Below are 72,089 nucleotides of genomic sequence, written 5' to 3' on the forward strand. Positions count from 1 at the left end.
GTTTTGTTTCTGCTTAAATCTTTTATCTTTATTAATTAAAGAAAATAAAGATTTTATAGTTAAAACGGGACATTATTTTACAAAAACATAATTTGAATGTACATAAAATGCTTTCTAATTCTAACGTTGCTGGCATTTATTATGTACATGTAAATATATTTCAGTTCAACTATCCGCAAGCAAGATGTATCATAGTCACCTGAAGAATTCACTCCATTTCCCTGGATTTATTAAATTGAAAGAGGGGCTGGAAACCTGCAAATTAAAAACATTTTTATGGTACTTTATTATGAGCCTTAACATGTTAAACTATCAATAACATTAAGGCAAGTGAGTTTTGTGCTCAGTTATGTAGAGGTATTGATTTGGGCTGTTTAAAAGCACATAAAGATGCTCCTTATCACATTCTGTTCTCAAAGACTTTAATGTGCTAGAAATTCCAGTAATAATACCATAAGAAAAGTAAGGACCATACACTTCTTTAGTTCTATGGAAAGATACATTGATTTTCTTTGGAAGGGGAAAATGAAATACAAGAGAATTTTGACAGGACCTTGATAAACCGCTAAAAAGAATGGAAAGAAGGTGCTCCAAGTACTTGTAATAATGGGAGTACTGCCAACCAAATCTGACTGAGAATAGACTGAGTACATTTGGGGGGAAGAAACTGATGCATTTTAGATGGTCAGATATTTATTTATTTACTATATTTATTTATTTATTATATATTTATGGAAAATGAAATATAGAGTAAGGTATGAGCAAAAAGCATTGACTAGACTAAAAACTTAAACATAAGTGTGGGATAGTTCTCTATTATTAATTTGATTTGGGCAAAGTGTGAGGTCAAGCAAAGGTATGAGCAGATTCCTTGAGATAGCCAGGGTGAACCTTGTTGTAATACTACTTACTCTTCTGGGATGTCTCTTGTATTACAGCTACTTAACTTTCAAAGTTTTTGTCATTTAAATTTTGCAACAGTCCAGAAAGGTGACCAATATGGTCCTTCTATTGACACTAATATTATAAAACTCAGGCTTGAATTATTAAGAGATAGCCATGGAATCACAGGCGGGTAGAGACCTTTTCGATCCTTGATAGGAGCACATTAGTTTGTTTTCTCTCCTACTAAATAAAACTACAACCATACAATAAACAAATTAATATTCTACTACTATTAGATGAAGAAGATAAATTCAGATTAATATTCAAAATAAAAGTATTTTAAAAATATAGTTGCCTTAGGTAAAGCACTGCATTTGACAAAGTCTTTGAAATTTTCTGTGATTTTGTTTAACACTGAGCTTCAGACTTCACTAACATTGTTTATCCTCTCAATTTAGTTGCATGCTTATGAATGAAGTTATTTATTTTAAAAAGAATATCCTCTAAACCACTTATTTTTGGAGGATATGAAAACAAATAGAGTTATAGTAGAAGACAGAACTCAAGAATGTTTTCTGTTCTTGATATCCACTCAGTAGGAGTTTTTTAAAAATATAATCTCAAGAAAAGTTAATGTTCCTATTCAATATTTTAAAATCTCCAAAACTCCGCTTCACGAGCACTGGGCACCGAGTGGCACGCGCGCGAGCCCTTGCCTGGATTAGTTTAAGAAGCCCGCTGGGGCCTCCACATCCCGGCTGCACTTGGAGAACTGCTAAGCTTCCAACGGGTGGGCGGGCCCATGCTATCCCCGGAGCCCAGCCTGTTTGGTACTGCCACGCCTAGCGGGGCTAGGCGGAGGGGCTGGGCGGATCTGGGGCACCTGCATCAGCCTCCCCATTTGTCTGGAGGACTGTGGATATCTCAGCAAGCAGGGAGGGATCACAGGTTCCAGAGGCACCACGGCCTGTGATGAGTGCTCAGCACACTCTGCCCAAATCCCAGACTGTTCCGAACCCTCCAGGCTTCCGGGTGCAGTGAAGTGGAAAAGTGGGTTTGAGGCCTCTACATCCGCCTCCCCATCCCGGCTGCACTTGGAGAACTGCTGAGCTTCCAACAGGTGGGCGGGCCCACGCTATCCCCAGAACCCAGCCTGTTTAGGTCTCCTGCACCTAGCCATAGGTGTGCAGAGGAGGGGCTGGGCGGATCTGGGGTGCCTGCATCGGCCATCCCATGTGTCTGTAGGACTGTGGATGTCTAGGTGGGCGGTGGAGCATCGAGGGTTCCGGAGGCCCTGCAGCCTGTGGTGAGTGCTCAGCACACTCTGCCCAGAGCCCAGACTGTTTGGGTCCCTCCAGACTTCCAGGTGCAGTGAAGTGGAGAGGTGGGTTTGAGGCATCTACATCTCCCTCCACATCCCGGCTGTGATTGGAGAGCTGTGGAGCTTCCAACAGGCAGGTGGGCGCACAGTGTCCCTGAGGTACAGCTTGTCTGGAACTGCGGAGTTCTGAGCAGGCAGAGGAGGACCATTGGTTCTGCAGGCCCAGTGACTTGGGTTAGCCTGGTGCCAGAGTCTCAGTAGCCGCAAACATGGAAGGGGATTCCCAACAGGTCCTGAGGAAGCTTTCAAATAACACTTGAAACACAGAAATATAGGAAAATGACAAAACGAAAGACCAAATTACAACCTCAAACCTCCAGCCCATCTCAAGAAACCCTAGGAGCAATGTATATAGAAGAAAATATATGCCATTCACCTCAAATATCGGACACAATAGCTACTGAAATTAACAAGCAATTCTAGGAAGCTTTAAAGAAATTCAAACTCAAAATAATCTCCCAGGTAAAAGAAGAAATGATAAAAGAATTGAAAGAGATGCTGAATATAACTAAAGAAAACACAGTTAAAACATTGGAGGAACTAAACAAAAAGATAGAATCCCTAGATGAGCAATATAAGAAACAAACAGAATACATAATGCAGATGCACAGAGATATACAGGAAATAAAAAAACTCCACTGAAAGTTGTAAAAACCGCCTTAATGAAAGTGAAGATAGAATATCAGACCTTGAAGACAGGTTTGCAGCTAGTGAACAGGAAAGGAAAGATCTTTTAAAAATAACAAGGAAGCAGGAAACAACAATTCAACAACTGCAGGATGATGCAAAGAAAAACGGCATAAGATTGATAGAGATTAATGAAAAAGAAGGGGACAACGTAAAGGACATCAAGATGATATTTAGAGAAATAATAGCTGAAAATTTCCCAAGCATGAGATCAGAAACTGACATCAGGATCAGTGAAGCATATAGAACTCCAAATAGTCATAACCAAAATTAAACTACACCCAGACATATAATAATCACCATCCCAGAAATCCAACACAAGAATAGATTATTAAAAGCTGTCAGAGAGAAAAAGACAGATCATTTAAAAAGGAAAACCTATCAGAATCACAGCAGACTTCTCAGCACAAAAAATAAAGTCAAGAAGAGCATGGAGTGAAGTAGTCCAGATCCTAAAGCAAAATGATTTCCAACCTAGACTGATGTATCCTGCAAAACTATCAGTCAAAATTGATGGTGAAATACGATGCTTCCATGACAAAGAACAGCTGAAGAACTTCATGAACACCAAACCAACCCTGCAAAAAATATTGAAAGACAGTTTATATACACAAAGGAAAAAACCACTACGCAAAGCAGATAATTAAACAGAACAGAAAGATAAAGATACAACAGCAGAGAGATAACATGTCAACAATAAACCAGCATTTAACAGAAATAACCATTAATGTAAATGGTCTCAATGCACCAATCAAAAGAAACAGACTAGTAGAATGGATCAAGAAACAAAATCCAACCATATGCTGTTTACAGGAAACCCATCTAAACCAGAAGGATACTCACAGACTGAAAGTCAAAGGATGGAAAACAATACCTCATGCAGCAGGAATCCAAAAAAAGGCAGGAATAGCCATTTTGTTTGCAGACAATATGAACTTTAAACCAACAATGACCATAAAGGACAAAGAAGGTCACTACACACTTGTAAGGGGAAAACTCCAAGAGGAAGAGATAACTATCTTAAATATATATGCACCAAACTCCAGAGCACCCAGTTATATAAAACAACTATTAACAGAAATGAAAGCTCAAATTATCAGTAACACAATTGTAACAGGAGACCTTAATACACCATTGACACCAAGGGACAGATCAACCAGACAGAAAATGAGCAAAGAAATAACAGAACTAAATCACACCTGCGAATAAATGGATTTGATAGACATATACAGAATGTTCCACCCAACAACATCAGAATACACATTCTTCTCAGCAGTACATGGATCATTCTCTCAAATAGACCATATATTAGCTCACAGAACATATGTAAACAAATGCAAAAGAGTTGAAATCATCCCTTGCATGTTATCGGATCACAGCGCTCTTAAATTAGAAATTAATGATAAAAGATACTGCAAAAATCCCGCAAACACATGGAAACTGAATAACACACTCTTGAGTAATCAGTGGGTCACAGAAGAAATTAAAGAAGAAATTAAACAATACCTAAAAGAAAATGACAATGCAGATACAACTTACCAGAATTTGTGGGATGCAATGAAAGGCGTCCTCAGAGGAAAATTTATTGCACTGAGTTCCCACATCAGGAAAACAGAACGAATACAAATAAATAACTTGATACTACATCTCAAACAGCTAGAAAAAGAAGAGCAAGTCAAGCCCAAAGCCAAAAGAAGAGAGGAAATTATAAAAATCAGAGCAGAAATCAATGCAATAGAGACTAAGAAAACAATCCAAAGAATCAATGAATCAAAGAGTTGGTTCTTTGAAAGAATAAATAAAATCGATAAGTGCCTAGCCAACCTTATTAAAAAAAGGGGAAAACATGCAATAAGAAATGAAAAAGGAGAAATCACTACAGACCCAATAGAAATACAGAGGATCATCAACACGTATTTCGAAAAATTCTACTCTCAAAAGTTTGATAACACAGAAGAAATAGACAGATTCTTCGAAACATATGAAGTACCAAAGCTAGATCAAGAGGATGTAAACTGTTGAATAACCCAATCTCCGTTAATGAAAGTGAAAATGTAATTAAGTCCCACCAAGAAGAGCCCAGGCCCAGATGGATTCACTGCAGAATTCTACAAGAAATACAAAGAAGACCTAATGCGGACACGCCTCAAACTATTCAATGAAATTGAAAGGGAAGCAATCCTTCCTAAGTCATTCCTGGAAGCAAATATTACTCTAGTACCAAAACCTGAGAAAGACCCAACTAAAAAAGAGAACTATAGACCAATCTCCCTAATGAACACAGATGCAAAAATCCTCGATAAAACTTTGACAAATAGGATGCAGCAAGTCATCAAGAAGATTATACACCATGACCAAGTGGGATTCATCCCAGGAATGCAAGGTGGTTCAACATACGTAAATCAATAAATGTAATCCACCATATCAATAAAGCCAAAAGTAAGAATCACATGATCATTTCTATAGATGCAGAAAAAGCCTGCAATAAGGTCCAACATTTACTCATGATAAGAACTTTACAGAACATTGGAATACATGGTCTTTACCTCAAAATAATAAAGGCCATTTATGACAAACCAACAGCCAGCATCATACTAAATGGCCAAAAATTGAAAGCCTTTACCTTAAAATCAGGCACAAGACAAGGATGTCCTTTATCACCACTCCTATTTAATATAGTACTGGAAGTTCTAGCCAGAGCAATTAGGCAAGAGAGAGAAATAAAAGGGGTAAAGATTGGAAAAGAAGAAGTTAAATTATCATTGCTTGCAGATGACGTGATACTCTACATAGAAGACCCCCTAAACTCCATGGAAAGACTCTTAGATACAACAAATACATTCAGTAATGTGGCTGGATACAAAATCAATACTCAGAAATCAATAGCATTCCTATACACGAACAACAAAATCACAGACAGGGAAATAAGAGAAACTACACTCTTTACATTAGCAAGCAAAAAAATGAAATATTTAGGAATTACTCTTATGAAAGAAGTGAAAGAGTTATACAGTGAAAATTATAATACACTGAAAAAAGAAATTGAAGATGATCTCAGAAAATGGAAAGACATCCCTTACTCATGGATAGGAAGAATAAACATTGTGAAAATGGCCATTTTCCCAAAACTGTTATACAGATTCAATGCAATCCCAATAAAAATACCATCAACATACCTTATAGATCTAGAGAAATCACTCCTAAATTTCATCTGGAACCAGAAGAGACCTAGAATAGCAAAGGCAATTCTAAGCAGCAAAGACAAAGCAGGAGGCATCACAATCCCTGACTTGAAGTTATACTACAAAGCAACAGTAGTAAAATCAACATGGTATTGGAATCAAAACAGAGCCGAAGATCAATGGAATAGATTAGAAGATACAACCACAACTACAAACACATTCAACCACCTTATCTTTGATAAAGGAGCCAAGCAGGTTCACTGGAAGAATGACAGTCTCTTTAACAAATGGTGCTGGAAAAACTGGCTCTCCATTTGCCGAAAGCTAAAGCTAGACCCATGTCTATCACCACGTACTAAATTAAAATCTAAGTGGGTCAAAGATCTGAATATTAAAAGAGAAACACTAAATCTATTGGAAGACAAATTGGGTAGAAACTTTGAAGTCATAGGAGTAGGTAGAGAATTCATGAACAGGACTCAAACCGCACCAGAAATACTTCCCAGAATCAATAACTGGGACCACTTCTTATTAAAAAGTTTCTGCATGTCAAAAGAAATCTCCAGCATAGTGAAAAGAAAACCCACAAACTGGGAGAAGATTTTAGTGAACTCTCTCTCAGACAAGGGTCTCTTGTCTAAAACATATAAAGAATTAAAAAAAAAACTCAGACCCCCAAAATTCAAAGATCCAATCCAAAAATGGGCATCTGAGATGAATACACACTTCTCAGATGAAGAAATGCAAATGGGAAATAAATACATGAAAAAATGTTCATCATCATTGGTCATTAGAGAAATGCAAATTAAAACCACACTGAGATTCCATCTCACTCCTGAAAGAATGGCCAGGATCCAGAAAACCAACAACAACAAATGTTGGAGAGGCTGTGGGGAAAAAGGAACTCTCCTACACTGTTGGTGGGAGTGTAGACTGGTGCAGCCTTTGTGGAGGTCAGTCTGGAGATTTCTCAAAAAGCTGGGATTGGAAGTCCCATTTATTGCAGCTATTCCACTTCTAGGCATATTCCCAGAAGAATTGAAAGCTTCATACCACAGTGATATATGCGCACGTATGTTTATAGCAGCACAATTTGTAATCGCCAGATCTTGGAAACAACCCAAGTGCCCATCAACTGAGGAATGGATAAAAACATTGTGGTATTTCTATACAATGGATATTATTCAGCTATAAAGAAGGATCACATTGAGATATTTATCAATAAATGGGCGCAGCTTGAGACCATACTCATAAGTGAAATAAACCAATCTCACATGTGTGAATACCGAATAGTTTCCCTAATGTAAGTAATGATTCAAATATATAAAAATATGTGGTAATCATGATTCCCCATTATGTGACCTTGAAGCCTTATAAAGTTTTCTCTTATTAATTGGAAAGACTTTATTCTGGGCTTCTTGATGTGGAAATGTTTGAAGCTACAGTATATGAAGTTTTATTCAAATATTTCAAGGAAAAAGACAGACACTATGGTAACTACTATTAAGTCGGGTTATTTGGTGGTGAAGCACTAGGTTGCTGAAACAGTCATGCTTTGACCTATATTGTTATATTGTTATGTCCTGTTTTATCTCAATCACTCCCTTATTCTTTAAAAAAATATTTAGTTATTTCTTATGTTTGTTTTAATTAAGGGGAAAAATTTAAAAAAATTAGCAGGATATATAATAGTAACTTTTTGTGATTTCCTATTAACTTGTTTTGCAGTCCTGTAATACCCCCACGATCTTGTTTTGACTGATTAGACTCTGTTCCATTCTGTATGATAGTATCAAGTTTGAGGGTATAGGCAACTACTTTGAAGGCAATAAGATTCACTAAGATGCCCATTCTGGTTTGACTATTGTCTCCTTTGGAAGTCCTGTAATGTTTACAGTGCTTAAGTTTTATTGGTCTTGTTCTCTGCTGTTTTGTTCAACTTTATAATATCTAATGAGATAGACAATTCTTTTTAAGGAAACAAGAGACAACGTTGATAACCATTGTTGATAACCTTGCACTCTGTTTTACATCATGTGCTATGTCTATCTTTGGTTTTGACTGACAGCTTTGTTTTGCCATATTTGACTTTATTCTCTCCCCCCCCCAAAAAAGTAATAAAAAGTAAGGAGTAATAAGACCCAAAATGTGTAAATTTTGTTGTAAAAAAGAGAGGGAAAAAAAAGAGCTCTAAAGGATACAACAGCAAGTGTGTTTAGGGGTGTTAAATAGCTGACCATATTAATGTTTTTGGTTGGATCATTGAACACAACTGTTTGCAGTCTCACTGTTTGAATGTTCACTTTGTATACTTTGATACTGTGATTTGAGCAACTATCTCTAAGATGATAATGTGTAATCTATTAACTGATGATTTCTTACTTTTTTTTGTAGTTCTGTATTACTTGTACCCTTACACCGCTTTGCATTGTTTTATGTTTTTCTTTTTCCTTTTAAATAAAATTTTAAAAAAATCTCCAAAACTTTGTTTTTATCCCATAGGCAATATATTAAAAATTATGCGACAAAATAATATCAATAAGTTAATATTTATATGAATAAAAATAATATTCAGTGATGTGTTCTGCTACTTAATTCATTTTAACTTACTAGGGCACTGTGCATTTTGTGCAAAAAAATTTGTTATAATTTCAACAGAGACAGGGAACTTTACTTAACTCTGTGAAACTTTAGCAACATATTTATTAGAAATTGAACAGTACAAACACAAGATGAATATACTTGTAATTGTATTAACATTAAACCAGACTGTCATGTCTGTTTGTGGCTCCCCAGGATAACTTTCAGCATCCCCTCATATTTTCCCCAAAGTGTAGTTAATATCCACTTTTGATTGAAGAGGAAAATCTTACAAAAGTCTAGTTCAAGGCGTTTGTAGCCACTGAGATAAAATGGAAAGCAATGAAATGTACTGTTTAATATATTAGGGCCCAGGACACATTTAGAAGTAATGCCACATTCCACCCTCATCTGGCTCATGAGCTGCCAATTCAGCTAAATTCAGTAGTGACTGGACAAAGCTGTGGATTTCGGCATGGTTTAAAGTAATACAAAGATGAGAAAAATAGAGAGACATTGCTTATAAAAGGCAGATCTAGAAACAGCCTGAAGCTCTTGTAATGGTTTACTTATAATGTTTTATTAAGTTCAGAGAGAAAAACCTATTGTCATTCTTTTGCTTTCTGTTCTACTTCTTGGTAGTTTGTAGATTAATACAATGTCTGATCTGAGTAAGTAAATTTTATGAAGTCAGGTTATTTGGTGGTGAAGCACTAGGTTGCTGAAACTGTCATGCTTTGACCTGCATTGTTATGTTGTTATGTCCTCTTTTATCTCAGTGTCTTCCTTGTTCATTAAAAAATTATTTAGTTATTTTTATGATTTTTTAATTTTATATATATTATATTTTATGTAGATCTGAGTAAGTAAATTGATAAATATCAAACTATTTCCAGTATTGAGTGGTTGGGAAAAAAATCCTTTGCTTTATGTTTTTGTAGGTTTCTTGGTTTCTAGGAGGATGGGTCTTTGTCTTTTCATTTCAATTTTTCATTGTGAATTTTTTCTATAGTGTCTTATCTATAATTCCAGAAAGAGCTGTTCCTAAGTAAGTTGCAGATTGGACGAGGTTTGGCTTTTGATACCTCTGATTCACTTCTTTGTCCTTTGCTCTGTTTACTGTCAGCCTTCTTTTGCCTGTGATTTTCACATGTACAAACACAGTGACAGATGCAATTCTAAGCTCTAACGCTAGCAATTTGTACCTTTGCACATGCTGAAGTTAGTGGTCTTCCTCTTTTCAGCAATGCTGCATTGCAAATGTGTCTGTGAGATAGGAGGGCCTACGCACATACTCTAAAGGCATTTCAGAGATCTAAGGGAAGGAAGAGATTTTAGGGAGCAAGGGATATCTTCAACTCTGTGGTGGACACTTCAGGCCAACATTTTGGGAGAGAGGGAATCAGATCACTTTCATTTGCATAAATAGTTTTATTTGTATTCAACATTTCAGTTGACTTTCTAAACCCTTAGAAAACAACATTTTAGATTTTTTGCATGACCCAGTAGCTTTGTGTGAAATTTATAGTAATTCAAACAAAGACTCTCTTGGTTTCATGTGACTAAACATTTGATTAAAATTACAGAAACTGAACTAGTACCAAGGAACTCCTTCCAGCTCTGTAGGGAGCATCTACTGAAGTAAAGCTTTAGAACTGAAATGTCAGCTCCAGAGGAAATACATACAACACAAAATTAAATAATCAACATGACGTGGAGAACTCACAAGGTGTGAGCTCTGTAGCTACTGGCTTCACTGTGAGGCTTTCAAGAACCAGTAAAGGAGAAGAAGTACAGATAGATATATTTTCTGTTTGCACAGCCTAATAGAGTATAGCACAGTACTATCCAAATCTAGGTGTAATACAATTGCTGGTATTAGAAATTCCGTAATGTAATGAATAAAGATGCATTATACTGAATTTTTAAACTTATTTAAGCGTTAAAGAAGTGTACACAGTCCAAAACACCAAAAAATGATAAATTATTATATTAAAAAAGATTTCAGCATAAATTTTCAGAATTTAGGAAAAAGTAAAATTATTTGGCTTAAAGGTAAAGAACTAAGAATTTTTAAAGGATATATAATAACTTGTAGTAACAACTTAAGAGTGACAATAAATATTTTAAAAGAGATGTTGGTACATTATTTTTCCCTCACGTTTAAGCAAGTGTTACACTAAATTTATTCTGAAATAGTAATAAAATGAATGATTGGTGATATTTTCTTTTTTTAAGCTTAACTTATTTTTATTTAAAAGGAAAAAGAGAAAAAACAAAACAAAACAAAACAGTGTAAGGGTGCAAATAATACAGAACTAAAAAAACAAATAAAAAACAGTAAGAATTCACCAGTTAATAGATTACACATTATCATTTTAGAGTTAGTTGCTCAAGTCACAGGATTAAAGCATACAAAGTGGACATTCAAACAGTGAGAATGCAAACAGTTGTGTTCAGTGATCCAACCAAAAACACTAACGTGGTCATCTATGTAACACCCTAAACACACCTGCAGTTGTATCCTTTAGAGCACTTTTTTCCCTCTCCTTTTTACCTCAAAATTTACACATTTTGGGTTTTATTACTCCCATAGTTCTTATTACTTTTTTTGGAAGAGAATAAAGTCAAATATGACAAAACAAAGCCATCAGTCAAAACCAAGGATAGACATAGAACATGATGTAAAAACAGAGTACAAGGTTATCAACAATAGTTACCATAATCCCTCTTGCTTCCTTAAAAAGAATTGTCTATCTCATTAGGTATTATAAAGTTGAACAAAACAGTAGAGAACAAGACCAATAAAACCTAAACATTGTAAACATTACAGGACTTCAAAAGAGGATAATAGTCAAACCAGAATGGGCATCCTAGTGAATCTTACTGCCTTCAAATAGTTGCTTATACCCTCAAAATTGATACTATCATACAGAATGGAACAGAGTCTACTCAGTCAAAATAAGATAGTGGGAATATTACAGGATTTCAAATCAAGTTAATAGGAAATCAAAAAGTTACTATAATATATCCTGCTTTTTAAAATTTTCCCCTTAATTAAATTGATCTTCATCTCTGTTTTGATTCCAGTACCATGTTTGTTTACTACAGTTGCTTTGTAGTATAATTTCAAGTCAGGGATTGTGATGCCTCCTAACTTGCCTTTGCTGCTTAGAATTGCCTTTGCTATTCTAGGTCTCTTCTGGTTCCAGATGAATTTTAGGAGTGATTTCTCTAGTTCTATAAGGTATGTTGATGGTATTTTTATTGGAATTGCATTGAATCTGTATAGCAGTTTTTGGAGAATGGCCATTTTCGCAATGTTTGTTCTTCCTATCCATGAGTAAGGGATATCTTTCCATTTTCTGAGATCATCCTCAATTTCTTTTTTCAGTGTATTATAACTTTCCCTATATAGGTCTTTCACTACTTTCGTAAGAGTAATTCCTAAATATTTCATTTTTTTGCTTGCTAGTGTGAAGAGTGTGGCTTCTCTTATTTCTCTCTCTGTGACTTTGTTGTTAGTGTATAGGAATGCTATTGATTGCTGAGTATTGATTTTATATCCAGCTACATTACTGAATTTATTTGTTATATCTAAGAGTCTTTCAATGGGGTTTAGGGGGTCTTCTATGTACAGTATCATGTTATCTGCAAACAATGATAATTTAACTTCTTCTTTTCCTGTCTTTACACCTTTTATTTCTCTCTCTTGTCTAACTGCTCTGGCTAGTACTTCCAGTACTATATTAAATAAGAGTGGTGATTAAGGACATCCTTGTCTTGTGCCTGATTTTAAAGCAAAGGCTTTCTCAATTTGGCCATTTAGTATGATACTGGTTGTTGGTTTGTCATGGATGACCTTTATTATACTGAAGTAAAGACCATCTATTCCAATTTTCATTCTTATCATGAATGAATGTTGGACCTTATCAAAGGCTTTCTCTGCATCTATAGAAATGATCCTGTGATTCTTACTTTTGGCTTTATTGGTATGGTGGATTACATGTATTGATGTTGAACCATCCATGCATGCCTGGGATGAATCCCACTTGGTCATGGTATATAATCTTCTTGATGATTTGCTGCATCCTATTTGCCAATATTTTATTGAGGATTTTTGCATCTGTATTCATTAGGGAGATTGGTCTATAGTTCTCTTTTTTAGTTGAGTCTTTCTCAGATTTTGTTACAAGAGTAATATTTGCTTCCAGGAATGACTTTGAAGGGATTACTTCCCTTTCAATTTCATTGAATAGTTTGAGGAGTGTCGGCATTAGGTCTTCTTTGTATTTCTTGTAGAATTTTGCAGTGAATCCATCTGGGCCTGGGCTCTTCTTGGTGGGTAAGGACTTAATTACATTTTCAATTTCATTAACAGAGACTGGGTTATTCAGCAGTTTTATATCCTCTTGATCTAGCTTTGGTACTTCATATGTTTCTAGGAATCTGTCTATTTCTTCTGTGTTATCAAACCTTTGAGAGTAGAGGTTTTTGAAATAGATGTTGATGATCTTCTGTATTTCTGTAGAGTCTGTAGTGATTTCACCTTTTTCATTTCTTATTGCATGAATTTGAGCTTTTTCTTCCCTTTTTTAAAATAAGGTTGGCTAGGGGCTTATTGATTTTATTTATTCTTTCAAAGAACCAACTCTTTGATTCTTTAGATTGTTTTCTTAGTCTTTATTGCGTTGATTTCTGTTCGGATTTTTATAATTTCCTCTCTTCTTTTGGCTTTGGGTTTGACTTGCTCTTCTTTTTCTAGCTGTTTGAGGTGTAACATCAGGTATTTATTTGTATTCGTTCTGTTTTCCTGATGTGGGAACTCAGTGAAATAAACTTCCCTCTGAGGACAGCTTTCATTGCATCCCACAGATTCCTGTAAGTTGTATCTGTATTTTTATTTTCTTGTACGTATTTTTAAATTTCTTCTTTAATTTCCTCTGTGACCCACTGATTACTCAATAGTGTGTTATTCAGTTTCCATGTTTTGTGGGATTTTTGCAGTATCTTTTATAATTAATTTCTAATTTCAAATTGCTATGATCTGATAACATGCAAAGGGTGATTTCGACTCTTTTGCATTTGTTTAAATATGTTCTGTGAGCTAATATATGGTCTATTTTAGAGAATGACCCGTGTACTGCTGAAAAGAACGTATATTCTGATGTTGTTGGGTGAAACATTCTGTATATGTCTATCAAGTCCATTTTTTCACAGGTGTGATTCAGTTCTTTTATTTCTTTGCTCATTTTCTGTCTGGTTGATCTGTCCCTTGGTGTCAATGGTGTGTTAAGGTCTCCTGTTACAATTGTGTTACTGATAATTTGATTTTTCATTTCTGTTAATAGTTGTTTTATAAAACTGTGTGCTCTGGAATTTGGTGCATATTTATTTAAGTTATCTCTTCCTCTTGGAGTTTTCCCCTAAGGAGTTTTAGTGACCTTCCTTGTCCTTTATGATCATTGTTGGTTTAAAGTTCACTTTGTCTGCAAACAGAATGGCTACTCCTGCTTTTTTTTTGGATTCCTGTTGCGTGACATATTGTTTTCCATCCTTTGATTTTCAGTCTGTGAGCATCCTTTTGGTTTAGATGGGTTTCCTGTAAACAGCATATGGTTGGATTTTGTTTCTTGGTCCATTCTGCCAGTCTGTTTCTTTTGATTGATGCACTGAGACTATTTACATTAATGGTTATAACTGGTATATGCTGGGTTTATTGTTGACATGTTATTTTTCTGCTGTTGCATCTTTATCTTTCTGTTTTGTTTAATTATCTGCTTTGCTTAGTTGCTTTTCCTTTGCATAACTAAAATGTCTCTTAATATTTTTTGTAGTGTTGACTTGGTGATCAGGAAGTTCTTCAGCTGTTCTTTGACATGGGAGTATCTTATTTCACCATTGATTTTGTATGATAGTTTTTCAGGGTACATCAGTCTAGGTTGGAAATCATTTTGCTTTAGGATCTGGAATACTTCACTCCATGCTCTTCTTGAGTTCATTTTTTGTGCTGAGAAGTCTGCTGTGATTCTGATAGGTTTTTTTTTTTTTTTTTTTTTTGGTCTTTTTCGTTTTTATCGGTACCAGTGATCGAACTCAGGACTGCCTGCTTGCAAGGCAGGTGCTTATGCCGCTGAGCTAAATCCCCAGCCCCATCTCTGACAGCTTTTAATAATCTATTCTTGTGTTGGATTTCTGGGATGGTGATTATTATATGTCTGGGTGTAGTTCTACTTTGGTTATGACTATTTGGAGTTTTGTAGGCTTCACTGAACCTGATGTAGGTTTCTCATCTCATGTTTGGGAAATTTTCAGCTATTACTTCTCTAAATATCCTCTTGATATCCTTTATGTTGTCCCCTTCTTTTTCATTAGTCTCTATCAATCTTATGTCCTTTTTCTTTGCATCGTCCTGTAGTTGTTGAATTGTTATTTCCTGATTCCTTATTATTTTTAAAAGATCTTTCCTTTCCTGTTCACTAGCTGAAATCCTGTCTTCAAGGTCTGAAATTCTATACTCACTTTCATTGAGGTGGTTTTTACAGCTTTCAGTGGAGTTTTTGATTTCCTGTATATCTCTGTACATCTGCTTTATGTATTCTGTTTGTGTTTTATATTGCTCATCTAGGCATTCTATCTTTTTGTTTAGTTCCTCCAGTGTTTTAACTGTGTTTTCTTTAGTTATATTCAGCATCTCTTTCAATTCTTTTATCATTTCTTCTTTTATCTGGGAGATTATTTCAAGTTTGAATTTCTTTAAAGCTTACCAGGGTTGCTTGTTTATTTCAGTAGCTATTATGTCCGGTATTTGAGGTATATGGCATATATTTTCTTCTATATACATCGCTGCTAGGGTTTTTTGAGATGGGCTGGAGGTTTGAGGTTGTAATTTGGCCTTTCATTTTGTCATTTTCCTATATTTCTGTGTTTCAAGTGTTATTCGAAAGCTTCCTCAGGGTCTGTTGGAAATCCACTTCTACGTTCACAGCTCCTGGGACTCTTGCACCCAGTTTCCCCAGGCTGCTGGGCCTCTGGAACCAGTGGTGCTCTTCTGTCTGCTTAGAAGTCCACAGTTCCAGATAGGCTGGGCTCCAGGTACAGTGTGCACCCCCCTGCTTTCTTAGAACTCCATAGTTCTCAAAGCTCAGCCAGAACAGGGAGGTGGATGTATGTGCCTCTGACCTGCTTATCTACTTCACTGCGCCTGGAAGGCTCGAGGTTCGGGAACAGGCTGAGCTTGGGGGAGGTGCACTGGGCTCTTACTGCAGACCTCGGGGCCTCTGAAACTGTGATGCTTGCCTGCTTGCTTAGAAATCCATAGTCCTCCAGATACACGGGGAGGTGTATGCATGTGCCACAGACCCGTCCAGCCCTTACTCTGCACTCAGATGGTGTGAGGGTCCAAAATAGGCTGGGCTCGGGGGATAGTGTGCGCCCACCTGCTTGCTTGAAACTCCACAGATCTCCGAGTGCAGCTGGAATGGGGAGGTAGATCGATATTTTCATATTTCAATGGAAAAATTGCTATCATTTTTGTTCAATACTAGTGTTTATATTAACTGATATTGGTAAAAGTTGAATACAAGATATATAGACTATTGTTCAACTTAATATGATTGATTATTTTTAACTTTGATATATATTGACTACACTGTTGAAGCTTGGTACCAAGAATATTGTTACTACAGGCTGGGGGTGGTGGCATACTCCTGTAATCCCAGTACTCAGGAGGCTGAGGCAGGAGGATCCTTGTAAGTTTGAGATTAGCCTAAGCTACAGAGTGAGCCCATGGTTAGCCTGAACCATATAGTGAAATCCTGTCTCAAAAAAGCAAAAAAAAAAAAAAAAAAATTGTTACTGAAAATTTCTCAAAATAACCACGTGTTCATTTTTAATCATCATAGTTATTTAAATAAATGGATTCAGCAATGGTTTGGATCATTCTTTGCTACTGAAAAACCTTTATTTTTGGTTTTGTTCAGTCAGTACAAAATGCTGTATATGAAATAAAAATTACAATGTTTGTGCTTAATAACAGAGTAAAAAAGTAGAATTTAGAAGTCCAAGGTCTAATATAGTAAAAAGCAAACAAAGGGAAGTAATGCTGAAGAATTATGCTTTATGTGTGTTTCAGTTGTGCTAATTGTGGAAATTCCTACAGTTCATTAATTTCACCAAGTCATATAACATGAATAAAGATTTAAAGATTATAGAATTGTTAGCAACTCATTGGTCTATAGAAATGTGTTTTTAAAAATAGTTTTATCAAAAAAAATATTTCAAATGTATGCTCAGTAAAAATACTCATGTATGCAGAAATTCATATTTAGCTCACAGGATTTCGCTGTGATTTTTGCAACGATTAGAATTGGTCCATAGGAGAGAGAGGGATCTGCCATACCTTCAAAAGCCACAATGCAATTTGGTTGCTATTTTAGCTTTTAAGGATTAAATTAGGACTCTACTATTTTTTGCTAGGACACCCTTGCAATTAACACTTTAGAACAAATTTGTGAATCTCATTGAGGTAAATTTCAGACCTGGAAAAGCAGGGAGGAATTAAAACTCCAGCCTACGCACTACTGAAGTAGAAGTTAAAATGCTGTTTTAAGATAAAGAACAATTTTTTTTTGCATTTTTAAATGATAATGTGTACTGAATGATAAACATAAAACATTAAGAAAATTCAGATAAGATTTTTGGAGAAAAACACCTCAGGAAGCTATCGACAGAAAAATATCAAGGCCAAAGGTGCAGCTCATGTGATTAATGCATTGTGCTGCGATCCTGGGTATTGGAATTCAAAGTCAAGGTTAGAAAGAGGCACAACTATCCAAGAGCTAATAAAATTTTAAAAATGGAAGAATAAAATAAAAATAAAATTGCTTTGACTTCTTAGTGATGTCAAAAGGAATGATTTTTTTGATAGAACATTTCCTTTACAAAACAATCTGCATAGCTATTAAGATCTAGATGTAATAAGCAATTATCATCGGAATATATCCCAAATTGGACTTACCAATTTGAATTAGTTTGTGCTTCCCTTTGAATGTATAACTGTATTATAGAGTGTCACTTTTTATTTCTGTAATGTGGAGAGCAGATAAAATTTGGATTATATAAAGTACTTATTAACTTTTGACTTGGTTGATTCTGTAATGAGGTTAATGAGCTTAAGAAGTCATATGAAAATGTTGGAGAGATTTCTAAAATGAAATTTTTGCAGATTTATTCCAAATTAGTGATCAAACTTTTCAAGAAGCCATTTTTGAATGATACAAACCAAACAAAATAAAGCATGAAAGGTGACAATTTTGTCATTGGCCTAAGCTGTTTACTATTATTAGACTTACATTATCAATTTGACAGTGCTGCCCCTTAACATGGTTCAAAAATGACTCATTGCCATTAGATTTTACAAGAAAATACTAAATTATTATGTTTCCTATGTGAAATATTCCTTGATTACATGTATATCCTCTTTTTTCAACTGAGGAGTTTTGGAGACCATATCACTCAATCTAAATTACTTTATAAGGTACAATATTTGAAAAATGATAAAATTTTACTTTATCATTGGTGAAATTATTACTGTTTGTTGTAGTCAGGGATTGCAAGGAAAAGAATTATATACAGGACATGTAATTTACAGAATTATGTTGTAATGGTCACCCAAATAGTCAGATACAAAAGAAAGAGTGTAGGAAATTGTCCATGCACTAAGACCCACTGGACCCCATGTCAACATCCTGCATGAGTCCAGCTGGAGGCCTAGAGCCTGTGATAATGAGTCAGGCAAATGTGTTTCATGGATTTGTGCTGGGAAGGCCCACATCAGCAGTGGAAGTTAGAAAGTCTGTGCCAGGGGGATGAAGGTTTTGTGCCTATAGGTTGAGGAATCTGCAGTGGAGCCAAGAAGTGATGCTCAAAGTAAGGACCGTGGCTCCCTGAAAAGTACCACAGTCATTCTCAATGCCAATGAGGTCCTGAGCTCCTCCAAAAACGAGAACAGCTAAGTTCATGCCACAAAGCCAGCATGACAGGTTTCTTCAGGAGTTAAACAACACACATCTTCCCCTCTGGAGCCTAGGAAACCCCTCCATTTTTTGTTTCTTCAGAGAATAAAATCGAGAAGACAAAAGAAATATGAGGGGGAGAAATAATTAAATAAAAGTAAAAAGAATAAGAAATCAAGATATAAAGGACAAAAGAAGTTAATTTTGGCAAGATGCTGAGAAATTCAGAATGCCACCACATAAAATGAGATTAAGAACAGATTGACTTAACAACAACATCACAAAAATGCACCCAGCTCTTTAGATTGTAGTTGAGCAACAAGCCTGTATCAGAAGAACAGGTTTAATGTGGTTTTCAAGAGATGAAGCCCTAAGAAAAAATTGTGCACTGCTTTAGGGCAAAGGAGGAAAACTATGGAAGAAAGATTTTGTCATTGTTTCAATAGGCAGATATACCACACATACGGTGTTTTCTGTGTTCACTCAAATCATAGAAATACGTGGAATAAATAATTTGTGTATTTCTCTCACCAACTGGTTTTGCTAAATTAGGAGAAAAGTAAAATCCTTCGCATTTTATTTCACTAACATGTCTCTTCCATATCCAAATGTAGAAACGTGAATTGTATAATCAGACAGTATCTCAGTGGGGTGGGATTCCCCTCAGTTTATATATTTTGGGTCTTTTTCAACTTTGAATAAACTTTCACTAGGCATATGTGAGTGTAGTGGGTTGGTAACTGGTGCTCAACTTGCAATATCAGCTGACTTGAATCAGAGTCGTGCTGAGTATGGATGGCCCTCTTGAGGACTGCTGCCAAGAGAAAAAGAAGAACTAGAGAGGAAACAGTAGTGTTGTTTGTTCTTTGTGATATTGTTGGTTCTCCTGGAGATTATTGAGCTTCTTTCCTAATAGGAACTCAGCTGTTCTCATTATCAGAGGAGCTCAGGACCTTGTTGTTGCTGATAATAGCTGTGGTTCACTTCGGGGTAGCTCTGGTCCTCACTTTGGATTCCTCTCTATGTCGCAGCTTATTTTTTCCCCCAGTAAGGAAATGAGTTATGTCTTTTATAGGCCAGCATCAGAAAATGCCCCATTTTAACCCAGACTAGATCTATTCAGGGTGAGATTATCTGGAGGCATGAATCCCTGGGAAACATCTTGGCCATTAGTTAGCACAAACATGCCCAATATATGACTTTTATCTTCATTCTGATCATTCAACATTTCTCAGCTGAAAACTTTTTAGTAAGCATTAGCTTTCTTTATAAAAGTCTTCCTAATTTTATCTTTATATATAAATAAGTTCATATTTATAATCTTACAGAGCTTTTTAATAGACTATACATCTTTGCAATAATCATATTCTAGCACAATATTTGTAACTTTTGTTTGTCAAAATCTATATTAACTTCTTTTTGACTGTTTTTGCATTGCTGCTTAAATTTACTTGCTGCTATCTGTCTAATCTAGACTGTATTCTCAATCAGCTTTTATTATTGTTATTATAATCAGCAAATATTCTGAAAACATTCTTTTACACAAATTTTATATTCACAGAAATACTTGCGCATGAATGTTTACTAGCAACAGTATTTACAGTTGCCAAAACTTAGAAACAACCAATGTGTCCTTTTAGTAGGTGAGTGAATAAATAAGTTATGATAAATCTAGATAATGGAATATTATTTGGCACTGAAAAGTTGTACTAACAAGTTGTGAAGATACATGGAGGTAACTGAGATTCATATTAATAAGAAGTCGAGCAGATAATGCTATATGATGTGTGTCTCCAATTACATGACATCCTGGGAAGGACATACATTTATAGATGGTAAAAAGATCAGTAGTGGGCTGGATATAGTAGTGCTCACTGGTAATCTCAGTACTTTGGGGTGCTGATCAAGGAGGATCACAAGTGTGAGGTCACCCTAAGTTAAATCATGGAATCTTGTCTCAGAAACCAGAAACAGAATCAAAACCACAAAAGCTAGGTATAGTGGCACACTCCTGTAATTCCAGCACTCTGGGAGGCTAAGGTGGGAGGAGTTCAAGTTCAAGACCATCCCGGGCAATTTAGTGAGACCCTATCTAAAAAATAAAAATAAAAAATAAACCCAGGCCCTGACCACACATACTGGTTGAAATTTAGTGCACAGAGAAATCTTGGAACTTTGCTCGCCATGCTTCTGAAATCATCAGACACACAGGGAGTCACTGTAGGCTCAACTGGCCTGCACCCAGCTAGCTCTACGTGGCAAGCAGTTGCCAGCAATCTGCCCCAGGAGCCCAAAGTGGGCCAGGTGATTCACAGTGCACCAAGGAAGCTTGAAAACATCACATAAAACCCAGAAATTGGCACAACTCCAGCCAGGACTGAGGAACAACATGCCGCCCTGGGACTGTGGCCTGGGGCTGCTACAAGCTTCCTGTGTGACTCCCACTGGCCCTGGGGAATGCATGCTGTGCTCAGATCTTGGTCCAGACAGCTGCCCACTTCCTACACCACTCCAGTCTGCACTGAGGAATGCTATGCTTCCCTGAGACCGTGACTTTTGCCCAGCAGACACCCGGACCCAGGACATCTACTAGCCCCTCAAGGACACTCCCGACCTCCTGGACCTAATACTGCTGTTGATCTTCAGGTTCCACCCTTTCTCCTAGAACCTTCAACTACAGCAGATGAACTGTGCTAGCTTGAAGGTAGATTAGGTAACTACCTGACCCAAATAGAAGTTCTCAGCAGGTTCCAGTCAGGGTGGTGAGTATGCCTCTAAAATAGAGGTGTAAAGTGGGTAAATAGGGCCAGTAGTAAAGCTCCCTTCAACTAAATGTAAGACCTTGGTGAGTCTGGCAAGCATGTGGGTGACTCCTTCCTGAACACAGAAAACATCAGACACAGTGGGGAGTGTGCCAGTAAGGACTCCCCTTACTTGGAGAAAATCAAAAGGGCTTATGAGACACACAGGCACACAATAGGGGCACAGTAGGGCCTCTGCTGACACAAACTCTATAGACACAGAGATTTGGTGACCTGGAATAACCTGAAGATAAAGTAGTAGCAGGAGCTAAAAGCTGGCTTACATCAGTACTTCTAGGCTTGTCAGTCTAGGGAGAATATAGGACTCACCCAAAAGGCCTTGCAGTGGGAAGTCAGGTGACTGGCCCACCTATCCATTGTGGGACCCAGCAATTGGACAAGCATCAACATTACACTAGGACCTCAAGATACACACAACCAACAGTTGACACTAGTGAGAATGAAGGACAAAATATTAACTGAAAGGGAAAAATTGCAAAATGATAAGGCAAAATGCAATCTCAGACATCTAGTTGACCAGAAGCAAGTATAGGGGACATTGCAACAGAAGACTACAAAAGCCACACATTGGAAATCTCTGAAAAGATAGCAAGTGAAATAAAAATAACTCCATGAGGCCATAGAGGAAATCAAATTAGAAATACTCTCCCATGTAAAGATACAAATAACAACCTTAGTAAAGGAGTTGCTGAGTGCAGCTAAAGAAGAAATAGAGAAAAAAGTACAGGAGCATGGGAAACTGATTGAAACCTTGAATGAACAATATAGAAAACAAGCATAATTTATGAAAGAAACTCAGAGAGACATCTAAGAAACAAAACATTCTATTCAAAGCTGGCAAAACTGTTTAAATGAAGCTGAGGATAGGATTTCGGACCTTGAGGACAGGATCACAATTAGTGATCATGAAAGGATAGAACTTTTAAAAATAACAAAGCAGCACGAAATGACAATCCAGCAGCTTCAAGATGATGCCAAGAGCAACAATATAAGATTAATAGGCATAAGTGTAGATACAAGAGTCAATGCAAATGACATAACTAAAATAGTCACAGAAGTAATTGCAGAAAATTTCCCAAACATAGGAAAAAAATCTCATGTACAGATAAGAGAGATATATAGAATTCCAAACACTCACAACCAACATAAATTTACACCCAGACATATAATAATTAAGATCTCAGACATATAGCATATAAACAGAATACTAAAAGCTGTTAGAGAAAAGACATAACTCACCTGTCAAGGAAAGCCTATTACAATCACAGAAGGCTTTCAGCACAAACCCTCAAGTCAAGAAAAGCTTGATGTGTGGTATTTCAAGCCCTGAAAGAAAACTTTCAACCCAGACCGATGTACACAACAAAACTTTCATTCAAATTTAATGGAGAAACAAGATACTTCCATGACAAAGAACAACTGAAGAAATTCATGTCCACCAAACCAACCCAATAGAGTATAAGACATACTAGACAAAATAACAATGATCACAATCCCCAGAACAACAACGGAATGAAACAAGATAGGACAAGCAATTAAACAAGTGAAAAAAGCAGAGAGCAAACAACTGGAACATAACATGGCAAAGTCAAGCCAGTACTTAGCAGTGATATCAATCAATGTAAATGGCATCAATTTACCTACCAAAAGAAATAGGCTGGCAGAATGGCTCAAGAAACATGATCCCACAATATGCTTTATACAAGAAATATATCTGACCCAAAAGGAAACTCATAGATTAAAAGTCAAAGGATGGAAAACATTATTCCATGCAACAGGAATCCAGAAAAAAGCAGACGTAACTATTCTTTGCAGACAATGTGAACTTCAAACCTAAAATGATTAAAAGAGATAAAGGTCACTACTTGTTAGTGGAAAAATTCAAGAGGAAGAACCAACAATTATAAGGATATACGTACCAAATACAGGAGCACCCAAGTATATAAGACAGATACTAATGGACCTGAAAAATCAAATACACAAGAACACAATTATAACAGGGAACCTTAACAGCGCATTGTCACAAAGAGATAGATCAACAAGACAAAAAGTCAGCAAAGAAATAATAGAACTGAATCAAACTTGGAAGCAATTGGACTTAGTAGATGTTTACAGAATGTTCCATCCAACCACATCAGAATACATATTCTTCTCAGCTGTGCATGGGACATTCTCCAAAATAGACCATATATTATACCATAAAACATTCTTAAGTAACTGCAAAGATATTTAAATTATCCCACGTGTAATATCTGACCATATTGCAGTGAAATTGGAAATTAATGGCAAGAGAAATTGCAAAACCTCAATAAATACATGGAAATTAAATAACAACCTTCTGAACAACCAGTGGGCTACAGATGAAATAAAAGAAGAAATAAAGCAACACCTGAAATTCAGTGAAAATGTGAAAACAACATACTGTAATCTGTGGGATACAATAAAAGTAATCTTAAGAGGGAAATATATAGCAATAAATTGCCATGTCAAGGAAACAAGATGGCACAAATGAACAACCTAATGCTTCATCTCATGCTTCTAGAAAAAGAAGAGCAAGTTAACCCCAAAGCTCATAGAAGAGAGGAAATTGTAAAGATTAGAGCAGAAATTAATGCAATTGAAACTAAAAATCAATACAAAGAATTAATGAATCAAAAATCTGCTTTTTTGAGAAAATAAACAAAATTGGCAACCCTCTATCTAGCTAACCTTCTCAAGAAAAAGAAAGAAAAAACCCAAATTTGTGCAATAAGACTGAAAAGGGGAAATTACTACAGATCCCATGGAAAGTCAAAAGATCATGCATACCTCCTTTAAAACCTCTATTCAAATAGTGTAAAACACAGAAGAAATGGAGAGATTTCTAGAAATACATGAATCACCAATGCTCAACCAAGAAGATATAGCAATTTTGAATAACCCAATATCAGCTTATTGAAATTGAAAATGTAACTAAAAGCTAATCAATAAATAAAAGCTCAAGTCCTGATAGATTCATGGCTGAATTCTACAAGAAATTTAGAGAAGATTTGATGTCAATACTCCTAAAACCCTTCAATGAAATTGAAAAGGAAGCAATCTTCCCTAAAACATTCCTGAAGGCAATCATTACTCTCATACAAAAACCAGAGAAAGCCCCAACCAAAAGGAAAACTATAGGCCAGTCTTACTAATGAACATTGATGCAAAGATTCTCAATAAAATACTGGCAAGTAGAATGCAGCAAATCATTAAGAAGATTATACATCATTGATCAAGTGGGATTCATTCCAGGAATGCAGGGATGGTTTAACATATGCAAATCCATAAATGTAATACACCACATCAACAGAGCCAAAAACAAAAACACATGGTCATCTCAATAGATGCAGAAAAAGCTTTCAATACAGTCCAACACATATTCATGATAAAAACCCTTTAGAGACTTGGAATACATGGTGTGTACCTCAATCTTATGAAGGCCATCTATGACTATGACAAAAAAACAGCCAACATTATACTAATTGGAAAAAAACCCTGAAAGCTTTCACTTTAAAACCAGGAACAAGATAAGGATGTCCACTATCACCACCCCTATTCAATATAGTTCTGAAACACTAGCAAAGGCAATCAGACAAGAGAGAGAAATAAAAGGAATAAAGATAGGAAAAGAAGTTAAATTATCAGTATTTGCAGATGACATGATAATCTATATAGAACATCCAAAAACAAAGTAATAAACAAATTCAGCAGTGTAGCTGGATACAAAGACAACACTCAAAAATCAATAGCATTCCTGCACTTAAGCAAAAAAAAAAAAAAAAAAAAAAAAAAAAAACCCACAAAAAACCCAGAGTGAAATTATGGATATATTGCCTTCACAATAGCATCTAAAAAATGAAATACTAAGGAATCAACCTAACTAAGAATGTAAAAGACCTATATGCTGACAATTATGCTACTCTAAAAAAGGAGGTTGAAGAGGATATAAGAAAATGGAAAGATATTCCTTGCTCTTGGCTAGGAAAACCAACATGGTGAAAATGGCCATACTCCCAAAACTTTTATACAGATTTTACACAATTCCAATCAAAATACTATTAACATACCTCGCAGGTCTAGAGGAAACACTCCTAAAATCCATTTGGAAACAGAAGAAACCAAGAATAGCAAAGGCAATTCTGGGCAACAAAAGCAAGGCAGGAGGCATCTCAATTCCTGGCCTGAAACTATACTGCAAAGCCACAGTGATAAAATCAGCATGGTGCTGGCAAAGAAATAGATACGAGGATGAAAGTAACAGATTAGAAGATTCAAGCACAACTAAAAAGACACTCAGCCACCTGATTATTTGACAAAGGGGCTAAAAATGTTCATTAGAATAAGGATAACCTCCTTACTAAATGGTTTTGAAGAAATTGGCTCTCCACATGCTGAAGACTGATCCATGCTTATCATCATGCACAAAACTGAAGTCTAAATGAATCAAAGACCTAATATTAAAACAGAAACACTAAATCTACTGGAAGACAAGCTAGGTAGAAGTCTTGGAGACATAAGGGTAGGCAGAGAATTGATGAACAAAATGCAAACAGCATGGGAATTACTTCAAAGAATTAACAGCTGGGATTTCATATAATTGAAAAGTTTCTGAAATTCAAAAGAATTCACCAACACAGTGAAAAGAAAGCCTACAGAGTGGGAAAGAATTTTAGCCAACAACCCCTCAGACAAAGGACTTATATCCAGAACATACAAAGAATTGAAAAGCATCAAGACCCCTAACTTCAAAGACTCTCCAAAAATGAGCATCTGAGATGAACACAAAGTTCTCAGATGAAGATATACAAATGGCAAATAAATACATGAAGAAATGTTCACCATCACTGGTCCTTTGAGAAATGCAAATTGAAACAATATTGAGATTTCATCTCACTCTGGAAAGAATAGCTGTCATCAAGAAATCAACTGATAACAAATGTTGTGAGGCTGTGGAGAAAAATGAACACTGCTCCACTGTTGGTAAGAGTGTAGACTGGTGTAACCACTATGGAAATCAGTGTGGAGTTTTCTCAGAAGACTAAGATTGGAAGTTCCATTCAATCCAGCTATTCCCCTCCTGGGTATTTTTCTAGAAAAACTTAAAAGACCATATCACAGTGATATATGTGCACCCATATTCAAAGCAGCATAAATTGTAATAGTTCAATCTTGGTAACAACAAAAATGTCCATCAACCACAGAGCGGATGTAAAAGATGTGGCATTTTTTTTTACAATATAATATTACTCAGCTATAAAAAGGATGATCTTGAGGCCTTCATAGGCAAATGGAGACAGCTTGAGACTATATCTTCATTAGTGAAATAAACAAGAATCATATTTATAAATATCATATTGTATCTCTAGTGTAAAAAGTAATAAGAACTGAAGGAGTGGTAAAACCCAAAATGTGTAATTGCTGTTGTAAAAAAGAGAGGAAAAGAAAGTGCTCTAAATGATATAAATGCATGTATGTTTAAGTGTGTAAGACTGATGACCATATTACTAAGTTTTTGTAGAATGGTTGAAGGATCATTGAACAGGACTGTTTGCAGGCTCACTGTTTGAATGTCCGCTTTGTATGCTTTACTTTCATAACTTGAATAACTATTTCTAAGAGGACAGTATGTAATTTATCAACTAGTGATTTCTTCATGTTTATTTTTTGAAATTATGTATTATTTCTATCCTTTTTCTGTTTTTTTTCTTTAAGTAAAATTTTAAAAAACTGAAAGTAATAAAGGCTAAGCTGGAAATGTGGCTCAGTGCAAAGGTCATGGGTTCAATTTTAAGTGCTGTCAAAAAAAATGGTAGTGATTGCCAGGTGCTTGGAGAAGAGAAGGGGAGAAGAGCATAGAGGAATTATCAATAGAGATCAAACCTGTGTATGAGACTAGAATGGTAGACAGGTGTCATTTTTCTTTGGTACAAACCCATAAAATGAATAACAGAAAGAGTGAGCTCTCTTGTAGAGTATGGGTTAGGGGATAGTGACATGCCATCATGGGTACATCAGTTGTAACAAGGCTCTACCCTGGTCGGGATGTCGGTATAAGGGGAAGATGTCTGTGTATGGGAGAAGGGAATGTATGGTATATCCCTGTGCCTTACTAAAATTTCTCTAAATGAATAAAGTATTTTTAAAAATATTCCAGACTCATCACACATTTTCCTGGTGCAGGTCCTTGAAATCACTACTAAAAGAGCTCTTGTTCCTTTTAGTAGAGAATAACATTAAAGCCCAAAATATGGGAACTAAATGTATTTCATTGCTTCCCATGGATCTTGAAGGTAAACCAGTTGTTCTGCTTGATATTTATGATTTTATGAAATTTTATGTTCTGTGTTTATGTGAAAAATACTAATATTATTTCAAAAACTGTTAGATTATGACAAAAACTGTTAGATAGAGTACATTTTAGTTCAATTTTACTTGTTAGTGGAAAGGAATGAGACAAAAGATTAACAGATTAAATGAAATGAGCAAATCTGAGATAAAGAACCACCGAAGAACTGGTGAATAATTGTTGGTGTGTGTTTTAAAGTCACTAGCTCACCACTGTATTGAGGCAGAGGACTTCCCACCTTCCTGCTTCTATCACGAATCTCCATACGTTGAAGTTCTCCATCTGCTACCAAGACAGCCATCATGGTTTTCATGGGTAGTTTTTGGATGCTTTCCCCCCAGTTATGAGGCTGGATGTCTTGCTTGGAAGTGAGCTCTAGACTGATGATTTCACTACCTAGTTGTGTGCACCAAACAGGGTATTTACAGTTTTCACACCTCGGTTTTTTTAACGGGAGCAGGGACAAGACTGACAGTCTCACGATGGCTTGAATAGAAACGTAACATGAAAAGTTTTCAGTTTACATTGAAAGAAAGACTGGATGATAATGTGCTGTAAGTGTTATGTTTTGAATGTGCTGTGATAAAAAGATCAGTATAATGCTTGGGACCCAATTTACACTGGTTTAATACTAGCTTCTTATTGCAGAACAAATCTGTTTTTTTCTTTACATTTTACGAAAACTTTCAATAATCTTCTGCCTATAGCAAAGTCCTTCAAGCAATCTAAAATTTTACATTGTGGACATGAAAATATCATTGATATATTCAATGTTCAAGAAGATAAGCTTGCTAACTGAGAAAGAGAACTAGTCTTAGAATATATTGGCAAACTGTGATTTAGATAATTTTTAAACTTTTCTAAGACTTGCATTCTTCCTAGGAAAAATGAGATATCAATGTCCGTTAATTGCTATGAGGATTAATTAACTATTATGATGGAATAATAAACATTACTGTTTTACAAGAAATGACCACATCTCAATACAATGTATTCATTCATACACCTTCCTGAAAGTCTAAATGGCCCCCACAACCCAGTGCTGAGAAACCTGTTCTCTTTTCTGCTGGTGACGATTGTTTTGTTTAATGATATTTGCTTTGAAGCAAGATTGATTCTGCCTTAGTTTGTGTTTTATTAGTTTAGTTTTATTTGTATGTTAATTTTGTTCTAACTTACTTTTTTTTTTTGTCTTTTTGAGACAGGGTCTTTTTATGCAGTTCAGGCTGGTCTTGAGCTCACTTTGTAGCCCAGTCTGGTCTCGAACTCGCAATGATCCTCCCGCCTCCGCCTCCTGAGTGCTGGGATTACAGGTGTGAGCCACCACACCTGGCTTTTAAACAACTGTGAAGACAGTAAGATTCATTATGATACCCATTCCAGTGACTATTATCTTCTTTTAAAGTCTTGTAATGTCTCCAATGTTTTGGTTTTATTCTTTACTGTTTTGTTCAATTTTATTATAACTGATGATATAGGCAATTCTTTTTAAGATAGCAAAGTATGGTAACTATTGTTGATCACCTGGTATTTTGTTTTTACATTATCTATTATGTCCATCCTTTTGATTTGACTGACTCTGTTCTGTTATGTCACATTTGGTTTTACTCTCTTCAAAAAAAAAGTAATAAGAACTATGGGAGTAATAAAACCCAAAATGTGTAATTCTTATTGTACAAAAGAGAGGAAAAAAAGTGCTCTAAAGGATATAACTGCATAAGATAGATAATCATAACTGTATAAGATAGATAACCATCTTACTGAGTTTTGTTGGATCATTCAACAAAACTGTTTGCAGTCTCACTGTTTGAAAGTCTACTTTATATGCTTTAATTTTGTAACTTGAACAACTATTTCTAAGATAACAATATGTAATCTATTAACTAGTGATTCCATACTGTTTGTTCTTTCTGAAATTCTGTATAACTTGTACCCTTTTCTGTTTTTTTTTTCTTTTTCCCCTTGAATAAAATTTTAAAAAATCACATTTTTTAGGTAATAGATTTCATGATGTGCTATCATAGATCAGGAATTAAGGGACTCAAATGACCATAGCATCATCTTATATCTAGATGACTAGAAATGATTTTGGAGAGCACTGCATTGCTCCTTATCATTTTGGTGAAGTCCTACATACAGGCTATATTTGAAATAAAACAAAAAAATTAAATGACTGAAAAGATATCTAGTAGAACCAACTTACAGGCATTAAGACATATCAGGAATTTATGTCATATGCTTGGAGTCCTTTGATGACTTTTAAGAAACAATTTTTTCTCAGTCCTGTGACTTTTCTGCTTGCTGTAGTATTCCTGTACTGAGTGGACTATAACTCTTTTCCCTGAAAATTTGTTTGAAGCGGTAAATTTTAGAAAAATGAGGAAAAGATGATATTAATGAAAAGCATTATCATAAGAAGTTTGCCCTTTTTGCTTAGTAAAGTTTTAGTTTGAACAGTTATCTAAAAGGTTACCTTCACATAAGTTATGACTTAAAGAGAAATAAGAAAAGAGTTATTTATTATTAAAAACTTACTAACATAAGGTGAAATGAAGTTGAATAAATCCTAGAAGATATTGATTGTAAGAGGACTCCTCCATATAAAAATAGCATCTTCAAATTTACTATGGGGACTATTTCCTGATAATTGGATTCTAACTAGAAGTCCTTATGTTTGGCCTCAAGCAGGTGATTAACAGAACAAAACTAATTTTTTTCCTGGAATGGTTTTGCACAGTTAAGAGCACAATAAGTTCTATACCTCCCCTTAAGCTTAAATATTACTAACTGAGAGACACAGAATGCCAGGCCAGATAAACCACTAATTTTTTGGTCTTAAAACTCTTTTAGTTTTATGGTTATTAGTCTTAGTTGGCATTAGCATAGATGGTATACACATGAGGGTTCAAATGAGATACAGTTGCATTAACTTTAGTGCTTCTCCAGGTGAGAGAATATAGTAGTCAACAGAATTCCATGACCAATAATAAAGGCCTGGAGGTTTTATAACAGTTATTTTACAGATGATTATGTACAGACTTCTAAATAGAAGCAAAAAATGTAGAACTTTTATTTTTAATAAAAAATAAAAATGGAGAAAAAGATCTCATAGAAGAAATTCTGTAGTTAAAATTGAAAAATACACACTTGATTAAACAAAGAACAAAACTTTAAAATATTAAAGTATCAAAATGAAATGACAAAAATATGTACAAGTAGGATTTCAAATATAATTGCTAAAAACAGATATTTAAAAGACTTAAAGAGTGAGGCTCGGGATTTAGCTCAGTGGCATAAGTGCCTGCCTTTCAAGTGCATGGCCATGAGTTTGATCCCTGGTTCCAAAATATAAAAAAATAAAAATAAATTTTAAATAGCTGAGAATTTAGCTCAGTGGCTTAAGCACTTACCTGGCAAGTGTGAGGTCATGAGTTCAATCCCCTGTACAAAAAAAAAAAAGAAGAGTGGATTTCATATAGTAATTATTATTTATTGAATAAATATGTTTTAAAATTTTCTGCCCTAAGACACTTTTGAAATCCAAGTTTCAGATGTTTTTAAAAAGGATAAATACTGAGTTTATTGGTTTTCTGTGGCATATCCTCTAATGTTTGATATATACATCCCGTGCTATCTTTACAGCAATCCTATGAAGAATTATTGCTTCATTTAAAGATGTGCCAGCTGAGATTCAGAGATGGTCACCTCCTTGCTGTGACACACAGAAAGGAACAAAGGGCTAAGATTTGAGCTTTGTCTGTCTGCCTCTAAAGCTTGATCTCTTAACCTTCCTGCTACACACATCTCAATATTCAAAGGAAGAAAAGGAAATGGTTACACTCCAGGCTCATAGGCAGGATTCACTAATTCAAAAGACATCTATTGCTTGTGTGCTGTGTACTAGATAATCTCCTGGCTGTGAGAAAGGACAGAAGCAAATTGTGGTTTCAAGAAGTGACAGTCAGGCTCTAACAGGTGATTACAATTGCAGATAAATAATTATAACTGAAAATGCAGAAAAGCTCAAGGTGCATTGGAAGCACAGAGTAGGGCCAACTATTCCACGCTAGGCAGGACTTTTTTTAAAAAATGTGAATCTTGAGCTAAATACCAATGAATTAGGAGCAAGTTCAGTGGAGGGAGGGGCACACTGAAAAGGAGAGAGAAATGTCTGTAAGGTCTTGTGCTGTCAGGGAATAGGGTGGTGGAGATCAACAATCAAAGTGGTATTCTGGTGTCCCTGTTCACAGACAATAATAAGCCATCAAAGGATTTAAAGCAGGGCAGCATGTAGTTTTTGTTTTTTTTTTTTTTTTTTTCATTTTTGAAAATGATCTGTTTGCTTATAGTGCTGACTCAGACCCGTGATCATTAATGAGGAGGTTGACATGAATCTGGGGAGACCCGGCCAGGAAAAGAACATGACAACTTCTATTTATTTTTATTTCAATCACTTAAGTTTATACTTTTGTATATTTTTATAACGTGCTGTGTTGATTTAAAAACTGGTGGTCAACTTAATACCAGATGAACTGAATCAGCGTGGTGCTGAGTGTAGATGGCACACTTGAGGACTATTGCTAGCATAAAAAGGAGATCTAGAGAGGAAGAGTGGCATTGTTGGTTCTCCTAAGTGGTGTTGGTGTTTGGAGCCACTGGTTGTTCTGGAGGAGCTTGTCATCCTGGCTTCCCTGATACGAACTCCGCTGTTACCATCAGAAGAGCTCAGGACCCTTTTGCTGAGAATGACTGTGGTTCACTTTGGGGGAGCTTTGGTTCCTACTTTGAGCACTGCTTCCTGGTTTTAGAGCAGAACATGTGTGCTGTTCAGTTTCCAAGAGAAGCTTATCATGCTGACTTCCTAATATGAACTCAGCTGTTCTCATCATCAGAGGAGCTCAGGACCTCATTGTTACTGAGAATGGCTGTGGTGCTTTATGGGGCTCCAGTGCAGAACCCTCAACCTACAGGCCCAGGTCCCTCATCCCACTGGCATAGACCTTTTAGCTTCCACTGCTGACCTTTGGGCCTTCCCAGCACAGATTCATGAAATAGACTTGCATGAGTCATTATTATGAGCTCTAGGCCTCTAGTTAGACTCATGGAAGGCACTGTCATGGGCTCTAGGTTTTCAGTGGAACTCATGCAGGATATTGCCTTGGGATCCAGGTCCTCAACTAGATTCTCTAGGTCCTTAGTGTTGTGGACAGAGTACCTGAACTTCTTATAATTAACACTCTGGCAACTATTACAAATAATACCATGAATTATGTGTTCTGTATGTAACCGTTTTCCTTGCAACCCTTGACTACAATGTGTGCAAATGTATATACAAAATGAATTGAATGTAAACATTTGAATAGTATTTTTTAAATCAATTTTATTTTGAGGATAAAAATTTTAAAAAGAAGAAAACAAAAAACTACAACAAAATTTCAAAACATGTCAATCAGGGGGCAATAATGATATATACATTGCACATTGTGAACACTATTTTGAAGGAGATGATCAAGAAGCAATGTGGATTTGACAGGATTTGATATAATTTGTTAGGGCTTGGTAGGACTTGTATGAATGAATAGAAGGGGATGGGGATTTCAAGCGAGAGAGGAGTTACAACAGTAAAAACAAAACGAAAGTAATTTGATTTTAGGATGAGTTTGTGAGTCTACAGCTTAAATAGAAATTCCTAAAAGGTAGGTGGCCATATGAGCACAAAAAAGAAGGAAATACATAGATGAGAACCATAAGTTTTAGAGTTAGTAGAATAATGAAAGTCAATTGAAACAGTGTAAATTGATGATATCAGAGGGAAGTCCACTAAGAGGAACAGAATGATGAGCTGGCCGTGAATCCCAGAGGCACAAACACTGTGATGACCAGGAGAGTAGACAAGGAGAATGTCATATTTGGGTCAAAAAGAAAGGCAAAAATGGAGGTAAAGAGAAATTTCATGGAAAGAAAGACAGAGTTTCTGTGGAGCAGGTAGTGGTGGACAATTTTGTCAAAGTCTAAGAGGAAAAGAGCTAAAAAAAAATAAACTTTGCATTTGAACAAAACTCTTACAATAAGTTCAGGGAGATGAACGGAGACACTGGAGGAATTCCTGGTAGGAAGGTGGGTGCCAAAGGAGGGCATGAGGACAGGACTTGGTTCAGAAACTTTGCGAATGTGGAGGAGAGGGAAATGTGGAGAAGTAGACAGCGCAGAACACTGTTAGGGTTTTTTGTTTTAATCTAAATAAGGTAGAAAATCACATGTTTAAGTGATGCTTTAGCAGCACTGATGACAGGAGTCTGTGATTGCTTTCCTGGTACTCAAATCTCTATTGCAATTCCTGTGGCCACTTTCAACAACAAAACTAGAGCAAAGTTTTCTGAAAACACAATGTGTGAATGGAAATTACAAAGAACAAGATATTGAACCAGAACTTTTCTTCCCATAATGCTAAGAAGGAAGAGAGATAACATCCAGAAATACATAGAGACACAGAGGTCGAAACAGGCCTCCATTGAAGTAACAGGATATGAGATCAATACATGAAAATTTGTGCACAGCAACAGTGAATGAGATGAGAAGAAAATTATGAAAACTATAGCATTCACCATGGCTTCAAGAAAAATGAAATTCCTAGAATTAACCTAACCAATGAAATTAAAGACCTTTCACCGCACTACAATTAAAAGTACATCACCCTGAAGGAAGAGATAGAAGAGAACATGAGGAAGCAGAATGATGTCATGTCCTCCTGGACAGGCAGAACCAATATTTTCAAAAAGCCATATTTCTCAAACTTGTACAGATTCAATGCAATCTCAATCAAAATACCAGTAGCGTATTTTACAGATACAGAGAAAACAATTCTAAAATCTATATGGATACAGAAGAGATCCACGAGAGCAAAAGCAATTTTAGGCAATAAGGCCATAACAGGAGGAAGAGCAACACCTGACTTGAAGCTAAGCTACAAAGCAATAGTGATAAAAACAGTATGGTACAGGAACAGTAACAGATGCAGGGATCAGTGAAACAGAATTGAGGGTCCAGAAGGCTCCCCAGACATTCTAGTATTTGATCGTTGTCAAAGAAATCATGGCTGTTTTTAGGGTCCAGCTTGTTACTTAGCAACTACTCTCAGTTAAAGATTTTTAACTGACTTAATGAATCATGAATAATATGCCACTGGAACACTTTTTTCTATTTATTTAAGATAAGAATATTGATTAAGGACTTATTTTCATAATTGTAATCTCTCTTAAGTTCCAAATACAAGTACAGAAGTAATGGATAATGACGTGTGTCAATCACTTTAAGGACAATCCATGCTGAATTTTCACAGTAGGCATATATGTTACTGATAACTAGCTCTATTTTATAGGTGAGAAACCAAAGTCACAGAGATTAATTGCCTAACATTTCTGAAGAAATAAGCAGCAGAATTAGGATTTAATAGAAGACACAAATTATGTCAATATGGCAGCAATAATTTTTCTGGACTGACTTTTGTTTTACAGATTTTGTTTTAGTACTTCTTTGTAGATTGTGTGTGTGTGTGTGTGTGTGTGTGTGTGTGTGTGTTTGTGCATGTGCATACATGTGAATGTGTGTGGCAGTTTATGTGAAAATTCAAATATATGTATGTATATATTCATTGCCCAAAGCAAATGTAACTGTTGTGTATCACAAACATATGCTAATAAAAAAGACTGCCACTACTATTAATGTCCCTCTCCATGGAGTGATGAGGTCTATTCTTCCACCCTTGACCCAGGGCTGACTCAAGCCTCTTTGATTAAAGGAATATAGCAGCACAGACATTCTGGTCTAGAGCTAATTGTTAGGAACACCAGTGGCTTCTGTCTCTTATTGCTTGGAGCTCTGAGCTGCCATGTAAAAACTGCTGAAATTATAAATCATAGTGTCCCTTGCTTATTTTTATCTGATTAAAATGTGTTAATATCCTGTAACTATCACAATGTTTATGTCAATTTTGTTCTATTTTAAATACAAGGCTCAAAGGGCTAAATAAATTTTTGTGATGTATTGAATTTCACCTGGATGACCAAGCAAAAGAAAGGAAAGACGTACATTCCTCAAACTTTTCTTTTTAATGGGAAATCTGCAATGTCTTCATTAGTAGTGCCATATAAAAAGTTAATGCAGAATAATGTTATTTACCGCTGACTTGCAATCCATGACTATAGTTCAGAAGCAAGACCTACCACTGTATTTACCTATCAGTTGATTTTTGCTTATGATTTTAATTCCAATTATTTGCTCATTTATTCTGGCTTAGTATGCATTATCCAGTGGATGCCAGAGTCACTTCAGAGATGTGTAACATTTGCCGCATCTGTATTTTCTGTTTGTGGACAGAGTAAATGTCTGTCCTTCTTTTATACTTGCAAATTCTATTTCTCTTCATTTATATAACTTCACGTATTAAAGCTTAGTTTATTTTTTAAGAAAGATCTATTTTTTTTTCTCTTTTTCCTTTTTATTGGTACCAGGGATCGAACTCACGATTGCCTGCTTGCAAGGCTGGCGCTTATGCCGCTGAGCTAAATCCCCAGCCCCCTATAAAATATTCTTAAAAATGAAGACAAATACTTAGTTTTTATTGGTTTGAATCATATGAAACTGTCACTATTTGATTTTTTTCAGCCTAAAAAATAGGTATTTCATAATGTGATGTTCCAGGTACAATTTGTGCAAGCTTTACAATGACCTCATGAAATACCACAGTTGGAAAAGGTATATGACTGCTTATCCTGAGCAGGAGAGAAGGCTAGATGCTGAGTGATTTAAGTTTTGATTTGTAGCTCAAAAATGACAGAATTTGGATTTGGGACTGCTAATGGAGACTTTACTAGTTTAAATTTTGTCCTCTACAATAATGAGCTATTATTCTCTGCTTATTATATAAATTCTTCAGATCTCTTAGGTTTTTGATTATGTTTAATATTTCAAAGTTAATGTGATATATTTTTCCTGTTGCCTCCAAAAGTGGTTTGAATGTTGAGCAGAGACAATACAGTTTGGAAAGATCAGGAGCTGGTGAGACAATTACTAAACATTTCCTATAATGTTTTTCTACTCACGGACATCTATAATCAATTTCTCATGAGGCCTGGATATTCCAATAAGATAGAATATGCACAGAGTTATGAGAAAGTAAAAATCATAGGAATTAAAAACAAGACAAGATTGATTAGAAGGGCTCAACACAATATGGTGTGTCTTCCAGTTCTTAATTAAATTGAGAAGAGAAAAATCCAACATAAATTGGAGAGCAAGATTTCTAATATATAGGGAGGTTGCTTTTGATCTAACCTTCATATAGCAGTCACAGTCACCATGGCATCTCTACCTGAAGTGCTCATTTTAATTGGCAAGATATCTCAACTATGCCAAAATAAGTCAAAGAAAAACTCCCAGATCAGTTGGAAAGCCAAAATACGGTTCTGTGATTGTCAGAGAAAGATTCTCTAGAGAAACTGCTGTTACAAGGGGCTCCCAAGAGAGCTGCAGTGTGATGGTGCTTTACTTCATTTCAAATAATTTTGAAGATCTGGTGAGATAAAATGAGGTGAGATTCTTGTCACCGATGAAATAATAACAGTAACTGCTAAAATTAATGCTGCTCCCTTAGATGAGGAAGTTATTCTTTTGGCACATTTTTAGCTCCCAAATGTAGTAGCCCAATTCAGGATCTAAGCAGTATAAGACGATATGAATTTATTATATACTTACTAAATGTATACAGGTAATCATCTTTTTTTATGGCCAGTATATTCAGTTCATTTCTGGCCACTCTTCTTCAATTTCTGTCCTTGGCTAAGGTTGACACCCTGAACCAAATTGATTTTCCCGCCTATATTCACACTCACAGTACAACTTATTTAAAAAAAAATTCTTCAATCTTCTAGTTATTTTTCTTCCTAGATTAGGCTCTTTCCATTTGTTCAGGAAATGAGTACTTCCAGAGCTAGCAAGAATGAGAGAAAGTGCTTCATTTTGGGTGCAGTACCTTGTTCGGGATTGGTTAAGGATGAAACTCTCAAAAGCATCCTTTTGAAAGTGGGAACCTGTTCTGTGTATACCGTTGCTAGAACGCTCTCCATCTTCTTTTGCTCCGTCTTCCTCCACAGGACTGACGATCTCTTAGGGGCAGCCATTTTACTTATTTTACTGTTTGTCCCCCAGAATTTTCTAGAATGACATTTACATGCAGCTAAACATCTTTGTTTACCTAGTGCATTATTACTAATGTCAGACACATAGAAAGTGCACAGTAAGTATTTGTTGAATTCAGTGCGTTCATGTGCAGGACTATTTCTTTGTGTCCTTTTTTAAAATTTTTCTATATTTTGAGAGACAGAATCTTGTTAAGTCACTAATTGCTCAGGCTGGGCCTAAACTTCTCTTCCTAATGCTTCAGCCTCCCAAACTGCTGGTGTTGTAGGCATGAACCACCACACCCAGTCTTTGTGTGTAAATTTTTGATGATGAAAGTGCAGTATAGGCAGTTTCTGTTAATCAAATATTTTATGTTTCTATAAACAGTATTTGGTAGCAAACTTCCACTTAATTAGGCGCCTACATTCATTATTTTTAATGGGAAAAATTTTAATGGGTTCCAAGAGTATTCTCACCCTCCTACCACATAGTCCTAAGACACTGTTTAATATCTAAATAACAACCCACAAATGATTTTTTGGTAACATAAAGCACTGAAGGTGCAAACTACTCAATTGCTTAACAAGTATCATCATTAGTATGTTCTGAAACATAGTAGTATCATTAGTAACTATGTTTCTGTGCAGTCTACAATGTTGCTGGGCGTTTTCCTGTTCTAGGATAAGGAACAGGTGCTGCTGCTCCTTGCAAAGCGACAACACGGGTATGCTGGAAGGAGTCTAAGGTGAAAGCTTTGGTAGTGCTTTCAGCACTGACATGAGCCAGCAAACAGGAATACATCACAGAAGAGACATCTAGCAAAGTGTGGAGAGGTCAGTATCTTACTGTGCAACAGATTTTACAGCTTTAAACCATTATCACATCAGGAGATCAGCAGAGGTAGAACTGCGCTATGATTGAAGTTCTCTGGTAGGAAAGCATATCCAATATAGATGTCATTTTTTCTTTTTGAGTCAGGGTCTCTCTATGTAGAGAGGCTGGCCTTGAACTCACTATGCAGCTCAGGCAGGCCTGTATGTCATTTCTGATATACATGTTCAGTACCGCTTAGGGACCTTTTGATTTTGACAGTGTATTTCTGGTAAAAAAAAATTTTTTTGCAAGTCACTATAGAAAATGGACAGTGAGATATTAACAGGAGATAATTAGATACCTCAGAATTAAATAGGATATTCTCTGTAAAGGACCTGATACTATGCATTATTGTCGAATTATAAATGCTATTATGTTTAAAAGAGATTTTTAAAAAGTAGATGAAATTATTATCACTAAATTCATCATAAATTAATGACAGACTTATTTTGCTTATGAGCATTTTCTCTCCAACCCATCAAGTGTTTTTCTGACTCAATATCTTACAATTTGCCAATTTGGTGAAAATGAAATAGTAGCGAGTCCCTGCAGACTGCCACGCTGAAGTGTCACTCTAATCAGCAGTGAGCCAGCAACCCACTGTCCTAGAGCCACAGTCATAACCATTATTCTCTCCAGCTGCTTTTCATAAGCCTCTTATCTCATAGCAACTTGTCTGGTGTTCCAAATAATTTCCCAAACATGTTCCCAAGGGGCTAAAAACTGGTTAGGTTTCTTTAACGAAGTTGAAAAGAATTGATATCCAGTTATGCCTATTGCAACTCATACTGCATTATTTCAAATGCCTGGAATTGGCATATCCAGTATTGCTGTTGTGAAAAGATAGGCCTAATGTGAAATTAAGGGACCACTGTTCCTGTATCATGGTTCAAGATGTTGATGGCAAGATGTCCCCGATTGCATGGAGTCTGATATGCTACACATATCAGGACACACCTACATACCTCGTATGGTTTGTAATGCTATGAGACACACACACACATACACACACACACGCACACACACACACACACACACACACACACACACACACAGACAGAGAGAGAGACAGAGACAGAAGGGGAATGCCTCCTCTGGTGTATTTTATAATAGTAATTTTTATTGTTCTTTTACAAAGAACTTTTTGTTTAATTATGATTAAATACTTGTGTTTTTTCTCATTGTATGAAACTGGAGTCTATATAAACCTAATTTTAAAAAAGCATAATTCATTGTCTAACAGGTACTAATATAAAATGTTAGACCAGTTAGTCTCACTCTCTACATTGCCAATAATTTAAGAAAATCTAATGACATCGTACCATTAAAGAAATGGTGGAATTTGTATTTATGTTATCATTACAGCTTTAAAGTTTGGCTATTTGTTTTTGTTTTAAGTTGACCTGCACTATTTGGAATTTTAGAATACATATTTTGAATTTAAAGGTTAAACAGAACAGTATTTGCACTGATACTGAAAAAACTATGTTGAATATAATTTGAAAGCGTAAAAGAAAACTAATAAATGTTAGAAAACTAATAAGTGCCAGAAAACTGATCAAATTAGGGAAACAGAGTTCATCTATGGAAAAACTAAATGCATTTTATTGATAGTGAACTAATTAATATATTTATGATTTATTTCTCCAATTTTTGGTGATGGAAATCAAATGAAGGCCTTGAGAATACTAAGTACACACACTAACACTGAGCAGGACTGTTAGGTTTATTCTAATTTTCTTCATTTCACAATATGCATTTAAATATTCAAACACCTTACTAGTACACGTTAAATTGCATAATCAAAGAAAGCATATATATGAAAAGTGTAATGTTAAAAAGAACTGAAGACTTGGCTCAATATTCAAGAGATTTATGGCCTATATTGGGTGATTTCTCAGTAGTTTCAAAATAAGTAAAGATAGCACAGGAACATCTTTTTGTGTTAAGATATCTTCAGATCTATATCATAAATATGAAATTAATTATATAACTACCATTTAAAAATTATTAGAGAAATTAATTAATACTTAGAAAATGCAAATATGTCAAATGGCTCATATTGAAATGAAAATATTAATAATTGAGTGCTCATTAAAGCCATTCAGACAAATGTTAAAGTTATTCCCCAAAGGAAATGCCAGCTCCAATGAATTTTTATGTTATATTAGATAAGAAACTTAAAAATTATTCTGAGTTTTTATTGTAATTTAAAGATTTATTTTGGTTAGAACACAACATGAAATCTTTTAACTTTTCAGGTACTCAATACAGCATTGTCAGCTGTAGGCAAAATATTGTATAGTAAATCTTTAGAAAGTTAGTAATCTTGCAAAACTGGAAATTTATGTCCAGAAATAGAGCCATTTCCTCTCTTCTCAGGCTCTCAAAAGCACTCTTCGCTTCTGTTCCCATGAGTTGGGTTAGAAATATCTAATGTACACAGTATATGACTTTCTATGAAAAGCTAATTTTTCTTCAATCTGAGTCCAAGCGTGTTGTCACTTTCTCAAGTTTTTTTTTTTTTTTTTTTTTTTTTTTTCTATTTTCAAAATTATCTTTGGGTTTCACAGTTTGTTTCTGATGCTTCCTCTTGTGTACTATTGTGGGTTGTCGCCAGGTAGGACAACTTTGGCCTCATTTATCTGGGTGTTCATTTCCTTCCCCAGACTTAGCACATTTGCAGCCATTATTCATTGAATATTATTTCTGTCCCTTTCTTTTTTCCCTCTGAGACTTTTGTAATCCTATATTAGTGTGTTGAATGAGATACCATAAGTCCTGTAGGCTTTCTTCATTTGTTTTCACTCTTTATGGAAAGTTTTGTACCTCTAATCCCAGCAGTGGGAGAGGCTGAGGCAGGAGGATCACTGAGTTTGAGGCCAGCCGAGGCTATATACTGAAGTCAAAACAAGGCTGAACTACACAGCTAGATGCTGTCTCAAAATTTTTTTTTCTCTTCTACTGGCTAATTTTATATCACTTCTTTTTATGCTTACTGATACTCTGTTGGGACAAGTCTGCTGTTGAAGATGTTCAGTAATTTTTTAGTTCAGTTTTTGTAATATGAAACATTTTAGAACTCATTTGGTTCTATTTTAAAATTTCTGAATCTTTATATTACAGTTTTCTTCATTTCTTTTTCATAATTTTGTTTAGTTGTATATTTGTATTCCTTTGTAGCTTGCTAAACTTCTTTAAAATGATTATTTAGAATCATTAGTGAAATAATGTCTTCCTTTCTTTAGGGTCAGTTTTTAGTTTTATTTTGTCTTTTGAGTGGGTCATGTATCTCTATTTCTTTGTGATCCTTAGAGTTTTCCATTCATGACTCTCATTTATAGAAGCTGCCATCTCTTCTAATCTGCCAAGGCTTGATGTATACCAATGCACTCTTTGAGAGATCCTGGGTCCTCTGGATATATCTCTCTGGAGGTATGGGAACCATGAGCCAGGATGTGGGTACCATCCTGCCCTGTCCTCCCTCCATCCTTAGGGATTACCTTTGTCTTCTGGTCTCACTAACCTCTTCTGGATATATGACCCTTCACCTCTTCTTCTCTATTTACTTTTAGCTACTGCCACTGAATTACAAGAGTTCTACCAGCACTCTGGCTAAGACAGAAACTGAGATGGCAAGCAGTGCCCTGAACGCTGGGCTATCCACTCACCCCACCCCAGGGGATCAGCCTCAGGTGCTGCCCCTCTTCTCAGTCTTGCAGAGCCTTGCTGGCCAAAGCAACCTCCCTGCACTTTTCTTCCTTACTGACCGCCAGGCATCTGATGTATGCTGGTTCAGTCAACTCCATGTCCCAATTTTATATCCGATATTTTGGATACCAGGAAATGCAGGAAAATTCTCTAACTCACATTTTCTTGCTCATTTACTTAAATCAAAGTAATAACAAGAAGAAAATTCCATATCCATTTGCATCATACATATAGAAACAAAAATCAAAAAGGGAATATCAGAAAAAGAATTCAGTGCATATAAAAAAACATATAGTACAACTTTGGTAAATTCCTTTTATGTCTGAAAGAGCAATTTAATTTTAGGGAATGTGAACAAGGCATGGTGGTGCATGCCTGTAATCCCAGCACTTGGGAGGTTGAGGCAGGAGAATTGCTGGAAGTTCAAGGCCAGCCTGGGCTACACAGTGATTCCCTTCCTCAAAAAAAATTTTTTTCAGGGAATGCATATATGCAATTTAACTTGTTAACAAATAAGGGAAAATTATATGATTATTTCAATTGATGTGGAAAATACATGATGAAATACAGCATAATACATAAAAATAATTATTACCCAGTTAATATTAGGTTAACTTTGTGCACCTGATAAGTTGACTGTGTTCATTAAAAATGAATAGAGTGTGCCATATGGAACAGGAGTGTGGTTCTTGCTGAGGTGTAGGGATGGATCTTGGCTTGTTTTCTTGAGGATGTTAGATCTACACATTCTATCATTGCCTCTACGTTGTTCCAGGAGAAGCACCCTGTCCTCTCCCTTACACTGGCTAATAACATGCTAGCTAGCTGGAGGTTGAGAGTCTTTTGTCCCTACAGAGCAGTTGGTGGTCCTCTCCCCCGCTATGCATCCTTCTGCTTTGTCTCTTGTTCTCTTTCCTTTCCTGCTGTGTGTTGTAACCCAGACAGAAGATGGAACCCCACTTCAGGGGTCTTCAGGAACAGGCACCCTGGGAAGGTTGATAATAAGAATTCGCTTGAAGGGGCTGGGGATTTAGCTCAGCGGCTTAAGCACCTACTTTGCAAGTGCGTGGTTGTGAGTTTGATCCCTGGTACCGGTAATTCTCTTGAAGATATAGAATTATGAGTAAATAATATATTTATTACTTGTACTCTATATTGTAATGGGAATTCTGGGCAGAAAATAACACAAATGTTACAAATAGAAGACTGGGAAAGGACAATATATAACTTTATATGCTGTTTTTATTTATATAGAAAACCTTAAAGATTCTACAAGTAAATTATTACAAAATAACACTTATAAGAATAACTGAATATAATATTTGTATACTAGGGTGAATCATCTTTAATTTGCCATTATTTGACCATTTTGATATAAAAATTTTTATGCAAACTAATCAAGCAATAGTTCTAAGTAATAAAAGAAAGTAATAAAATATATTATCTTTAATATGACTTTTAGTCATTAAATTATTAAATTAATTATTAATTATTAATCATTAAATTAAATAATATAAAGTATCTATAAATACAATTAACATATGGTGTCTTACTTTTTCTCATTGCTGAGACAAAATGATTGACACTCAAATTTCAAGAGGGACGGTTTATTTGGCTCATAGTTTATGGAGGTTTCAGCCCGCAGTTGGCTGGCATGGCACAGGAACGACACAGAGGAGAAACAGTTCATGGCAGGGCAGGAAGGAAGCAAAAAGCAGCAAATAGTAAAGCAGCATAGAGCAGCCACCTGCCTCTCTCTTTTATCCCATCTAGGTTAATCACCCTTCTGGTGATGCCACCGGTGTGCAGGGAGGGTCTTCCCATTATCCATACCCAGAACTATGTTAAATCAAGCAGAGGGCTAATTGGGATAATATCACTCTATTAATTCCAACATCAGACGCTCTCTGAAAAGCCACACGTGTGGCATTGGTGGAGGAGCAATTAGATACAAGCCATAATATACAGTATGCAAAATGTACACTGAGAAAAGTGAGAAATTCTATTATTAGATAGAAAATGTTTAAATAAGTGGAAAATTTTGATATAATCAAGAATAAGAGGAATGGTGTCCTATTAAGGGTTTAATATTCTCCAGTTGTTTTATGGACTTTGTGTAATTAAAAAAACACTAATTAAAACTCAACTACAGAGTTTTACAAGGAACTTTATAATTCTAAAATTTCAGTACAATAATAATAGCCACATTTCTGAGAAATTGTAAGGAGCAGGGAGTTATTCTACCAACTCATGATTGACAAAATTATTATCATTAAAATATTATGGAACCAGTCCAGAGATTAAACGTAGAATAGAATAGAATTTGTCAAAGAGAATACACTCATGTATTTATAAAACTTTGATGTATGACATAAATAGTATTTTGGATCATAGAGTAAAAAGAATGGAGTAGAAAAATAGTTGTGTAGGTTCACATAGATTAAATTGGACTCCCATCTTCAACTACACAGAAAAATAATTTCTAGTTCATTAAATCCTGAAATATCGAAAACAAAGTTAAAAACAGGAAATATGTCTTTAAGCTGGAATAGAAAACATTTTCTTAAGTAAAATGCAAAACACGTCTCTAAAAGGAAATATTGATAAAAGCCACAATGTCCAAAATAAGAAAAGTTGTTTTGGGGGTACAATCCGTGTGACTGAAAAAATTATATAAATAGAAAAATCTATCCTTGTTATACACAACCAACAATGTATCAGTGTCAGGAATATCTAAGGAAGACAAACCAGCAAGTAAACCACAAACAACTCTGTATAAGAAGGGCCACAGTATGTGCGAAACCATTTCAGAAAAAAGGAGACAAAGAGCCTATGAATGAATGAAGGGCTGATCAATCTTGCTGGCAAAATTGAGATATATTTATAGTTATTTTAATACTTACTTATTGGCAAAATTAAAAGGATATCATGAGATGTCTTGATAAGGTCAAACGATGCATGTATAGCAGCTATCTTGTGCTTTGTAGGTGAGAGGTTTAAATGACACAACACATTTTGCAAATGGGTAGGTCCTCACCGCTGTGTCCCTTATCTTACAGGGGATTCATTTCAATATCAGTAATATATGTGTGAAAGGCAAATAGTTCTGAATCCTACTTGCATTATGTTTTATCCTCCACATAATTCCTGTAAGTGGATTGTGGTCCCTTATTTTTGGAGAAAATGCGCTGAACTTTGCTTGATGCTCAGGGCTTTCTGGTACATCTCACTGCCACGAGTCAGAACACATTTTTTATCATCTCTTCCACCCACAAAAGGAACACTTTTTTCCATCCTGACCACAAACTTCTTACAAACTATGGGGTTCACTTTTATAGTGTAAGGGTTACAGCAAAAGTAACATAGATTTTTTTTTTCTTCCTTTGTGATTTCACAGATGGGATCTTTAAGAGCTTTGCATATAATTCTTTCTTCCTCATCACAGGCTTTCACCTTTTACTTTGCAATTCTCTCTGGCACATCTGAAACTTGCAGCAATACTGCATGTGTGCTGTAAGGCTATTAATTAAACTAAGAGTTACAATGCGATCATCCGGACAGCTTTTATGAAGCATTTATTTCTTGATTTTTCAGACTGGTTTACACAAAAGACGCTATAGGCATGTGTTTAAGAGGCAACTTTGCCAATTATTATAGGAAACTGGTGCAGAAGTATTCACAGTTGTATGTCTTACAGTATCACTAATCCAGCAGTGCTTCAGATGCCCGGCAAAGAGAGAAGCTGGGTCAACTCGTCACGGGTTTCTTTGGGTATGTCACACAGGATGCAAAATACTTAAAAGTTCACAGGCAATGATCTTGCTCTTTAGGGCTTATAACTTTTTACAGAACTACAAACAGAAAAAAAAACACACAAAGTAATGCAAATTCAAATTGCCTAATTTCCTTTTTTCTTTCCTCCCCTTCCTCTTCCTTTCCCTCCCTTTTTTTCTCCCTTCCTCCTCTTCTTATCCTCTTCCTCCTGTGCCTCTTTGTCTTCCTCTTCCTCCTCTTCCTATTCCCCTCCTCCTCTCTTGCTTCTTTCTTATTTTTAGAAGGATATTATTAATTCGCCCAGGATGATCTCAATCTTGGATCTTTCTGCCTCATCTTCTTAAGTAGCCAAAATTACAGGAGTGTGCCATTGTGCTCAGCTTCAAATAATTATTCTAGATTTTAAAATTAATGTTTAAATTTGTGACCTTCACACTATTACCTTGACCATGTCACAATTTATATAAGGTGCCCAGAAACAATTTTTAACTGAATGATGAATAATTATTAAATTTGCAAATTCAGCATATATCTAGAATGTAAATGAAACCAATGTATGAAAATATATTTTATAAATTATTACAATATGGAAAAGTAGACTACTTACCAGGATATTACTACTATTAAAATTATTGAAGTCAGAATCTAACAAGTGATTTATTAATATAAAAATGATACTCATGAAATAGTATAAATAAGATGAATACAATAACAGCTATTTAAAATTTATCCTCAAACTAGACATACAATTAATTTAAATAAACAAGTAATAAATAGTTATCCAATAATTATATCATTATATTTTTTGTTTTTGATACTGTCTTTAAAATGTAGTGAAATTTTACCACATATTATTTTACATGCTACAAACTGAGAATTCTGGAAAGAAAAAGTATAATCAGAGTCAACAATGGAACATGGAAAGATATTAAAAAAGAAAATAAAGGAAAATGACATCATATAAAGAATAGAATTACAGGAAAAAAGAAAATTCATTAGTTTCAGTAATAAATATCTCAAACAGAAAACATAAATTATATGCTTCTCCAAAATTAAAGTTAAAAAATCTTAAGACATCCAGTAAACTGAACGTAGTTTTTACAAATCTAAGTCCATGACTTTGTAATTTGACAATTAAGTTATAATTTTTGAAGGCTATTGATCTGAAGCAAGTATTTCTAACTTTTCAAGTGGTAGAAAATTTGGGAAGTTGAGTATTACATGAATGTTTCAAATTGAAAAGAAATTAAGTAGAATCTGCTTACTTAGTGCTCCTGTATTTTGCTTACCTTGTAGACTCTTTGGAAAATACAAAAAAAAAAAAAAAAAAAAAAAAAACATCAAAAAAAAACATGTTTAATGGGGTCAAAGTTTCATGAATTTCAGGTAAATACGAGAAAGCAAAATGCATGTTCAATATAGCAACATTTAATATTTGAAAATTTAATCTGATTCCAAAAATGTTTAGTTGTCAGTGTTGCAGAACAGCAACTATACACAGCTGAGAAAATTTAACACAGGCAGCAGCTGAATGCAGGATTTGGTTTTTAGTGATTCCACATCTAACATTAATGAATCAGCCAAAGTACTTTATGAACATGACCACAGGAACTTTTCCATTTGGTGGGAATTGTAGCGAAATATGAATATGACAGGATACATTTATGTAGAGGACAAAAATGGACAATGACAATTAGTATATTATTTTGGTTATGAGAAAGAACTGAACAATTAACACAGTAGTGGCTGTGGCTAAAAAAATAAAATGCAATAAATTAGGAGCAGATTGAGCTACTTGTGTTGAACTGAAAAGAGCTACACTTGGCTTTGAAAATTTCAAAATGGTTATTTTCCAGATGGCAACATTTTAAAAGTCTGGGCTTGCTCAGTAAATGGCAGTTGGAAAAAGAATGATACTTTAGTTAGACATTTGTAAAATTTGACTTTTACACAATAATAATCCAAGAGTAAGGATAATAAAATCTAGGAAAAAGAAAAGTGGGCTGCACAAGATTTAAAACAAACAAAAAAGCAGGATGTTGAGAGATTTACTCTGTGAAGGCTTAAGCTTCTTAGTAATGGATATAGCTAAAAGGTCTTAACCAAATTAATTTTTTGTGCTTGGTTTGTTAAAGAACTATACAGTCTTTTTTTTTTTAAGCTTGAAGAGGCATTAGACTACATAAAAATACATTTATAAGCATAAATTTTAAACTTACAACAACAATTTTAATATATTATTCCTTAAAAGTACTGTCAAAAATGAAGAAATTTTTAAGCATAAAATTTTATTCATTACTTTTAAAGATGGATATATTGACAGAGTCCAAGATAATGGTTGAAAGAACTCAGTTATCCCACACTAATATCCCCCATGTTTTACTTATCATTTTGATTTTTTTTTGTTTACTTTATCAAGGTTTCTTTCCTTTTTCTTTTCTTTTTTTTTTTTTTTTTTTTTTGTCTTTTTGAGACAGGGTCTCACTCTGAAGTTCAGGTTGGTCTTGAGGTCACTTTGTAGATCAGGCTGGTCTCAAAGTTGCAGTGATCCTCCTGCCTAGGCCTCTGGAAAGGATTTTAACATTTACAATATGCTGTGTCAGTATGCAACTGATTAGCTTAATTCTGTACAAATAATAGGTGCTACTCTATTTACAATAAATTTACATCCTGAGAACCTAGCGCAAGTTGAAAACCCTGGAAGCCAAAACTCCACTTCGTATGTTCAGTCCACATCACAGTTTTGACAAACTGTCTTAAATATGCCTACCAACGCGACTAGGTAGGTTTCAGTCTTGGGTGAATAGTACATTTTTAAAGTTGCAAATTAGGCTGCATGATCTGACACAAACGTCCATGCCCTTTTCCGAGATATAAGTGGCATTTTAGAGACAAATAACCAAACCACTTGGAATAGTTGTGTTATGCTAATGTTTTACAAGACAGCAGCAATGAATATAAAATGTATGTTTTTAGAATAAACTGAGAATTAGAATTGCTAAAAGCAGTAGTGAGAGAAATATAGCTATTGCCATTGAGGATCTTCAAAGCTAACTCAGAATGTGGGACATATGAGATGTTATAAAAAATACGGTGAACGTCTATTTATTTATATCTGTAAAAGACACATGACTATTATTAGTCTCAAAATACTCTGCCTCATTTTTTTTTTTTTTTTTTTTTTTTTTGCCACTTCTGAATCAGTTCTAGGAGTCCTCTGTCCTGAGTGTCTTTAGTTGCGCTATAGTGGCTGCCTTGATGTATTGAATGAATTAAAAATGTTTACCTTTCATGGTCATTTTGACTTTGGGGGAGAGCCAGGGGTCCACCAGCGCCTCAACTGGTGGAGGAGGAAACACTGTAATGAGCCGGCTTTCCGGATGACACTGCAGCAGCAGCACAAACCTCATGCATAAGTCACCTACATAAAACATTTAAGGAATCATTTCAAAATACTATATATGAAGTGATTGGCAACTTAGAATTCTGAAATAAAAATCAGAAGTGTTTAGGTGAAGTTTCATAGGGAAAAAAGTATATTTGTAGTTGAGCTCCAAGTAGGGGAATATCTGAATCTGAAGTGGAGAATACAGTTCACTTTCGGCCAAACAAATATTTCAGGTAAGGTATGAGATAAATACTAATTGGCCCAGGGCAATGTGAGCACTAAGTCCTGGGGTATTTAGGGGTAGGGTGGCACAGGTAGGTTAGGCGAGTTGATGGAGGAACCTGAGAGAGGCCTATTCATCACAGAAATGTGCATTTATACACTTCTACTGGCCAACTATATAAATTTAGTCATGTAAGATACAAGTAGAGCTATTTGACTAATAGATAAACATAAATTTATTTAGTGTTCATTTGATTCTTAAGCATATATTTTAATGTCACAGTGCAGTTTTAACATTAATCCCTTATTTTGGAGACAGAAAAAGTGATAGTTTTCTATATCTTCATGAGAAGGAAACAAGACAAATTAGGTAAATCATAATGCAGCTGAATTAGAAACATGAAGCATTAGAGTCTCACTCCGGTAAACCGAGATAGAGGAAAGGGGATGTGAAAAACTGGGTCATCCTGATGTCCGCAAATCCACATGCAGCAAAGCGAAATTCCACAGGCTTCTGGCTTCCTTTTGTGGCTCATCCAAGTCATACCGAAAGATGATGTAACTTCTATGTAAAATATGTATCAGCTGTGTGGAAAAACTCATGTGGAAATCGGGATAAGTGAGAACAACAGGGAGGATGTGGCGAGCGAATGTGCTTCCTTGCATTCCTGGGGGATTTCAATTCAATTTTCTACACACTGCGGCAGCCTTACACAACCTGTGAGAAGCCACTTGGCTTGCTCTGTCTTAATTTCAAACTGACCTTTAAAGAAACGCAGATGTACCGACTGCCTAAGATGTACAGGAGAGAAACAAAATTAGGTAATTAATATTTATGATCCACCTGAAATCTTTTAACACAGCACGGAGTGTCAGTAATAAGAAAACAAACATTGAAGCCTGTGATTCCATCCCTGATGATGATGTGAGCTACGCTCCTATTAGCAAGCAGCATTATGAAGACAGGGGGTCTTTATGTTTACTCTACTGTCCTGCTACATTTGTTCCCTCATTTACATCTCTTTCTGTCCTCACTGGCAAAACCAGGTAACATAAACTAAGGTAACAAAGCTAATCTATCTGGAAGAACTGGAGGAGTTTAAGAGGACACTGAAATGATTAATTTTTTTTTTTTTTTGAGAAAAGGTAGACCAAAGAGTTACGTTTCTATACATCCCCCCATCAAAGCTTTCAAATATCATTTACTTATTTATTTTTAGCCTGATAGCTTCTTATCACTTGCTGATTGACACCTAGTGCTAGGGAGTTTAGTGTCTGTACCAATTGAGCCTCCAGAGAGAAAGTAATGTGATTTCAAACAGAGGAAGAATGAAAGGTGAAGGCTGACACCTTCCTCACAGCTGTGGTAGGAAACTGTATATGCATTCCCCAAGCATAAATATAAGGATAAGGAGGTTTCATGATATTGACAATCACAAACCAGCATGTGATTGCATTTGGTGTAGACTCTCACAGAGAATTTTTTCCAGGTTCTTGAACAAAACACATGACAAAAGGATAGTGAATTGTTCTCTTCATCTCAATTGAATTAATTTTTGCTCTGATCTTTGTTTCCTCCTTTATACATGCTTTGGGTTTAACTTGCTCTTCTTCTTCTAGAAGCTTGAGGTTATTTATTTGAGCTCACCTTGTTTTTCTGATGTGGGGATAAGTGGGAAGGGGAATGATGGAGGGGGGAAGGAAGGAATGAAAGAAAGAGAATAGCAGGAAAAATGCAAATAAAGCTTTTATAAATAAGGAGAGGAGAAAGGGTTGAAGGGAGGAGAGGGGAATGGAGAACTAGAATCAAGATATATGCAAATACAAATTCTCTAGAATGAAGGTGATCATTATATACATCAAAGCTCTTCCAAGAAAATTAATTTTTAAAAAGAGAAAAAAGATGTTGAAGATTTACATTTATTGAGGTAGAAAAATACTCTATAGAGCATATAGCAAGTGAAAAGGGGCCACGGAGAGATGCTCTCAGTGGCCACCAGGTTGATGATGGGAATATCTTGTTAACTCTCATTCTTCCACCTACTGTCAGATCTAGGCTGTCCTATCAAAAGCCTGCTTGACTCTGTCTGTGCCAGATGGAAATGAAAAATTGAAGACAACACTTTCAGTTTGCACCAGGAGTGTGGCTTGAGTCCTGTGTTTTGTACACGTGTTTAGGGTCTCCTGGTTGGGAAGTCACACCCACTATCCAGTGAACTTTCCCCAACCAAATCTGCAGCCTCATTTCCCTCTGAGAGACAAATCTCCCTGATTCTTTATGTGGTGCTCAGAGGATTTTCATATAACCTGCTGAAAAAGATTGTAGAGTCTGTCTCTTGGGAATTATGTGTTCTCCAGCTCCGTTGGAATATTGGGGCTTACTGGTTGAGCTGGACAAAAACCTGTCAAAAGACAATGAGAATATAATTAATGTCTATATATCAAGAACTGTTGAGCTGTCCATTCAATGAGAGAAAGCTATACTCAAGTCCAAATAAGAAATCAGTGGATATTTTGTAAAATATTTTATTTTAGTTGCCCATTTTTAAGCATTAAATGACAGTAGAGAAGAAGTTACTGGACTAGCTTGATTTTATGTGTAGATGAAGAGAGATATATGTTTATGTATTGGAAATAAAACATTTTATTATTTAGCTGTTAAAGGATGATTTTGAACTGGAAATATAAAGTTCATAAGATTAAGCAGTTTTTTAGTTAAGGAAGGATATACAAACCTGGCACAACTGAATCACTGCTTACTTACAACATATTTATTATTTTACCTCATTGTACTTACATTTCTAGATGCTAACTATTGTTTTCCTATTGCTAGATTTGCCTAGTACACTCTCAGTATTTGTTAGAAAGACTTATTCTTCCTTTTGAAAATATGACTTTTTCCCATGTTTTTCCTTAGATTGTTTCTTTAGAAAATTTGTTTAATAGTAAGCACTTTCTCCTCTATTTGAAATGTATATGAATCATTTTGAAAACCAGATGAGCCAGTTGTCACTTAAGAGATCCAAGAGTTTTTTTTAAGGATTTGGTAACTGTATCCTTTGAATGTAAATATTCCACAAGATAGCATCTCTCTCTGCTGGTTTCAGAGAGACAGTAAGAGCCTAACTTTAACATATTTTTACCCAAGTTGTAAAATTACCTGTTTTCATATTGACTTTATGAAGTTATTTTTCCTTTGCGTAAAACAAAACCAATTAACTAACTCAAACGATTACCTCAATTTTCAGGTGAACTTAAGAGAACTACTTGCAATAATGTTGTTACTAAGCCTTTTTACTTAAGAATTAATTATTGCTTTCCATAGAAAATATGCATTTGCTGTCTGCTCCCCTATATGAACAGGAGATGACTTCCCCATTAAAGTCTCTCAGCACCTTTTTGTCCATCATGTGCATTGCATGCTGATGCTCGTTCAATATCAAAATGCTTTCTCTCTTTACTGCCTTTGTAGGGAAGATTTTTATCTTGGGTTAGAGATTTTGTGTTCAGTTATATTTACCCAGGACCAACAATACTACTCCCTCTCTTTGGAGAATGTTTTTCTTCTCCTAGATACAAGATACTAACAGACAAAAGTGGAGGAGGGCGACCTAAGTAAAACACGGCACTGTGCTTATCCACCATCAGATGCCCACTGGGAGGAAAGATGACTTTCAGCATCCTGACATCTAAAAATGGGTCTAGAAGATTTCCACTCAGCATTTGAAAAAGTGAATAGGAAGTATTTCTCTTTGGTTGTGAAAGCTTTCTATATTAAATATAGTCGGAAAAATATGACTGTATATGATTAAAAACAGAAAACTAAAATCCATTTATTATCTGAATATTCAATAATGGGAGCTTATTTTGTGGAGTACACTGAGGATTTCATGAAAAAATAATACATATAAGGTCTGTATCACTTCATTATGATTGAGTTTTGTTCCTTCATATTTATTTCTGTTTCCCCTTTGTGAATGCTTTCAAGATAACTGGTTTGCAAAGAACGATCTTCTTTTCCTTTTATCAGTGTTCTTCTGACTGACTTTTGACCTGAGATGGATCACACCAGTGCCAAACAGATAAATAAAAATGAAAGCCTCATAAACTACACAGTTCTTACCTTAATATTTTTCCTAAGAAGGATAATGCATTTTGATTATTCATACTATAGTTGTGATAGTGTTCAGATAAAAACATGATTAAACAATGTTTGTAATATAAAAATCTATTTTTCGGCGCTGCTTTTAAGTACACAGGTTAGATGGGACCATGTTTTATATGCCTGTCTATACATCTTTAAAAAGATATGTAAATTGCTTTTCTAGAAAATGATGTTGCATTTCTTCATTTTGGAATATGTTCATTAGATAATTCCATTTGAACCTATTAATATATTATTTCTCAGTCTGCTGATCTGTCTCTGTCTTTCCCTCTGTATTTGTTTTTCTTTAGATTCTTTCTTTTCCTTTTTAGAATATATGTGCCCTGCAGCTGACTATTGAGTTGGGGGTGTTTCAAGGATGGGTACATGCATGATCACCCTAATGCTGCTGGAGCTAAACAGTTCACAGAGGTGAAAATGGGACCAGAACCAACCACACATTATCTTTTAAATAAACTCACAAACGTTTGTAGGGAGAGAATGTAAGCTCTCAGGTAAGTTCCATATTTTATGCTTGTTCTTTTTCTGCCTAGTCTCAGACAGAAGGCACCGAGATGTGAGAGAAATCAGATCATGTCTTTTCTCTCCTCAAACCTTCCATTGCTATTTCACAGCAGTGATGTCATAGTCACAGATCTGCATCTCCCACTACCTCTAGGAGCTTATTGCCTGTGTGTCGCCCCTCAACAGCTACACTGGCCTCATTATCCTCGAGGTTTGCACTTGTGATCTCTACTGGAGTTAACCACCCAGCCACACATGCACATATTCAAATGCCACCTTTAGCAGCTATTCTGTTAAAGTTATACTTTCTTACCTTCCGTATCTGACATGCCCATACTTCTTTTCTGTTTTTACTTTATGCTTAATATCTACCACCATGCCTATGTTATATAAATGGCTTTTTCTTGTTGATTTTGGTCTATGTTTCCCAATAGAATGTAAGCACACAAAGGCAAGGTTTGTATTGTTTATTGCTGTTACCTGAGTTCCAGGGTCATTGTTTGGCATATAGTAGGTGTGCAAAAAAGCATTTACTTATTAAGTGAACCAGTGTAAGTCTATACTTATTTTTATCAAAGTGCACTTACAGAAAGTAATTACTTGCCTATTTTAAATCCCTGGACACAGCTATGAAATATTTCACAGAAACAAGACTCAAGACTGAAATGTATGTCAACAAAGCCAAAGGTCATTTCATACACAGATATACCTTCCAGGAGTGACCATAGTCTTCCTTGACTGACGTTTCCTGAGGTAGAGCCAACATTCTATTATGAATATTATTTAACAGCATTTATAGAGCAATTACACTCCAAGCTCTGTTCGAGACACTGGCACTTGGAAATAAACTCAATAGGCAAGAACCCTGCTGACTTGGCACTTATTTTTTATTTGATGAAAACTAGCTGTAACAAAATAGAGTACCAATTAGTTATGTGTTGCAAAATGTGATGGCATCATATTAAATGATGTGAAGTGAAAGAAGGATTATGTTTTAAATTTGGTAGCCAATGAAGAATTCTTTAGGGAAGAGAAATTTAATGCAAGTCCTGCATGTGGATTAGTATAGTCTGCAGAGATCTTCAAACAAGCTTCTCTGGAGCCAAGGAATATCTAGGGCAAAACTCTGTAGGTGGAAAGAGCTTAGCAGACTAGAGCAATGACAGGCCAGTCTTGTTGGAACATAACAAAAAATGGATAGCAGTACATGAGGTGAGTGTAGAGAGATAACCTGGTGTGAGTTCATGTCTGGCTTCTTAAGGCAAAGTAAGTAAGAACTGAATTATTTATCCTTAGGAATCAAATAAACTGGTCTGACTTACTGTACACAGATCCCTCTACCTGGGTGGTATGGTTTTCAGTGATCCAAGGTAAATTCAGTGATTCTTGGACAAACGTCAAAACTGGGGATGGAGAGAAGTGGATAAATTTGAGATACTTTGAAGTTTAATCATCACTTCTAACTGGTGAAGGAAATATAAAGATCAAGGAAAAACTCAAAGTTGGACCTTTGGATTTTAGATTAAGATACTCAGGTATCTAAGGAGGATTAAAGGGAAAAGATTTTTGGAATACAATGTCTGAAGTTCTATTTTGGCCAAAACAATATTGAGATGTCTATCTGAATCCAGGTAGAGATACCATGGTGAAAGATTGAGCTGATGATTCTAGTTGGGGAATAGCCATTCTAAAAATCGAATTTATATCCATGGAAAGGAGGTACTTAAAAGGAAGATATAGAATGTATAGAGCAAATATTTGGTGCTTAGATAAAGAAGAAGTTACCCAAATATTCTTGGAAGAAATGGTTGAGGAGGAAAGTGGCTTGTTAGAGCACAAAAAGAGAGTAGTTAACTCCACTGGATATGAAGGAGTCATCTGCTGAGACACAGATAGAGCTGTGATCACTGTGTTTGGAAATATTGAAGAAACTGGTGACCTCTACAAAAGCCATCGAACTGGATTGGAGAGAACAGAAATTTTGTGGATAGAGAATCTGTGACTTGGAAATGTGCTTCAGGGGAAAAAAATCCCCAGATCCTGAAATTATTATCAATGAGTAAATTGCATGACTTCAAATATTTATTAATAATAAAGTCAAATTTTTCTCCATGATGTTATTCAATATAGTAGTTATAGATTTATTTGTTCATGGTATTTTAATCATAAGAGACTAATGTTTGAAACATAAAAAATATATATGCATGCTTACTATAAGTTAAATGTTTAAAAGTTCAGATTATATTTGAAAACGAGTCAGAATGAGGAGAAAGAAATACTCAGATTTCAAGCTCTTCACAGCAGGTGTTGAAGAGAAAGGAGAGAAAACCATTATGTATTAAGTCAGCCTACTGGACCGCCTATTGACACGTACAGTATGACTGCCTGTTTCAATACATTCAATATTTAATACATGCTATTTTCTTGCTTCCAGTAGTCCATCTGTTTAGGGAGGTTTCTTCAGCTCCCTCAGTTGAAATCAAAAAATGCCAGCAATTTACTTCCTAAAATTTTTCTTTGAGTTCTTGTGAACCTTATCATTCAGAATAATATATCTGGGGCTGGGGATTTAGCTCAGTGGCATAAGCACCTGCCTTGCAAGCAGGCGGTCGTGAGTTCGATCTCCAGTACTGATAAAAAGTTAAAAAAAATTTTTGAAAAAAGAATAATGCATCTGAAATAACTTTGTAAGCAAAATTCACCTTATGTCTGTGTCTCATAAAGGCCATAGCTTGAAGATGTTTGGTACACCGTGTAGCACAGGGCAAAGTGTTCTAAGGAAATAAATTGTTAAGGTGGGAAAATACCCCTACACAGCAGTTGGGAACAGCTGTGTATTAACCAAATAAAATGGTCATATTTCTATCATTTATAACTAGGTTATTTTTTCTCAAAAGGCTATGCTTATAAAGCACTAAAATAAATCTTAAGAACAAAGAAATCTTTTAAATTCTGATAGTTTCTTTAAGTGTGAAATTACTTCATTAAGTATATAATACAAATTGAAGGAGAATGAATATTGTCTAATGTTTCTTTAAGTATAAATTGCATATAAGAGTTTTTGTGCAATTTAATGATCAATTTCCTCTTTTGAAACTAGAATCTTTGGTTTTAAAACAGAATAATGTTTAATTGTAAAGACCGTCAATGTAAAAGTAAAGGTACACCTAGGAAATACAGACAGGCAAAAAGTACTGAGCTGTGCAACTCTCTTCTTTCCCTCATTTAATTTCTATAAATATTTTAAGGGATTTATTTTGGTAGTGTTCTTTAGCATCTCCATGGGTTTGTTCCCTTAAATGCCACTGGCAGTGCCTTGTTATTCAGTAATGAGAGCTTTCAGTGTTTTACTGGCTTCATACTCCACATACCATACCAAAGAATTACAAAAAAAAAAAAAAGAAAAAAAAGAAAAATAGTCCAAAAGCATATTTAAGAAAATGTGACTCTCAGAGATTCTGCTTGCCCCACATTCCTTTTTCTGTTTTTGTTTCTCAACCTGTTTGTCTGCATTTTTCCCCCTAATCCTCTCAACTTGACTCCAAGAAGATGAAATCATAAATTCTTTGTATTCTTCCAGAAACAGCTCATGAGTCACACTGCAAGGTCTCTTTGAGACGTCCTAGTCAAAAGTTTGAAAAATTATGATTAATTTGCAAACAAATTACAAGTAATTACTGGATTTGGTCAAGAAGAATGGATTAAAATAGTGATGTCATAAATGATAGGGGATTTTATGTTACGAGCAATGTCTGATTTTTTTTTTATAGGAAATGCACAGGTATTTTCTTTTTAATGGAAAACCAATGAATATTTACTGACAATTTGTGAGTCTAATTGTCAAACCACATTACCTTAGCCTTTATTTTATTTCTTTTAAGTTGAACAATATTAATAAATATATTTATTAATATATTTATTTAGTAATATATTTTCCATTTAAAGAGTTGATCTATAATTTATATGTGTGTGGCTACCAAGATATGTGGAATTAGTTTTATGAATTCAGTAAAACTCTAACATATATAATTTCTTAAACCTGTGAAATATTTGTTTAATTTTAAGAAGAAATGAGCTAAATTAGATACTAATATTTTCCCATAAAATCCTCCTAGTTTCCACATGGAGAAAATTAAATGGTAGTTCAACCCTTCCCTACAAAATGGGCATTCAAAGTCATCCTTTCTGTTTTCCGTTAGGGTTGTTTGAACGTTAGGAATTCATTATGAGATTTTGTTACATCTTGGCAACTCTCCAGGAAAAGTGACCTTACAATGACCTTACACTTATTTATGGAGTCGTTGATGTCTTCCCTGTAAGTGTGCACCTGTGACAGATGTGAGGCAAAAGCTGTCCAATGTATGTGAGGGAATGAAACAGCAAATCAAAACACAGTGCTTCTCCATTTATATATATATATATATATATCTGAACCACTGAAGGACATAATGAAAACAACAATGAAAAGAGGATCTGTGTTTATCTGCTTTATCGTCATCTAATATCCCTCCTGTTTGATGCCAATTTATTTATTTGTTTATTTTTATTTAGAGAAAAAAGCAAGACAGAAAAAAAGGGTAGAAATATTATAGAATTTCAAAAAAAAAAGAAAAAAGAACACTAAGAAATCACTAGTTGATAAATTACATATTGTCATCTTAGAAATAGTTGTTCAAGTTACAAAATCAAAGCATAAAATGTGGACATACCTCAGACATTGACAGTACAAATTATTCTGTTTGATGGACTAAAAATAACTTAGTCATATGGTTGTCTATCTTACACACTTAAACATACATACAGTTATAGCCTTTAGAGCACTTTCCTTCCCTTTCATTTTTACAATATCTACTACACATTCTGGATCTTATTACTCCTTCAGTTTCTATTATTTTTTGCACTAAAGAGACAATGTGATATTGACAAATGTAATTCTGATTTATTTTACTTATGAGGATAGTTTCATGTTACTCCCATTTACCTTTAAAAGCCTCAAGATCATCCTTTTTATAGCTGAGTAATATTCCTTTGTATAAAAATACCACATCTTTTTTATCCACTCTTCAGTTGATGAGCATTTTGGTTGTTTCTAAGATTTAGCTATCAAAGTTGCTGCTATAAATATGGGCACACATGTATCACTGTGACATGATCTTTAAAGATTTTCTATGAAAATACCCTGGAGGGAATAGCTGGATTGAATGGAACTTCCAATCCTAGTTTTTTGAGGAATCTCCATACTGACTTCCATAGTGGCTGCACGATTCTGTACTCCCACCAATAGTGGAGAATCCCAACAGCCTTGCCAACATTTGTTATCAGTTGATTTCTTGATGGCAGATGTTCTGGAAAGAGATGAAATCTTAAGACTGTTTTAATTTGCATTTCTTAAATGACCAGTGATGGTGAACATGTCTTCATGTATTTATTTGTCATTTGTATATCTTCATCCGAGAAATGTGTGTTCATTTCATATGCCCATTTTTGGAAAGGGCCTTTGAATTTGGAGGGCTTGATGTTTTTCAGTTCTTTATATGCTCTGGATATACGTCCTTTGAGGGATTGCTAGATAAAATGCTTTCCCATTCTGTGGATTTTCCTGTCACTCTGTTGGTGATTTCTTTTGAAGTGCAAAAACTTTTTAAAAGGATGTGATCCCAGTTGTTGATTCTTTGAAGTGTTTCCCATGTGGTTTGTGTTTTGCTCATGAATTTTCTGCCTGTCCCTATGTCTTCAAGATTGATACCTACTTTGCCTTCCAGTAGATTTAGTGTTTCTGTTTTAATATTTAGATCTTTGATCCATTTAGACTTTACTTTAGTGTACGGTGATAAGCGTGGGTCTATTTTTTAGTCTTCAGCATGTGGAAAGCCTATTTTTCCAACACTCTTTATTAAAGAGGCTATCCTTCTTCCACGATGTTTAGCCACTTTGTCAAATATCAGGTGGCTGAGTGTCTTGTAGTTGTGTTTGCATCTTCTAATCTGTTCCACTGATCCTCAGGTCTATTTCTTTGCCACTACCATGCTGATTTTATCACTGTAGCTTTGTAGTTTCAAGTCAGGAATGGAGATTCCTCCTGCCTTGCCTTTGTTGCCCAGAATTGCCCTTGCTATTCTGGGTTTCTTCTGTTTCCAAATGAGTTTTAGGAATGTTTTCTCTAGATCTGTGAGGTATGTTAATAATATTTTGATTTGAATTGTGTTAAATCTGTATAAAAGTTTTGGGAATATGGCCATTTTCACAGTGTTGGTTCTTTCTGATCAAAAGCAAGGAATATTCTTCCATTTTCTAATATTCTTTTCAACCTTCTTTTTTAGATTAGTACATTTTTCAACATATAGGTCTTTTGCATTCTTGGTTAGATTGATTCCTAAGTACTTCATTTGTTTAGATGCTGTTGTGAAAGGTGATATTTCTCTCATTACTTCTGTCTCAGTGAGGTTTTGTTTGTATACAGAAATGCTATTGATGTTTGAGTACTGACTTTGTATCTATCTACATTGCTGAATTTGTTTTATTACCTCTAGCAGTCTTTTGATGGAGTTTTTGAGTTCTTCTTTGTAGAGTATCATGTTATCTGCAAATAGTGATAATTTAACTTCTTCCTTTCCTATCTTTATTCCATTTATTTCTCTCTCTTGCCTGGTTGCTCTGGCTAATATTTCCAGAACTATATTGAATAGGAATGGTGATAGTGAACATCCTTGTCTTGTTCCTGATTTTAGAGTGAAAGCTTTCAGTTTTTCTCCATTTAGTATAATGTTGGCTGTTGGTTTTTCATAGATGGCCTTTATAAGATTAGGTAGTTACCATCTCTCCCAAGTTTCTGTAAGGTTTTTGTCATGAACAAGTGCTGGACTTTATCAAAAGCTTTTTATGCACCTATTGATATGATTGTGTGGTTTTTGGTTTTGGCTCAGTTGATGTGGTGTATTTCATTTATTGATTTGCATATGTTAAACCATCCCAGCATTCCTGGAATAAATCCCACATCGTCATGATCTATAATCTTCTTGATGATTTGCTGCATTCTATTTACCAGTATTTTATTGAGAATATTTGCATTAATGTTCATTAGTGAGACTGGCCTATAGTCTCCTTTTTGGTTGAGTCTTTCTCTTGTTTTGGTATTTGAGTAATACTTGCCTCCAGGAATGATTTAGGGAGGATTGCTTCCCTTTCAATATTCCAAGGAATATTGGCATCAAATCTACTCTAAATTTCTTGTAGAATTCAGCTGTGAATCCATCAGGACCTGGGCTTTTCTTTGTTGGTAAGTTTTTAATCATGTTTTCAATTTTAATAGTGGATTTTGGACTATTCAAAATTGTTATACCTCCTTGATTGAGTTTTAGTAGTTCATATGTTTCTAGAAATCTGTCCATTTCCTCTATGTTTTCCACCCTATGTGCGTAGAGGTTTTCAAAATAGGTATTCATGACCTTTTGAATTTCTGTAGTAATTTCTCTTTTCAGTCCTTGTTGCATGAATTTGAGTTTTTTCTTTCTTTTTCTTGATAAGGTTGGCTAGAGGTTTATAAATATTTTTATTCTCTCAGAAAACAGCTCCTTCATTCATTAATTCTTTGTATTTTTTAATTCTCAATTGCATTAATGTCTGCTCTGATACTTATAATTTCCTCTCTTCTATGGGCTTTGGGTTTGACTTGCTCTTCTTTTTCCGGAAGCTTGAGATTAGTATTAGGTTGTTTATTTGTGCTCAATTCATGTTTTTGATATGAAAATTTATTTCGGTATATTTCTCTCCTAACCCCTGCTTTCATTGTATCCCACAGGTTTTGGTATGTTCTATTTTCATTTTCATTGAGTTGTAGGTATTGCTTAATTTCTTCTTTGATCTCATCTGTTAACCACTGATGGTTCAGAAGATTGTTATTTAATTTCCTTGCTTTTATGCAGGTTTTGCAATTTCTTTTGCCGTTAATTTCCAATTTCAGCGCACAATGGTCAGATGATATGCATGGGATAATTTCCATCCCTTTGCATTCACTTCAGAATGTTTTATGAGCTAATATATGGTCTATTTTTAAGAACATCCCATGAGCAGCTGAGAAAAATTTATATACTGATGTGGTTGGCTGGAGCATTCTGTAGACATCCACTAAGTCCATTTGCTGACAGGTATGATTCAAATCTATTATTTCTTTGCTGACTTTTTGTGTAGTTGATCTCTGTCTTTATGACATTGGGGTATTAAGTTCTCTTATTACAATTGTGTTCTTGTTTATTTGGTTTTTCATGTCCATTAGTGTTGGTCTTATATAGTTGGGTGTTTCATATATATATATATATATATATATATATATATATATATATAATTGTTACTTCTTCCTCTTGAATTTTTCCACTAGTGAGTATGTGGTGACCTTCTTTATCCCTTTTAATCACTTTAGGTTTGAAGTTCACATTTTCTGAAAATAATGGCTACTTCTGCTTTTTTCTGGGTTCCTGTTGCGTGGGATATGTTTCCATACTTTGACTTTTAATCTATGAGTTTTTACTGAGTCAGTTGTGTTTCTTGTATACAGCATATTGTCGGATCCTGTTTCTTGATCCACTCTGTCAGTCTATTCTTTTAATACGGCCATTTACATTGATGGATATAACTGATATGTACTGACTCAACTTTGTCATGATATGTTCCTGCTGTTGGTTTTCTCTTTTTCCCCTTGTTTAATTGCTTGGCCAGCCTGGTGGTTTCTTTCTGTTGTTGTTCTGGAAATTGTGGTCATGTTTATCTCCATCTAGTATGTCTTTCAGTACTCTTCCTAGGGTTGGTTTTGGTGGACATGAATTTCTTCACTTGTTCTTTGTCATGGAAGTATTTTGTTTCTCCATTAAATTTGAAAGACAGTTTTTCTGGGTACATCAATCTGAGTTGAAAGTTGTTTTCTTTCAGGGCCTGAAACACTTCATTATAAGTGTTTCTTAACTTGAGGGTTTGTGCTGAAAAGTTGGTTTTTAACGGACTTTCCTAGATAGGTGAGTTGTGTCAACAATACTACAATACTACAGCTTTTAGTATTCTGGTTTTATTCTGTATGTCTGAGATCTTAATTATTATATTTCTTGGTATAGATTTATGTTGTTGTGGCTGTTTGGTGTTCTGTGTACCTCACCTATCTGAATATAAGGTTTTTTCCCCATGTTTGGAAAATTTTTCTGCTATTATTTCTATGAATAGTTTGCTGATTTCATTCACGTTGACTCCTGCATCTTCATCGATGCCTATTAGTCTTACCTTGTTTCTCTTGGCATCATTTTGTAGCTGCTGAATTGTCATTTCATGCTGCTTTGCTATTTTTAAAATTTCTATCCTTTCATGATCACTACCTGTGATCCTGTCCTCAAGGTTCAAAATTGTATCCTCAGCTTCATTTAAATGGTTTTACCAACTTTCAATAGAATTTTTTATTTCTTGTTATCTCTTTTAATTTGTTTCATTGATTCTGCTTGTTTCCTATTTTGTCCATTCTAGGTTTCAATCAGTTTCCCATGCTCCTGTATTTTTTAAAAATCTATTTCTTCTCTAGCTGTGCTGAGCAACTCTTTTACTAAAGTTATCATTTCTGTCTTTGCATGACAAACTATTTCTAATTTGATTTGCTCTATTGCCTCATGGATTTGTTTATTTCACTTGCTATCTTTTCAGAGGTTTCAAGTGTATGACTTTTAAAGTCCTCTATTGCAGTGTCTCTTGTACTTGCTTCTGATGGACTAGATGTTTGAGATTGCATTTTGCTTTTTTGTTTTGTCACTTTCACTTTCCAGACTAATATTTGGTCTTTGAATCTCATTAGTGTCAACTGTCAGTAGTGTGTATCTTAGGGTCCTACTGTGTGGTTGAGCTTTGTCCAATTGCTAGATACCACAAAGAAGAGGAGGGCCAGTAACCTGAATTATTCCTGCAGGGCCTGTTGGGTGAGTCCTATGTTCTCCCTAGGCTGACTAGACTAGGTGTATTAATGTAAGTCAACCCTTAGTTCTCACTGTTACTATGTCTTCAGGATGTTCCAGGTCATCAGCTCTCAATGTCTATAGTGTTTTTCTCAGCTGGGACTCTACTGTGTCACTGGGTGTTTCATGAGGCATTTTAATGGTCTCCAGATTGGGGATGCCTTATTGGCACACTCCTCAGCCCACCTAATGTTCCCTGTATGGAGGAAGGACTCACCCATACTCTTGCCAAGCTCACCAAGGTCCTAAAGCTGGGGAAAACCTCACCACTGCTCCTGGCTACTCACTGAAGACCTCTATTTTAGCTTCAAACTCACCACACTGACAAAAGCCTGCTAAGGTCCCTATCTGGATAGGGGCCACTGAGTATCCCTTCAACTCAGCAAGGCCAATTCACTGCAGTTCAAGTTTCTGGGAGGAAGAGTAATAGTCAAAGATCAACAACAATACTAGGTCTAGGAGGCTGGGGGGCGGGGACCCTAGGGCAGGCCAGTGGCATGTAAGTGGCCTGCCCTCTGTGCTGGAGGTTGGGGGTCCAAGGGTTGATGCCATTTTAGAGAAGTCTTTAAGGCAAAACTTGGGGAAGAGCACAAACAGAAGCCAAATAGCCAAACTTTCTGGTAAGTTGCATGAGCCATGTGGGTCCCAGAAAGAGAAGTCAGATAGTGCCTCCCAAGAGTCTACATGTGTGTGAGTTGAGACTCATGATCCTCCACTCCCACCCTCTAAACAACTGGCTGGTTTGGAGGACAGTATGAGTTTATAGCAACTGAAGTACATGGAGCAACTGAATGCTTGTATTGTGTGGTTGACTTTGCAGGCCTGGAGCTGGTGATCTGAGCATCAATAGAGAGGATAGCAGTATGCCAAATAGCAAATATGGGGATTTCCTTATATCTTGTTTTGAGGTCCAATATTGTTCTCACTGTTTTGTTTTGTTCCAATTAATTGTTTTGTTTTATTCAATGTTCTGTTTTAATTGGTTTTATTCTGTTTTGCTTTTGGTTTGATTTTTCTATTTTTGATGGAGTGGACAACTATTGTGAAGATAACAAGGTATCCTATGGTGGTCATAGTTGTTTTCCTGATTCCTAATATCCTGATTCTAAGTTCTGTACCAATTTCATTGCTTTGTTTTGATTGGTTTTATTCTATTTTGTTTCATTGGGCTTTATTATCTTTAAAATTAAAAAAAGCAAAACATGTAAATATAAGATGCAGTCGCCATGGAAATTGAGTTTATCTTTCCCTTTGATAATAAATAAAAGCATTAGCTTGTTTCCTTCATGCTGTGGCTAAGTCCTGACTTAAGTCCAGTAACTCCATGAAGTCAGTTACCATTTGCCTACTTTCTTTAATTTAGTAATAATGAACACTTTTTATCATTCAGCTGACAAAAGTACTGTGAATCTCAAGTCAGCCTGAGAAAACAAGCAGGGCAGGTGGATGTTATTACTTTCAGTAGTGAAATTGAGACATAAGACTCTAAATGCAGAGAATCCCTCTCCCTGCCCCTCCCACCACAAGGTGCTTGTGCTTGAGCATGTACATGTACACTGATACAATATTCACACACACACACACACACACACACACACACACACACACACACAGAGTAGCATGTGGTCTGACAAGATGAATCAAGGAAAAGATAAATGCAGATTTCCCATTGCACAAACTTGTTTTAGAGAGCTCACCATCCATGGTTTAGGGGTGCCAAGGAGGACAGAGAGAGGCCTGGTAGAAGGAAGTTACCAAATGGGTTTACCATTTTTAAATTAAATTAAATTTTAAATTAAGTTCATTTTATTTTATTTTATTTATTTCTTGCCATAGTCTGTATTATCATCTAAGACTACAAGTTTGTGGTGTTGCAGTTATCTGTCCACTTTAAAAAGTAAGACTATAAGCATGCCAGCAGGTGAAGTTTGAGAGAAAATTTGGAAGAAAATACTTAAATTCTAAGCTTTCATGCTGTTTTGTTTTTCTAATGTTTCTAAATATATTGAGATGACTTTTCTTTTGTTTTCCATGAAAAAAATAAAATAATGGTGACAGCAACCTTTGACAATGGAGAATTGTGGGATTTTCAGGCAACCCAGATGAGTTATGCAAAGCAGACATTGCTTATTTCTTCTATATATAATCTTATGAGAAGATCTTATTTAGCTATTGAAATTCTTGGATACATAAAAGTGCTTCTTGGGTATCATTTTTCTCTTTGAGAAACTAATAAAAATATCACATTATCAAAACAATCTCTGTTGTACAATTTAAAGAAGAACAAGCCTCAGGCAGATATATGACCATGAGCAATGGGCTGAGATCTTGGTAGCTGTCCCTGTGAGGAAGGAGGGGCTGAGTGCAGTGTTTCAAAGACTGAGATTGCAGTGGAGCTGTCTTTATATGAGGATTGAGTTTGACCCCACATAGAGAAGTAGGGTAATCATGTGCTTAAGAATTAGATTTCAAAGTCAGATAGACCAGGCTTAAATTCCTAATTCTCATCTACTCCCTGGGTAAGGATATGTAGGTTATGTAACTTCTCTAAGTGTCCCTGAGTATGTACCTGTGTGTGGGGGCACATGTAGACATATACACACTAGAAGATTTTGAAGAGGTTGTGTGGTCACATGATTAAAAAAAAATAGTGGCCAGGGTTTTACCACAGTGGTGTAAGTGCCTGCTTGGTACATTCAAGGTCATGAGTTCAATTCCTGGTATTAAAAAAAAAATTTAAAAAATGTAAAAGTATGTAAAATAAAAAAATCTTGCTTATATCAATACCTCCAAATATATTTCCATTTCATTTAAGGCATACCCATTTCTTGTAATATTCTGGTCTTCCTAAAGCAAATGTTAATGTAAATACATATCATTTTCCCTGTCTTATATTAAAGCCAAGCTTGCTGATCTAAAACTCTCATTTTTACCTACTGTGTCTTAGGAATTATGACAGATTATACTTTCCTTGGAATATGGACATATTTGGGTCTGAGGTAGAAAAGATGCTACAAACTTAAGAGGTTGGCCCATAAAGAGAATTGCAGATTCCTTCTCGTTCTTTAAAGATGCTGCTTTTGGACTCAGGCACCATGATGGAAGGAAGCCCAAGCAATTCAAATGGAAGAAAACCAAGGTTCATGATGTAGACACTCATCTAATTTCTCACTGACAGATAACCCCTCTTATCAATTGCAGACTTATACAAGAAAAAATTTTGTTGATTCAATCCATTTAGTTTGGGATAGGTTGTTGTCTAGTATTAGATAACTGTTGTATACTTATGGATCATTTTGCAATTTTTCTGTTGATGCAGGCTTGTATTGTTTGCAATCTTCTGATTTTACAAAGAAAGCTATAGTAAGAAGCTTAGTGTATATTCCTTATCATATATGAGTGTTTGTACTTTTAGGATGAAATGCCAGAAGTGTGATATATGGGCCAACTGAGAGACACTAACTTAAATACTTTGATATGTGCATCCAATTTGTCTTCTATAATAGAGGATTTATAAAGAACTCACGAAGTTCAGTTTAAAAGTAGAATTTACTTTACACAAAGCCTGAAATCAAATGACACTACAGTGTAGTGGAAACCACAAGACCTGGATGGTAAACACTCATCACAAAGTGATCCATCACCAATAATTATTTAAATATTTATTTTTTTCCAGAAGAAGAAGTCGAATATATGATGTGAGGATTTTGTTACTTAGATTTTATCTCAAAATGATAAAATTGAAAATATTTTGAGGGACATTGACTATATACTTTTAATCTTTTATATTTTTCCTATCATAAAACTAAAGCCTAGTATTATTTCCTAAGACTAAATTTTCAAAATTCAGTTTCCTATCTAATGAAACTACTTTATTTCCAAATTGTTTTAAGTCAGCACTGTATTTGGCAGGGGTCTCTGAGGACATAGAATTAATGGCCTCAGAACCTTAGAAGGCTCTGAGGGGTTCATACATCTCAATGGTGTTACTCCCAGAAACCAAGGCTTTGACAAGGTGCTCTGGATTACATTCAACATGCAAACAATAGAAATATGTGTTAAAATGAATTAAAATCAGGGTCTCAAATAAGATTTCGGCAGCCTGTCAATATTCAAGAAATAGAAGTGATGAATGAAAACAAAGAAAACGCACCTACAGCAAATCTTATTGAACCTTAGAAAAGGACATGGTATAACTTACAGTAATATGGATGAACATTATGCTAAGTGGGAAAAATAGTTACAGAATGACAAATGCCCTGTAAAGTGTCTCAACAATCAAACACAGGGAATAGACTGGTAGCTGCCAAGGGCTGGTGTACGGCAGGTGTTGACAGATAATGGTTGGTTAGTAAGTATAAGGTTTCACTTATGCAAGATTGGTAAATTCTAGAGATCTGTACAAGACTGTAGCTATGGCTAATGATATGGTATCGTGCATTTCAAAATATAAGAGCACAAATCTTAGTTAAGTAACCTTAGCAAAAATAAAAAAGTAAAACCATAAAAGAACACAAAATAGTTTTTGAGGCAATGTATATGTTTAGTATCTAATGCTTGTGACAGAATAGTAGATATATGCATGTCCAGACTCATTAAAACTGACAATGCTCAATGTATGTATCGTTACCCCCAATTGACATGTTTTGAAATTTTGTTTTTTTCTCTTTGAAATAAGTTGGATTTGAATATATATATATACATATATATACACACACATGATATATATATATAATTTTAGAATATTAATTACATCTCTACAAAATACAAAAATATAAAATCACATAGGTGTTGAGGTTAAAAAATCCTTCTTCAATAATTTGAATATGTCATAATTCTTCACTGACTGATACTTAGATTCTTTTAAGTTTTTCACAATTATCAATACTAACAAGGAATATATGAAAGCTATGTGGCAATGTATTCTGCAACTCTGATTCTAAAGATGATGGTAAGTCTTTAAAGCATAAATGACTTTTAATTTCATAATACATGGATAGTAGAATCACATAACTATGCAATTGTGTGTACTATGTTTAAAGAGGATGATAAAGACACAACTCAGGTTTTCAGCCAGTAAATATATTTAGAAAAAAAAAAGAAAGAAAAAATATCTGGGGTGGGGGAAAGGAGTAAAGAAAGAAGGGAAACAATTATTATGCTACCAATCTCTGTCAGATCATCAGAAGGAATGGAAGGAATGGTTTGTGCTTTTATTTGATCATTTTTTCATACCTATATCTTGTAACCTGAGCAATTACTTTAAAGCTAGCACAAAATACATTAGCCATTGTTAATATTCTATTATTTTGTTGGAAATTCTTTTTTATCATTTTATTCATTTTTAATTTTAAGATAAAGATAAGCAAAATATAATTCTATTTTTATAGAACTCTAGAAAAAAATCTTAGGATTACTTTACTTAGCATAAAATAAGATTTAGGTGAAATAAGCAAGACAAAGTTTGAAAACGTCAGTGAGTCATTTGGATGTATTCACAGATTCAGACAACTGACAACACTTAAGCTAGCCTTTCATTAATCATTGTTTTAGTGCTCTTCCTTATTTTGACACTGTAAAAAATTTTAAGTGGAAGGTTTATTTTGAATTTGACAACAGAAACTAGTTCTCAAAGAAAGATAATTATTATATCCAAATATCAAATAACTACCACAATAATTTTGAAAAAAACACATTTATATAATTTTCCAACATCTTTCAGAAAAACAGATAAATAGCCTAGATAATAAGGTACTCAACTAGCATAAAGTATGTGGTTCTTCTCTAACTGGATAATGTTGTTAAAGTGTAAATTTGGGAAGTGTCTAACAAAAATATAGTTTCTAAACTTTGCAGGTTCATGGACTTTATCTTGTCTATTCAATCCATATTGAATCCAAGAAATCAAGTAAATAGATTCAAATGGTTCTTTATGCTACCAAAACTCAACAAAGAATTATCTATATAAATTAAATATCTATATAATTAAATTGGGTATGTTACCAGGTTTTGGTTATGTGCTTCATAAAATACATCACTTTAGTATCTATAATTCTATAAAGTAGCCTGATCCAACATCTTCTGGGATGGTAATTCTTTTTTACAAGCTAATCTTATTTTAATGAATATCTGGAAGTTATATCTGTTTGTGGAGTACAGTGTTGTAACTCAATCCATGTATGTTTTAAGGGCAGGACTGGGTCTTGTTCATAGCTAGTCTTCAATGTGTCACATATGAAGTTTTAGAAAATGTTTGGTCATCGTTCTAATCCTTTTTGTAAGACCAAGTGTGTTCTGATAATAATGTACATCAGCATATTCATTTAAAAAGATAATAAATCTTTCCTTTCACCAGAATAACTACTCAATTATAATATCAAGATGCCAAGTTATTGTTTATATCAAATGATAGATAATGTTCAAATACGTTTTACATAGTCCAACAAAAGGCAAAGTAAGTATATGCTCCATATAGTAAATGTATCCAGTAGTAGTGAAAAAATTTTGGATAATCTTATTTTTGCATTATTAGAGTCCATCATCAAAACTGCCATTATTGTATCATGCCAATCAAAATATGCAAACTATGTCTTCAATTAATATTAGTTTTATTTCTGTCCTTTCTGTAGAGTCACTTTCAATCAGCTTTTATAAAAATTTTCAAATATATTTAAAAGTGGAAAGAATGGCTATAGCCTAGATTTTAAAATTATCGAGATTTTGGTCTACTTGTTCTAGTTACTTCAACTTTTTGAAATATATAGAAGGAAATGTTCATGTTGTTTTATCAAGTAGTTTATTCAACTTGGAGGCATTCTGAATATCTGTTGAGAAATGGTCTTATAACAGATCAGTCTTGGAATGATGCTGTCGCATTTTTTTTCTGATTCATTTACAATCTTTTTTTTTTCCTATAGGTGAGATCTATACTAATTAAGGTAGACAGTTTTGGATGTAGGAAAAAACAACCCTTAAATATTAACAAATCTGAAATTTCTTCTCTTAGTATTCAAAGGATTTCTGACATTAGGCAGATTATGCAATCACAGAAAACATGATGGATGAATACAGGAGAAGATTTATCCTTGCACTGTATTCGGATCTCGGGATAGTATTTGAATGCAGGAAGTAGAACGGCTATCATAGCAGTCAAAACCAAAGGAAATACAAGAAGACATGATGCTATCACGAGAGAATCAAAACCATAATTCTAATTTCAGTCCTTACGGTGAGAGAAAAAGAGGCTAACAGGAAGAATATAAGTCTTACATTCTTATTGCAGAGGATGATTTGGGCCTATTCAATTCATCACTTTGTTTATAGAATCTTGTTTAGGCATTCCCCTGCAGCTGTGTGAACAGTAGACAAATAAA

This window comes from Cavia porcellus, unplaced genomic scaffold (genome assembly GCF_034190915.1).
Source record: "Cavia porcellus strain 051 isolate PalLab524CR breed Dunkin Hartley unplaced genomic scaffold, mCavPor4.1 scaffold_16, whole genome shotgun sequence".
Lineage (NCBI taxonomy): Eukaryota > Metazoa > Chordata > Mammalia > Rodentia > Caviidae > Cavia > Cavia porcellus.